General features: G+C 36.0%; 3 protein-coding genes across 3 annotated transcripts; 1 reads left to right on the top strand and 2 right to left on the bottom strand.

The window, feature by feature from the left end:
* Window positions 1-19,429: 19,429 nt before the first annotated feature.
* On the top strand, window positions 19,430-24,985 carry LOC122318842 (zinc finger CCCH domain-containing protein 6-like). Its single transcript, XM_043136529.1, has 4 exons — window positions 19,430-19,842; window positions 23,016-23,222; window positions 23,417-23,541; window positions 23,662-24,985. Exons 1-4 carry the CDS (start codon window positions 19,783-19,785, stop codon window positions 24,770-24,772), a joined length of 1,503 nt encoding a protein of 500 aa, XP_042992463.1. The 5' UTR covers window positions 19,430-19,782; the 3' UTR covers window positions 24,773-24,985.
* Window positions 24,986-37,904: 12,919 nt separating this feature from the next.
* LOC122274752 (peptidyl-prolyl cis-trans isomerase Pin1) lies at window positions 37,905-40,461 on the bottom strand. Its single transcript, XM_043083771.1, has 2 exons — window positions 40,036-40,461; window positions 37,905-38,284 (listed from the first exon to the last, which is right to left on the bottom strand). The coding sequence occupies exons 1-2, from the start codon at window positions 40,280-40,282 to the stop codon at window positions 38,160-38,162; spliced, it is 372 nt and encodes a 123-aa protein (XP_042939705.1). The 5' UTR covers window positions 40,283-40,461; the 3' UTR covers window positions 37,905-38,159.
* Window positions 40,462-59,280: 18,819 nt separating this feature from the next.
* LOC122319228 (60S ribosomal protein L8-1-like) lies at window positions 59,281-61,480 on the bottom strand. Its single transcript, XM_043137197.1, has 2 exons — window positions 60,943-61,480; window positions 59,281-59,861 (listed from the first exon to the last, which is right to left on the bottom strand). Exons 1-2 carry the CDS (start codon window positions 61,380-61,382, stop codon window positions 59,519-59,521), a joined length of 783 nt encoding a protein of 260 aa, XP_042993131.1. The 5' UTR covers window positions 61,383-61,480; the 3' UTR covers window positions 59,281-59,518.
* Window positions 61,481-72,089: the final 10,609 nt, after the last annotated feature.

The following is a 72,089-nucleotide window of genomic DNA, read 5'->3' as shown; positions in this document are numbered from 1 at the left end:
AAACCTGAACCAAACTCATCCAGGCCAGGACTACTCTCTATAGGAATACTAAAAACAGCTTGTTTCACCTCTTCTTCTGTAGGCAAAGTACAAAGCCTCAAATTATCCTCATCCGAGATCACATTAGACACTAAATCCCCAAATCTGGAAGTACTACATGATTAGATTGACCCAAAAAATCCATGAAATATTTCACAGCACCATCATGAATATCTTGCGGTGTTTTTAACGTAGTACCATTAGACAGACTCATCTCCATAATCCTAGTTTGCTTCCTTTTATTAAGAAGAGCATGAAAATACCTGGAATTTTTATCACCATGTTTCCACCATCTAACTTTGGCACACAGAGCCAACCGGATCTCTTCACGATTAGTCCAGGTGTCCAGTTCCATCTTTGAAGCCAACAGGTCAAGCTCCACATCTTCTTCATATCTCACTTGTAACTGTTCATCCAGCCTCTCTATACGAGCCTCCAACTCTTGAATGTGCCCACTCGTCCACCCAAAAACTACCTTATTCCATGCTTTTAAAGCAACTCTCACCCTTTTTAATTTTGCCACCATTTTCATGAGAGCACCACCAACATCATTTTGGTCCCAAGCCTCACGAACACATCGAGCAAAATCAACATGATCCACCCACATTTGCTGAAAACGGAAAGGCACCGGCCCATAGCCTTCAAAACTCTTCACTAACGAAATGACCATAGGAGCATGATCCGATGATGTACGAGGTAAATATCTCATAACTGAATCCGGAAAAGCACCAAGAAATTGTTGATCAACCAAGGAACGATCCAAACGAGCCCAACTCCTTGAATTACCGGCATGCCCATTGCACCATGAATAACTCTTACCCAAAAATTTCAATTCCATTAAACCACAATTATGTATCCAAGAATTAAACTCCTCCATGGCCACCACAGGTCGAGGCCTATCACCACGTCTCTCCCCATCATTCGCTATAATATTAAAATCCCCTGTTACCAGCCAAGGATCATTAGAATTACTCTCCCTTGCAAGCTCATCCCACAACACCCTCCGTTGCTCACATAAACATTTAGCATAAACAAAAGAAATTTTACACTTCATCCCACCATTAGCCACAAGAACAGAAATTTGTTGACTTCCACAACTAACCATACTTACATTAACATCATTCATCCACAACATCCAAATTTCCCATTCCACACACCATTTGAAAATCCATAATCAAAACCAAGCATTTTTTTAGCTTCATCCATTTGTTCATCACATAAAAAAGGCTCCGCAATCACAAACATCTTCGGCTTATAAACTTTCATAATTTTTTTCAACCTACTTTTAGAAGATTTCACCCCTCTAACATTCCAATACAATATTGGACTAATCACAGATTCAATTTAGAGGCACGGGTAATTACCCGTTTACTACTTCGTAGTTTCTTGTGACCATCCTCACTTTGTTTTTTTATTGCCTCTCTTATATTCGAATCAGAGGACACATCATTATTTAAAACAATTTTTCCCTCCCCCATCTCCGAATCCGAAAGACAAGCCATAAGAACATTACTGTCCCCTATAATCTCTTTCTCTGTACTCAGCTCAACCGACGGAAGGTCACGTACCTATTCTGCATGGGCTACCACAATGGAAACAAGATCCTCCTGAGACACATCAACTGGAAGCAGCCCCGATTCTTCTGTCATACTCTGTACGTGCACAACAGCGTCATTCTCCGCATACCCCGTAGCATCTTTTATACCTTCTCCCATACATTCCACCTCTGCACACACCATTGGAGAATCTTGAGCCATCTCACTGCACTCCACTGCTCTCAGGACCACCTCCACAGAATCAGAACATGGCATTTCCAGCACCTCTGAATTCACTGGCACCATCACCGCCGAAACAGAGCATAGTGCCTCTGCATTACCATCTGTTACCTTATCCTCAAACCCGTGACCCTGCAACTCCTTCCGCTGTATGTCTTCCACTTTCTGTTCTTCCGTATTAAGTATAGGCTCAACCCTGCCCACCACCACCACATCCGACGTACACTACTCAGCCACTTCTTGCACTGCAACGTTCAAACCCGATGACTCCACCTCTTTCAAGTGTTTCGGCACAATCTGATATTCCATCCGAACATGTTTTTTCCCTTTATCCTTCCGTAAAACACCCTTCTTACATATCTTCAAGTTATGGCCCTATACTCTGCATATAGAGCAAAACGCCAGCATCGTCTCATATACAATCTCCTGCAACCGACTTGTAGGACAAGATGGCGCACCAATCCAGAACGAAACCAGGGGGGATTTAGCAACATCAACCTCCAAGCATACCCTTGCACCATCTGTTCTAGTAGCACACCTTGTAGAATTGTCAATCCGAATAAGCTTTCCAATAGGCGACGTGAGGCTTTTCAAGATAGATGGGTGATAAAAATTCGGAGCTAACCCAAGGAGAAATATCCAAACGGGAACCACCGATGGCTCCTCCTCCTCAGAAAAATCATGCGTCCAATGAAACAGATGGTAAACCTCCCCATTTATGTCACAAGCTTCCCTTGAGAATGCCTTGTTAAAATCCTCCTCTGATGTTAACCGGACAAACACATTCTGTGGCCTTCTCATGGCTAAAACCACCGCCATACCAGATAAGCCCCATCTGTTTTTAATGAACATCCTAATCACATCCAACGATGGTCTCTGCCTAAGGAACTTCAGCACCAGTGAGAACCGAAACGGTTCGCTGACTTCAACATCTCCTCCTTTGAAAACAGAAAGTAAACTTCTCCATCATGGTTTTATGGGCCCTTGGTGGCAGCTGCACATCAGGAATTGGATGAGGGGTTGCAGAAACCAGGTCTGCAAACGATCGGTTGGCCACCAGCATGGGGCCATCAATGCCTCTCATGACAGCCATGCAAAGAACGTGAAACAAACCCTAGTAGAGCAATAAGGGTAAAAACATCCAGCGAAAATTTTTTGCCAAGTTCTACACATAGTACTTAATTTCTATAATTAATTTAGAAAAAGTAATAACCACAATCTGTGCACCTCAAGTAGTATAGTCTACATTTTATATATCTCCAAAATCTATAAAAATTTAATTAAGAAAATTCCATGAAGTTAAAAACCATATTTCAAAGGGAAACTTAAATACAATTACATCAATCCGTCTTTGACCATTGCAAAACAATAAATCCTTAATGTCTTTGCTAACAGTCAAGCCACATCGCCTTCCAACTCAGATACAAAATCAAGAAACTCCCAAGTTAGCTACACATGAGGATACAAAACCATCTCAACAAAGAGAATCTTCTGGAAACATTTAATTGTGATTCGGAAATATTTGTCTGTAATTTTGTTTGTCATGAGGCACCACTTTCTGGTAACAAAATCATAGAGCTAGGCCATCAGCACACCACGTGCTTGTAAGAATGCTAGAATGATCTCGGCATATTACTTTCTATAAATAGAGCCCTATACAAAAGTTCAATACAATGAGAAAGAAACTTTTCAAGCACTCCTTTCTACATGGCATCAGAGCTATTATAGACAAATGTCTCCAATGGTAGATTATTCATCTCTGCAAATAACTCCAACCCCAAACTCCTCATCTTCCTCCGACCTTCTTCCCCATCTCAATCATCTTGTTTCTGTGAAACTTACCAATGACAATTTTCTTCTCTGGCAAGCTCAAATGGTTCCATATCTGAGAGGTCAGCGATTGTTTCAATTTGTCAATGGTTCTAGTTCACCCCCTCCTCGTCTCCTACCTGATGAAACCACACCCAACCCTGAATTTCTTAACTAGACACAAATGGGCCCAATTATCCTAAGTGCTCTTATCTCTTCTTTATCCGATAATCTCACAGCCTAGGTTGTTGGCTATTCCATAGCTAGAGAAGTGTGGTTTGCTCTAGATAAACTATTCGCCTCCCAAAGGGTCCACCTTTGCTTTTGAGTATTTTCGGAAGGTTAAACATCTTTCCGATACAATGAGTGCTATAGGAACCCCCCTCCCCTGCTGAATTTGTTTCCTACTTATTTGTGGGGCTAAGCACTGACTATGATGCCTTTATCACCTTAATCACCGCTCGTATTGAACCTTTATCCGAACTCTAGTCTCCTCTCAGCAAATTTCACGTTCTCTACTCGTGGCCATGCTAACTACCTTGGTAGGGATCGCACAAATTCCTTCTCCCTTCTCGATTTCACTCCAAACTCTTCACCTCAAAATTCTTCTCCTCTCCCTCATTCGAAGCCCACTTGCCAGGTTTGTGGCAAAGTTGGTCATGTTGCACTCAAATGTAATCACCGATTTGATCATGCCTACCAGAGTGACCCATCTCGATCCCTCACTGCCAACTACACTACCTCCGCCTCCAGTCCTAACCAAACCTGGTACCCAGACACCGCTGCCACCAATCACGTCACCTCTAATTTAGCCCACCTCAACCTCAATTTGACTGCATATACTAGTACTGATCAGATTCGTATTGGCAACGGCACTGCACTATCGATTTCAAACATTGGTGAATGTGTCTTCAAATCTTTTTCTAGTTCCTTTTCTCTCAAAAATCTTTTACATGTTCCAAATATAACCAAAAATTTAGTTTCTATCAGACAATTTTGCCATGACAATTTAGTATTCTTTGAGTTTCACAGCTCTTGTTTAATCATGAAGGATTCCAAGACGGGGACACCCCTCCTTCGTGGCCCTGTGCATGATGGTCACTACACCTTTCCAGCATTTTCCTTTTCTCCTCAAACTCTAGTTGGCAAGCACACAACTTTCTCTCAGTGGCACTCAAGACTCGGCCATCCCTCTCTCCAGATAGTTCAACATGTCATCTCTAACAACTCACTTCCAGTCTCCATTCCTGATCCTTCTTCAATTTGTCCAATTTGATGTCAAGCCAAAAGTTCCCAATTGCCTATTCATGCTTCTCATCAACATTCCACAAACCAAACTACTACAACTCATTTGATTTGATGTTTGGGCCCTGCCCTTATTATTTCTTGTGATGGTTTCCGTTATTATGTTGCCTTTTTAGATGATTTTACTAGGTATACTTGGTGGTTTGCATTAACACAAAAGTCTGATGTTATTTCTATTTTTATCCAATTCCAAAACTAAGTTGAGTTACAACTTAATTCTAAAACTCAATCCCTTCAAAGTGATTAGAGTGGTAAGTATCGTGCTCTTCACACCCTTTTTAGAAATCAAGGAATTTCACATTGCATATTGTGCCACCACACCCATCAACAAAATGGAGCTGTGGAAAGAAAGCACCAGTACATTGTGGAAATCGGTTTATCTCTCATGGCTCATGTTTCATTACCTCAAAAACTTTGGGCCTACTCATTTCATACCACGGTTTACTTGATAAATCACCTTCCAACTCCTCTCCTTCATCATCAATCTCCATTTGAGAAATGTTTTTCTAAATCATCTAATTAATTACAACATGCTCAAGGTTATTGGCACAGGTTGTTGGCCTCATTTGAGGCGCTATAATCACCACAAGCTCGACCTTCATTCCACCCAATGTCTATTCCTAGGATATAGTGATTCTCTGACTCCGGTCCCGCAAGGGTCAGAGAATTACTTCCTAAAACTTAAAACTCACATTTCATCAAAATATTTATATACTCCAAATATTAAAATTATCAGAAATACTACAAAATCTCTTGATAAAATCCGTCAATTCTCAGAGATCTTCTATGAGCAATCCATTATACTTAAATAATCATCTCACCCATGCTCCATAATCCTGATCCTTAGCTGAACTATTCCAAAATCATATGAAAAATATATTGTGAAGATAAGGGGTGAGTTATCAATAACTCAATAAGCAGAGAACGTATACTGGTGTGCAAACATGAGTATTTACAGAGTTTAGAATGCAGAACAAAAACACTTTCTATTTTTAAAATCCAAAGTCAAAACATGTTATAAAAAATATCAGAGCGAAAGTTTAAAAATATTCTTATTCAAAATCCTTTTGGCATAGCATAACTGACCACCATTACACCAGAATATCATATCACATCAAATGCCATGTTTAACCCATGTGGTAAGGTTGTGCAAACCCCAGTAGCTAGGCAAGCAGAAACAGAATGTGAATCTTCCCCTTATTATTTTCGGAGCCTCAAGTGTACACACAGGAAAGATCACCAGAAAACCATTTTGTTTCCAAAGTAGGTGCACTAGAAACAGAACGGTTGGTACTAACCCAAACAGAAGCCACTATTAGCACCCGTGGTAGGTCAAACAGATCATCATCCACAAACCACATCCCAAATTCAGAATGTCATGCCAAAAGTTTTCAAAAATTCCATCATATCATATTAGAGTTCAGAACAAAACAAAATCATATCACAAAAATATAATTTATGCACAAAATTTCATATTCGCTATCTTTTGCATAGTTTAGAAACAAAATGTCAGAAAATAAGTTCATATCTACACCAGTCATAAAAAAATACTTTCCTTTTTTTACAGAGTTCATCAGTAATGCTAAAACAAATAATTGATGTTGTTTTTTAAATTTCTTTTCAAAAACCAAAAGATGCTTATTTTAAAGATCAACATCATTTCATTTTCCTTTTATGCAAATTCTAGCATAGGAACTCCACTTACCTAAATTTTTTAACTTTTTGAAAATTTCCTCAACAATGCCGAACAAATACTAATTCCTATAAATTTACAATCGAACACGTATTTCAATATTTAAGCCTAAGGTGCTAAAATAACCTGTTTTAATTCTTCAAGAACCTAAATTCCCAACACTCTAAATTACCATAATTTTTCAATACCATCAATATTCATTCAATATACCTAACTCAAATATCACTCAGACACCAATCTCCTTCATAAATAAAAAAACTCAACTTACTTAATAATGAATAAAAAAACTCAACTTACTTAATAATGAAACCCCCACGATCTGCTCCATAATAAGTTAAAACACGAGTCCAAAATGATTTAGAATCTGAGCTCGACCTAAAAACATTTTAACGGAAACAAAAAGAGAACCAAGTATGTAACCGGCCAAAAACCGAACCATATAAACACAAGTCCAAAACGATATGCACGACTCAACCCCAATACCAAAACATTTGATTTTCAAAAAAAATATCTTAACGTAAAGAACAATTCAAAAATTAAAAGTAACCCAAAAGAACACAAGCCCGAAGCCAAAAATATAACTACAAGACGCCATGTTTTCAAAACCGAGGGGCTTGCAAAAAGAAAAACACAACCAACGCTTTGCTATACAGGGACAAAAATGCTAGACTTAGATCAAACAATGGAGACTCACCAAGAGACTGCTGCGAAGTGGTGGAGAAAAGGGCGATACTAGGTGGCTGCACTGAGAGAGAGAGAGAGAGAGAGAGAGAGAGAGAGAGAGAGAGAGAGAGAGAGAGAGAGAGAGAGAGAGAGATGAGAACACATGAAGAGAGAAGCCGTGAGAGGGAGTGTCACAGGTTGAATTCATAGAAAGGCAAAGGAGTTGCAAGGAATGGTGGACAGCAGCATGCATGAGGAATGAAAGGGAAAATGCTTGGATTTGTTGTGGCAGCACGAGTGAGGAAGGGAAGTGACAGTTAAAACTGTTACTTAATGAAGTGCTACATTTTGAAGAACATGTAGTGAACGTGAAGTGGTCTCATTTAGTTTAATAGAACAGCATCATTTTTTGTATTCAGAATTGTAATAGTTTTAGTTGTCATTTGATACACAGCATTTTATAATTCTTCTGTAATTGTACAAAGGCCATTACGGAAGGGCATTGATGAAGCACTTTTATAAAAGGAAGGAAAATAATAGAGGAAAGAATCAGAAAGTTAATACAAACTCAGTTTCTCTTCTTCATTCTTCTATTCTCTTCTTCATCATTTTCTGGTGATTGACTATCTCGAAGTAGTCACATTGGGTCTGTAACATTTTGGTATCATGAGCCATGGTAGAAGGAACTCGATCCTATGCTCAAGTGTTGGACTCTTTAAACCATTTGAGACAGCAGCAAGATCGTCAGCTGAAACAGTTGGAGGATACTATTGCAGTGTTGGTACAGCAATAAGAATCTACAAGAATTGATAGAAAGAACCAAGAAAAGAAGTTTAATGATCTGTTTCAACAGATTTCAAGAATTTCAATCAATACAGCACCTGGTATTGAGGGGCCAGAGATACATGAAGGAATGGGTGAGGTGAATCATCGTGAGAATCAAAGGGACAATTTTGACAGAAGCCTTACTAAGGGAATAAAGATGGAGTTTCCAAGATTCAATGGCAGGAACCTGTTTGCATGGATTTACAGAACCAACTAGTATTTTTTGTATCATTAAATTCCTCCTGGTCAAAGGAAATTTTTTGCTTCTTTCCATATGGATGATGAAGCATTGGTGTGGTTTCAAAATACTAGTGAAGTTGGGGTGTTTTGTAGTTGGGAAGAATTTGTCAAGGCACTTCATATTCAATTTGGGTCAACTCCGTATGATGATCCTATGGAGTCCCTTACAAGGCTTAAGCAAGGGGGAATAGTCACTAGTTACAAAGCTGAATTCAAAATTTTGTCTAACAGAATTCGTGGAATTTTATAAAGAAATAAACTCAGTTGTTTCTTGAGTGGCTTGCGTGATGAGATAAGGTTGCCAGTGAGGATGCTGAATCCTACCAACCTTAATGATGCCTTTGGGTTGGCAAAAATTCAAGAACAATATGTGTGGAGCACAAGGAGATAGTGGAGAAATAGCAATCTGGATTTTGTACAATCCAGTGGAAGTAACACCTTCAAGCAGGCTCAATCTGGATCAATCTTGGGTGCTCTTAAGTTTCAACCCTTGTCCAAGATTCCAATACAAAAGATGACTGAATGGCAGATGCAAGAATGAAGAAAGAAAGGCTTATGCTATTTCTGTGATGAGAAATATCGATTTGGTCATAAGTGTGATAAGCCAAAGCTTTCTTTGCTGGAAAGTATGGATTGGCCTACTAGCCTTGATGATGATGCAAGCCCAAAAGAAGATTAGCAGCCTGAGTTAGTAGAAGATGAAAGGTAAGATGAGCCACAAATTGCTTCCATTTCTTTTCATGCATTGGGAGGAGCAACAAGTCCTCAAACTATGAGGGTTGTGGGGAAAATCCGAAAGAAATGGGTTGTTATTTTAATTGACAATAGCAGTACCCATAACTTTGTGGATATTGCAGTAATTTCCAAGTGTGGTTTAAGAATGCAGCAGTCTCAATCAGTACCAGTGAAGGTGGCAAATGGAGATGTGTTGTTGAGCAATGGGAACTGTACTGAAGTGGAGGTGCAAATACAAGGTACAAACTTCAATATGGACTTTTTTTACTCTTTCTTTAGGAGGATGTGATATTGTTTTGGGGTTGCAATGGTTCCTTTCATTGGGACCAGTCCTTTGGGACTTTGTTGAGATGAAGATGGAATTTACCTATGAAGGGGTAGTCACTTGTCTTAAGGGTTTACCCTTTAACCATACTTCTGTGATTGATGACAAGGAAGTATGTAAGCTTTCTTCTAAGGAGACCAAAGGGGTATTTTTACAAATGATTTATGTTAATCCTGAGAAAGAACAGAAAGTGAGTTCTGAAATTTCTGAATTGTTGTCTCAATTTGGAAGAGTGTTTGAAGAACCTAAAGGGTTACCACCTAGAAGGAGTCAGGATCACATAATCCAATTAAAAGAAGGATCAGTACCTGTAAGTGTTAAACCATATAAGTACCGCTTTTATTAGAAAGACTGAAATAGAGAAGATTGTTTCAGAGTTGATGCAGTCAGGAGTTATAAGGCCTAGCCAATCTCCATTCTCTTCACCTATAATTTTGGTGAGGAAAGCTGATGGTACTTGGAGAATGTGTATGGATTACAGACTCCTTAACCAAGCTACAGTTAAAGACAAATATCCAATTCCAGTTGTAGATGAGCTGTTGGATGAACTCTCTGGTGCAACAATTTTCTCTAAATTGGATTCAAGGAGTCGGTATCATCAGATTCGAATGAGGGAAGAGGATATTGAGAAAGCTGTTTTTAGAACTCATGAAGGTCATTATGAGTTCCTTGTGATGTCATTTGGACTCACTAATGCACCTTCCACCTTTTAAGATCTTATGAATGATGTTTTTAGGCCTTTCTTGAGACACTTTGTTATTATTATTTTTTTTTAATGATATATTGGTGTATAGCAAGGATCCTGTTTCTCATTTGCAGCATCTTAAAACCGTGTTGCAAACATTGGAGAATCATCAACTATATGCAAAGAAAAGTAAATGCAAGTTTGCCTCTTCTAAGATGGAGTATTTAGGTAATTTCTAAAGAGGGAGTGAAAGCTTACCCTAAGAAATTAGAATCCATGATCAAATGGCCTGTTCCAAAAAATGTGAAATCCTTGAGGGGTTTCTTGGGGTTGACTGGGTACTATAGGAAGTTTATAAAGAATTATGGCCAAATAACATCTCCATTGACTGAATTATTGAAAAAAGACAATTTTAATTGGTCTGAGAGGGCTACTGAGGCATTTACAGAGTTGAAGTTGGCTGTTACAAGTCCTCTTGTACTGAGTCTACGGGATTTCACTCAGCCCTTTGTAATAGAATGTGATGCATGTGGTAATGGTGTTGGGGTTGTGTTGATGCATTTTTAAGTCAAGCTTTGAAGGGTAGAAATCTTTTGTTATCTACTTATGAAAAAGAACTTTTAGCCTTAGTGATTGCAGTAAAAAAATGGAGACCTTATCTGCTTGGAGGTTCATTTTTTGTTCGTACTGATCACCATAGTCTGAAGTTCTTGCTTGAGCAAAAGATGGGCACTCTTGCATAGTAGAAATGGATATCAAAGCTCATGGGATATGATTTTACAATTCAATACAAGAGGGGAGTGGAAAACAAGGTCGCTAATGCCTTGTCAAGGAAAGGAAGTAATGAAGACACACTTTATCATTATCTGAAATATCTTTTCCTAACCCTTCTTAGACGCAGGAATTAAAAAATGGTTATGACTCTGATGAGGTGGAGGTGGTGCAGCAAGTACTCGATGGCTTGAAGGGGGGACATTCTCAACATTCCTCCTTTAGCCTTAAACATGACATCCTGTTTAGAAATAACAGAATTTATGTACCAGATGTTGCTGAAATAAAAATGAAGATTTTGAAGTTTCTACATGCCAACCCTAGTGCAGGCCATTCAGGGTTTCATAAGTCATTACAGAGGGCCAGGTCTCAGTTCTATTGGCCAGGCATGAAAGGTGATATGAAGAAGTTCATAAGGGAGTGTGAAGTTTGTCAAAGGACCAAAATGGAGAACACTAAGCCTGCTAGAATGTTGTGGCCTCTTCCAATTCCACAAATAGTTTGGACTTATATCTCCATAGATTTTGTAGAGGGATTGCCTAATTCAAAGGGGTATTCTGTCATCATGGTAGTAATTGATAGGCTTTCAAAGTATGCCCATTTTATAGCTGTGAAACATCCCTTCACTGCCTCTACAATTGCCTCATTATTTATGACTAATATTTTCAAACTCCATGGGATGCCCAAGAGTATAGTTTCTGATCGGGGCTCCACTTTTATTAGTTCCTTTTGGAAAGAATTTTTTAAGTTGCAAGGAGTTGTGCTTTCCTATACTTCTGCATACCACCCACAAAGTGATGGTCAAACAGAAGCTGTCAATAAGACATTGGAGCAGTATCTCAGGTGTTTTTCTGGTGATAAACCAAGAGGGTGGGCTGATTAGTTACCTTTAGCTAAGTGGTGGTATAATACCACAACTCATTCTTCAATAAAGATGACGCCTTATGAAGTGGTGTATGGAGTTCCTCTAACAAAGTTACAAGCTTATGTACTAGGACTAACTGATAATCCAGGTGTGGATGAGAATTTGAAGACAAGACAACAAATCTCAGAGTTGTTACATGCTAATTTGGCGGCTGCTCAAGATAGAATGAAACCGTTTTATGACAAGCATAGAACTGAAAGGGAATTTCAAGTTGGTGACTGGGTTTATTTGAGGTTACAACCTTACAAGCAGCATTCAGTAGCCCTGCGAAAGAACTTCAAGTTGTCTCCACGATTTTATGGCCCTTTCTTAGTTACTCAGAGGATTGGAAAGTTGGCATATAGGCTGGAATTACCTGCTACAACTCAGATTCATCCTGTATTTCATGTATCTTGCTTGAAGAGAAAAATAGGCCATAATGTTTCACCTCTCACAACTCTACCTTGAGTAGATGTTTATGGAGACTTAAGGCCTGAACTTGAAGAAATTCTCCTTAGTCGTAGTAGACCAGTCAATAATAGAGCTCTTGTGGAAGTTTTGATTAAGTGGCAAGGAATGAAACCAGATGAGGCAACCTAGGAACCATACTGGAAGTTGAGAGAGGCATTTCCTCCCCTTGTGGGCAAGGTGTTATAGAGAGGGAGGGTATGTCACCGGTTGAATTCATAGAAAGGCAAAGGAGTTGCAAGGAATGGTGGACAACAGCATGAGGAATGAAAGGAAAGATGCTGGGATTTGTTGTGGCAGCATGAGTGAGGAAGGGAAGTGACAGTTAAAAATGCTACTTAATGAAGTGCTGAGTTTTGAAGAACATGTAGTGAACGTGAAGTGGTGTCGTTAAGTTTAATAGAACGGCGTAATTTTTTGTATTCAGAATTGTAATAGTTTTAGTTGTCATTTGATACGCAGCGTTTTATAATTCTTCTCTAATTGTACAAAGGCCGTTACGGAAGGGCGTTGATGAACTTCTATAAAAGGAAGGAAAATAACAGAGGAAAGAATCAAGAAAGTTAATACAAACTCAGTTTCTCTTCTTCATTCTTCTCTTCACTTCTTCATCATTTTTTGGAGATTGACTATCTCGAAGTAGTCGCATTGGGTCCGTAACAGGGAGAAGCGAAAAGGTGCTAGTGACTTACTACGGCCTGCCGAACGACGGACCCGAGGGAAAAGTGCAATAGGTTTCGATCTCCATCTGAAGGAGGTTGAATAGTGAATTTGGGAATCCTCAAGGGGTAGCTTGAGGCGAGGACGTAGGCAGTGGGGCCGAACCTCGTTAACATACTGAGTTTGCTTCTCTCTTGCCCTTACTCTTTATATTTATTGTTATTTCATATTTTGTTTATATTTTATATTATATATTTGATTTATAATTGTTATTTTTTTAATACAACTCAATTCACCCCCCTCTTGTGTTAGTCATCTGGACAACATATGATCTAGTCTCAGACTTGGATTTAAGTAAATAGACCCAAGTACATCAACTATAATCATCTATAATTGTTAAAAAATATTTGAATCCATTGTAAGAAGTGATGGAAAAAGGGCCCGAGGCATCACAATGAATTAGTTCAAAAATTGAATTAGAAACTAAAGTGCTTAATGGAAATGATAATCTTTTCATTTTGGCTAAAGGAAAAACAGCAGAAGAACCATTACCTGAATTAGTCAAACAAGAAATATAATATGCTAAGTCATGCAGTCTAGAATCAGATAAATCTCCAAGATGACAGTGCCAAAGATAATAATTGTTTTTTACTAAGTTACAATAAGGAATAGTAATGGTATTACAAGAAGCAGAAGTGCCTAAAATTTGCAGATGATATAATCCTTGGTAGAGTTTAGCTACTCCGATCATCCTCCAATTGAAGAGGTCCTGAATATAACAAAAATTATGTGAGAAAAATAATAAGTACGATAACTAAGAAGTCAACTTGCTGATTGAAATGAGATTAATGTAAGTGGGAGAAGTTATAGGGAAGTTGAAAAGTGTTTGGAAGAGATGCAGCTTTGTCTGAAGAAGAACCATCACTAGCCATGGTGAAGAGAAAGAAGAAGGAAAAAAAAAAAAAAAGGAAGGAAGAAGGCGTTAGTCACTTGATGGCTCTTGATATCATGATAGACTTTGAGAAGAAATGAATATTTTCGTATTTCGTTGATACAAAATAGAGATGTACAGGGCTTTATTTATAGATGTATAAAAGGAGTCCTTCCTAGGTATTTTTACAGACGGTAAGTGTGCACTACCAAATCACATTACATAACATAGAAGTTGTTGAATTCCTCTGCCAAAACCGTTATAGTAGTGTCCAGAGGACAAGCCTCAAGCTATCTACGTAATTCCTGAAAGTTCTAGAGTTCTAGTTGATGTGTTTGATGCTTGCCATGTCACTTGTGATTTGGAGTCTAATGCGGATGGCTCAATAGGGAAGCAGAGCAGAAGCAGGGGTTGAAGAAGAAGATGGTGACGAGGCCGTAGGAAAAGGCAAGGAAGACATGAGTCAAATGGTTGTGATACCAAGTCAAAAACACTCTTATGTTTGGAAAATATATTTCTCCTTCCTTAAATTTTGGAAATTGTGTACGTATATTTATAAATAATCATTGCACAACCAAGATCATACTCAAACACTTAAGTAGAGTTTACAAAACAACTAATAACTAAGTCTTCATTAGCATCATTCACGTCATCTCCAAGTTTGAGTTCAAATGGACTCTTCTTGTCAACTTCATGAAGACTCCTATTATTAGTAGTCTTGTGGTCATGTGAAATTCGTTTCATTAGGATTCTCAATAAGCCATGTTTTTTTAAGATTAACATTTTGTGGTATTACATAATTTGGATGACACGTATTATTATGTAAGCCCACCACATGTCAAAATGTTTTTCATATTTTCAAAATTCTAATTGAAAATAAAATATCTTAATAACTATTTTTATTAAAAAAAAAATGAGAGCTTCAAGGAGGGGACTCGGGAGACCTCTCCTCCCAACCACTGGCCACCATGTAGTGGCCAGACCACAAGGGTGGCTAAAACTTACCACTCATGGTGGTCTAACCTAGCCTGCCACCATGAGGCAGCCGACGGTGGCCTGTCAAGGAAGTCCCACAAATGTCGAAAAATTTTCTTTCTTTCTAATAAAAGAATTATTAAAATCTATTTTTATATTTATTTTGAATTATAAAAAAAAAAAAAAAATAGTTTAACATGTAGTAGACCCACAAGATAAGACAATTCTTCTGTTAACTAAGATGTATGAACATATAACGTAAAGATCTTATCTAAATTATTCAATGCCATAGGAGATCTAGGCTCAGTTTGGATTGAGATAGACTCTCAAACAATCTCGTGTCATATCATCTTATCATTACAATTTTTATAAACTCTCACACAAAATACAATAAACAATTCAACTTTTTCAAATCTCAAAACAACAATAATATTAAAAAGTAATATTCGAGCAATATTTTATTCAACTTTCATCTCAACTCACTATCCAAACATAATCTAATGCTTAAAAAAGGTACATTAATCGCAAATGGGCAAGAGTTGAGAGGTATGACTAAGGCTGTATTTGCATAGTGGAGTGATCTGAACTATTCAATATTTTATCATTACTTTTGATATAATTTTAACTATTTTTATTACCATTCACTACTATTTAATATTGAAAAAACAATAGTTCTACCCCAACACAACACCTAGAGGGGGTAAATAGGTGTAAATCAATTTTGGTGGTCTATTTAAAAACAATTCTACTACATGTACACGTCTAGCAGACCTTTTGCGCACTCATTGACCCACGCCAGCCATTAAAAAAATAAACATGATTAACCCAACTACTGAAACCTTCTTCTTCCTCCATATTTACATCAAAGCTTTGATTTTTCTGAAACAAATGAACGCGAAAGTGCAAGATAATATGGGTCTTGAGATTTGTAATGAAAATATGGAAATTTCGGATAAAAATCATAGACAGCAAAAAAGAAAGCATAGATGAGAGAGCGAGAGAGAGAGAGAGAGAGAGAGAGAGAGAGAGAGAGAGAGAGAGAGAGAGAGAGAGAGTGCTTTGAAGACTTTAGGAAAACTGTTCCGTGGGTATACGAGATGGGTGCTGCGTTTCAGATGAGATTAATAAATAAATAAAAAATAGAAGAATGCTTTGAAGACTTGAGGAAAATTGTTTCGTGGGTATACGAGATGGGTGTTGCGTTTCAGATGAGAAGAATAAAAAATAAATAAATAAATTAGAAGAGGATGAGGTTTCAGATGCGAAGGAGAGAAAGATGAGAGGTAGTCTTTGTGGTTCTCTTCTATGTGTCTTCTTCATACTCTTCCACTCAGGAAGATTCCAAACCGAAGGAGTTATGAAAAACCGAAGGAATTGTGGATCAGTTGCATTTTAAATTTCAACTGAGATGTTTAATAATGAAACAGATTGTTTCATTATAACACGTGGTTGTACGTGTATGCGGGGATTCCCCCACCCCGTGTGCAAGCAGAGTTTTTCATTTAAAAATGTTGTTAGACAAACAATTAATCAATGGGACATATCACACAAATAATCAACACAACAATTTGATCAAGAAATGGAAACTCATTTGAAGAACATCTTCAAACTCTAAATCTACTATAGAAACTTTAGTTTATTATAACTAATTTAGAGACAATTACAAAACTTTTGTAATAGCTAAACTTGACTTGCAATACCACAAGTGACCCACTCTATCTCTACATGTATGCATTGTCGGAACTCCAACATTCCTATAGCTTTCCATGAGAACCTTTCGATCTATGCATCAATAGCAACTCTAGAAACCTTCTAGCCAATGAACATGTCCACTCCAAGGGACTCAATTGTGTTTAATCTTGATTATGATAATGATAAGGTGGAGATATATTTTCCAAAAGAGATTTTGCTTTGAATATGGATTGGAGTTTCTCTCAAGTGCTCTTGGAATGACGCTCTGTTTTAGCTCAATTTCTCCACCCCAAGGCAAAATAAAAATGTTCCTTTTATACTTATCCAAAAACACAGCGCCCAAACCAAAGTTTTAAAAATCGTTCGGTTCTGGTCAAAATTACTAGAATTTTTCGTGTCGGAACAGTAATCGACACGGGGTAGGTACCTATTCCAGCCGTTTTGGCCAAGTTCGATCAATTTTGACCGAATTAGGATATTTCGGCAGGAATCGTAATTCTGGTCCAAAACTAAAATTAACATTGAAGTCTTTTGTAAATAAGCAGAAAATTGAGGGACCAAATTGTATTTTTAAAACCCAATCTACAATTTTTGTGCACAAGACTATCCTACCAAATCACTTTTTACTTTTACTTGCTAGTTGTCACCACTTTTTACTTTACTTATCTAGTAAAACTTCATATATAATTTAACAACACGACCAACTCCAATGAGACCAAAGTTAAATTTATAATAGTTTATAAAAATTTTGCATGCAAGTCAACTCTGGGATTTACTATGGTTTTAAAAATAAAATAAATATATTAATAAATATGTGTTATATATATATATTTAAGATTTATATTAAAAAAATATTATTAATTTTCTCAATATGTATATTTTTAAGTTTTGCATTGATGTTATTTTGAAATATAGTTTCTTTAAATATAATTTATTCATTTATTATCTATCTTGAAAGGATACACCGAAATATACCGGTATTGAAATATTTTGTTTCAGTGTCTCAACCGAAATGCTGACCGGAACGGATTTCAAACCTTTGGCTCAAACCCTAGAGAATTTAAGTTGTATGAACATTAGCTCGAGTGAGGTGTTGAGTGCACGCTGTACTTCAGAAGCCGGTCAAGCGCCATGTTGAGTAAGGCTTGAGCGAACTCTGTCTAGATTGCCGCTCGAGCTTCACGTCAAATAATACTTGAGTGAACTCTTTGTGTTAGTACAGCTTGAGCTTTGTATTGAGTGCAAATTAAGCGAACTTTCTATATAAGTTCCGCTCGAGCATTGTGTTGCGCGCCTATCAAGTAAACTCTTTGTGAGTTCTGCTCGAGCCGTGTTGAGTAGACTTCAACTTATTTCACATCTCTCCATTTCAACACTTGTTACAATACAATTTTATAAAAAGGTTTGTACAAGAAAATGCCCACTAACTTATTTTTACCTCAACAAATATTTTATAATTAATTTTTTATTATTTTTTATTATTATTTATGGATTATCTAAAATCATTTTATTATTTAAACGTAGCCTAAAATTTTCTAATCTTTATTAGCTAAGACTTATGTAGGTAGAGAAACATCTTTCTCCATTTTTTACTAGATATATTTTAATGAATAAAATATTTAAATAAAAAACTGAAGGCGAATACGAGCAGTTTTAAGAGGAAGTTATCTCATTATTATTGGCAAAAAAAATTCTAAAGAAAAAGGGATTGCCGACACCGACACCGACACGCAACTCGCAAGTAAAGACGAAAGCGCATAGGATACGAAGTGCCGCCGCCTCGTCAAAGTAAGCAAAAGCCTAAAAGCACAAATATATAAAGAAAAAGAAAAATGATAGTACGATTAAGATATCTTTATTAAATATATTTATTTATATATTTTAATATTTTTAATAATTAAGAAAAATATTAGATTATATATATTTTAATAATTAAGAATTCTTAAAAAATATTTAAAAAAATAAAAAAGAGAAAGCCCATTTGCATTGGGCGCTTGTGCACCCTACTCTAGCATTGTGTATATATAAAGGGTAATGATTGCCTAACAAATTTTTTATTATTGTTTCATTATTTACTTATTTTTTTGGCCTTGACTTTTTAAATTTGGATTAAAAATTTTAAAAAATGACAACATTCTTATCTAATTTAATAGAAAATAAATTTAGTTAATTAATATAATTATGAAATTCAATTAAAGATAAATTTAATTTTATAAAAATTGACATTCTTTTTCTTTTTGAGTCAATTTTTATAAAATTGAAGTTATTTTAATTAAATTACATGATTATGTTTGTTAATTTAATTTAATTTTTTTAAATTATATAAAAAAAATCATGTTTTGAAATTTTTAATCAAACTAAATTGAATAAAAAATAATTAAATAATAAAGAAGATTTAGGCATGTTTAATTATCAAATGGTAAATTATTTTATTTCATTTCATCTAATCATTATAATTTTTACAAAATTTCATATAAAATATAGAGAAAAGATATTTATAACCGTAAATTGTGTTATCGCCACGTAATCGTTTGAAAAAAATAAATAAAATATGAGATTTAAAAAATTAATTTTTAATAATATATATTATTTTTTTCAAAACATTTACATGACTTTATAATTATATATAAAATTATTCTAAAATATAATTAATAATTTAATTTTTTTAAAATTTAAAATAAAAATAATATTAAAAAATTATAATATAATAATATTTCATTTCAAAATTTAAAATAAAAATAATATTAAAAAATTATAATATAATAATATAATTACCAAATTTTTTTTTTTAAATGAATAAATAGGAAGATTTAAAAGTAGCAGCGCAACGGCAACGCACAGCAACCTCTTCATCCAAAGCGCGTACACACACGCTCCAATTATAACGCCTCCTAATCTTCTCTCTCTTTCGATATATATTTGCGCGTTGGATGTAGCGCTGGATACAGCATCAGACCCACAAGGATACGAATAGGCTCCGATACTTATCGGAATTCAAACGAGGCTTCTAGGGTTTCCAGATACGTCCTGTAGACGCCTCTTCTCTCTCCTTCATAATCTTCCTTGTATCACCTCCTGCTCCCACCTTGTCCTCTTCTTCTTCTTCGATTTGTAGGTTCTAAAAACCGTAGTGAAATCTAGGGATTTTAGATTTCGTTTTGGGCGTTAATCGTAGACTTAGGGTCTCCAAATCTCTAACCGGATCGATTATTAGTCTGGTTGTTGTTTTGTCGATTCCCGAGAGACTAGGTGATAATCGAAGCGGGGAAAAAATTTGCGATTTAGGTATGAAGCGGTCGAGGAATACGAAGAGGGTTTCGTGGTCTCCTGGAGTTAAGCTCTGTCAGGTATAAATGCAATATCTCTGATCGAAGCTTGTTTTCTTTTTTTTTTTTCTTGGCGTAAATTAATCCGAGTTTTATTTCTTAAAATCTGATCTAATACAATAAATCAAATATTTACGGTTTGATTTTATTGGATGCGAGGGGCTTCGCATTTATTTCTGTTGATGCGATTCAATGTACTCCTTCGATCTTTTCCTATTTACAAGTGAGAAAATATTCACTCAGCAGATCATGTTAATCGGATTTTTATTTTTAAATCTTTCTATATCATGATCATGGATAATTACTTTATAATCAATATTAATTTCCTATTTCCTAGATTTTCAATGATAAATAAATAAATAAATAAATAAATAAATAAAAATTAAAAAAAAAAAAAAAAAAAACAGAGTAGGTGATCGTGAAACATCGATCAGTCACCGATTCTGAAATAATCCACCGGATTAATACAGTTCGAATGCAGGATAATTAGGCTAGAGATCAAAACTTGACAAAACTATAGTGGAAAAATATAAAGATTTCTAAAACAGCTTGGTGACATTAAGAGCTTGATTTGGTAAAATGGATTCTAGTTTCTGCTATCAAAACCTGTAAAATAATTTTTGGGGGTAATCATGGTGGGAGTCCTTCACATACATGTTTGTTAGGTAGAGTGATTAAATCAGGATTTCCTATTTTTAAAGGAAATCAGGTCTTTATATTTATATTAGTTTTTAATTGACTTATTTAACACAAAAAAATAGTAAAATATAAGGAAATAACTTTCTAAATATAATGAAAAAGAAAACTGGGGGTATTCTCTACTGAAAAATGCTTAATGGTCACTGGAAATTTATGAATCCTAATCTCTTATATAATTATATGACAAGATGAATATCAATCCATGGCAGTGCACGGGTCAAATTTAATCTCTTTGGGGTGCCATGGATACCGGATTAAAATTTGTCTTCCATTAAAAATCTGCCTTCAATCATTATTTTGGGAACATTTATTATTAACTTAATAGCTAGAAAGTTTCAGCTGTCAATTCCCCAATTATCTATTCAACCTCATGTTTTTAGGGGCCCATTTTTTGGTACCATGCTATATAATTTCATAGTTTCTATAATAAAGAAATGACCGTATGAGGGGACAGTTCAAGTGTTTGGACTATATCATCATAAAATGAGTAAATAAAGGGTGTTTCACTCTTTATTTTTTCTTTTAAAATGGCTTGCATAACAGTGAAAGCTCCAAATTTATCAAAAGGGACAAACAATTTGGCCTCCAGAGTTATTATAATATGCTTAATTTTAAAAACAAGTGATAGGGATCCAAGAATTTAATGACCCAGAGCCAAACCTTTTCCCCCTTGATGGATGAAAATTTGATTATGATATTTTGATGTACCGTATAAATTATGGGATCATAGAAATATGGTCAATCTATTCGAATTCAATATGTTCCAAAACCAATTGCATTTTTTTTCTTAAATCAATTATATTGATAAACTTCTTATAAATATGGAAAAGACTTCGATGGTCATTGGTTTTTCTCAAGTTTACATGAGACAGATCCCTTAGGCGCTTGAACCGGTGAGGTGACAGCATAAAGGACAAATTGCAAAATTTTGGCGGTCTTAAAATTGTGTTTTATGTATGTAGAGGTATAATGGACCTGAATAAGGTAAAAAGATATCACAAGGACCGGATAACCGTACCATCAGGTATTAGTTTTCTCCCCTCCCGGTAACGTTAAAAAGATATCAATTGCAGCAGACAGTAAGATTTAACAGACATTTACAGAGTTACTCTTGACAATAGCTTTCTTAATATTTGCAAACTGTAATGTTAAGGTTTGATTCAGATTTTTAGAGGGCAAAAGCTTTCTGACCCCAAAATAATCATCTTGGGGTTGGGAAAATGTTTTATGAATCACATCAACTTTCTGTGGATGTTTAAGGACCTGGCATATAAACCCAAAAGAAGGAAACACCTATGATTATGAACAATGCATTAAACATATGGTGGCATATGCATTAAAACTATGTTTTCAATTGTGTTGACATGCAATCATGTAACTATCTTCTTTGTAACTTATATATATGAGTTGAGTGCTTCTGAATGATTCATTTTCAGAGTCATGAAAGGATCAAAGGATCATGTATGGTAATAGATGGTGATTATTAGTTTATGGAATTGCAGGAATTAGGTCCTTTTCTCGACTATGAAGCTGTGAATTGTGATAGATAAAAAATATTGTAATAATAATAAAAACAACAAAAACAAAAACCAATTATCTTCAAGAAGAATGTAAAGGACTTTTTGTGATGTCATCTATGCAAACTAGAAATATGGTTTTGACAAGTAAGGTGTCTAGACAGACTAGAAATAACCATTTTACTTGACAAGGTTGGCAGTGAGTTAGATCATCTGAACATGCAAAAGATGTGCAAGTGATCAATTCCATGATAAGAATCCAGATGGGGCAATTGAAAATTGGGTTATTTCATTAACCTGTATCTGTGACTATGATGGATGTTACTACTAATGCCATTCAGGCTCCAGGGCTTCTGAAAGTTGAATGGGATTAGAAATTAGAAAACTTAACTGATGGCTTACTTTGCTGTCAAGTAATTTTTTTTAAGCTAGCTAAAGGCTCTATTGATGTTTGTTGCCTTATATTGCTTTTCACTTCCCTATATATCTGTCAGTTTTTCGGTATGTGGTAGAGGATTATAGCATCCTCAGTAGGGACTTCTTTTCAAGTAATATGCACTTCAGCTTATGTCCGTTAAAATCCTTCTTTACCTGCTATATCATTTAGAAGTTGAAGTCTCATTAAATATCTTCCCTTGAAATTATACATTACGTTAAGAAAGATAGATGGTAACTAGGATTAAAAATTTCAGGGATGATTTGCTTCTCACGGGACTGAGAATTATGGGGACTCTTTATGCTGAAGTCATATGATATAATTATGCTGTATGTTTGTTTGGTGTTGTGAAGCATCCTATATGGTTCATATCCTCGGCAATAATTAGTAAAGGAGCTAAATATTCTTTGTCATGAGCTTGCTATATACGATCTTATTAGTGCCCTTTCTTGTGGCAGTTTCTTTTGAAAAATTTGAAGGAGCCAGTATAACATAATTACTTGTAATTTACTGGTGATGAACTAATTTCTGGTTTTAAATAGGTAAAACTGTTTTCATTGGAGGATTGTCCTGCAGAGGTTGGGCTGAGATCAGAAGATCATCTTCAATCAAGGACATCATGGATGCTGCATTCTGAAACTATGGAATCTAATCATTTTCCACCTGGGTTTGGAGGCAGTCCGTCTGAGAAACATTTGAAGAAAGAACCTATCCAAGCCCGTCGATTGAAATGGAAATGCCCTCCCAAGGTTGGTCTCTTTTAGTGTGTGCGCGCTGCAAGCACGTGGTCTTGTCTATTGTCTGTATCGTGAGGAAAACTCTACATTTCATATCCAATTTCTCGTATAAAGTTATGCTCTTGAATCAGCATTTAATTATGCTTTCATTAGTTGTGATCTTGAATCAGTACTGAATTATGCTTTCCTTACTATTATGTGAACAGTTTGTTATGAGTCACAACTGGCAAGTTGTAGCCGGTGAAGAAAGCAAAGAAGTGGAGGCTCAAAACATAAGGGAAACAAGAGTGCTCGAAGCCGTTTATCCACGCCCTTCGGCCATTCCTCCTAGGTTGACTTTTTATTTATTTATTTATTTGATCTTATCTCTGGAAGTTGGTTTATACTATAATCCCTGTTAACTTTTACATATACGAGTCTGATGCCTTTCCTCTTCATTTTTCCTTTGCAGTCCTTCTGTGTCTAGGGACATAGAAAGCGAACATTGTGATGATAGCCTCACTCCCATAGTCCCCACAAATCCAATCGAAGAAGAGGAGTCTGCAGTCATACCATCCAATTTGACACAACCCATGAAGAACACCCTTGTTTGCCCACAGCCATTGCCATCTGAAACTTTGAACTCTCCAACCCCAAAATGCTCTACCTCTGGGGCACCTACCATTGAGAACGCCCTAGAAATTCTACCCAAGGTGGGTGCAGACGTGATTGCCACGGCATCTACTGCTTTGGCCTCACTCATGAAAACCAACCAGCAGGGAAGCTTGATCGATACTGATTTGCTCATCAAAATCCTTAGTGACCCAAAAATGATCCAGAAATTGATTGCTGATCATCCTCCACCAGTAAATCCAGTAAGCCCCCCTCCTGCAAATACGCTAAGTGAACCTGCCAATACAGGAACTGCACCCATGAATGTGTCTAAGCCAGTAACTCCAACAGTATATCCGACAGTCTCAAAACCTGATATACAAAGGCCTGGTAATGGATTCTTGTACCAAGTTTCCAACGGGGTGAGACCTACTCTGAACAGTACACTTCCTCCCCATCCAGACAATGGGATGAAGCCAGTAGTTCCATCACTTGCCTTGTCCTGCCCTGAACCCAACAAAGTCCTACCGACTAAGCCGGCAAACGGAAATCTTTACGGTGCACCATTGAATCAGGTTCGACCCGCATTAAGTGCAATGCCTGCACAACCAATTAAAGCTTCAATTTCTAGTTTCACTGCCATGGAAGCTAAACCTGTTAAGGATGCAAATTACTATAAGAACCTCATTAGGCAACATGGAGGAGAAAAGCAAGAACCTCGGGAACAACCTATGCTTGGACAAAAGGGTGAACTTCAAAGCCTCGTACAAAATATTAAACATGGAGAAATGAAACCCAAGAGTAAAAAACGTTGCATATACTTTAATGGGCCAAAGGGCTGCCGAAACGGCGTTAGTTGTCCATTCCAGCACGACATGTCGTACCAGTGGCGGACGGGTAGTAGTATTATAGAAGAGTTCCCGAGTGCAAAGAGAATGAGACTGGGTGGGGAAATTACTGGGGGGATATAAATTTACTTTCACCGCGAGGCTTCCTGCAGTCACTTTGATTTCTTTTGCGGCGTTATTCTAGTTGAGTCTTCTGTACATAGAATTTCCCCGGAGAGTTGGAACAGAGTTTCTAGAGAGAGAGAGAGGATTGATATTTTCACATATTAAGAAGGAAACAACTGGTTGCTGGTGCAGTTTGAAATTTAATCAAATAATTTTGCTGGTTTTAATCAATTATGGGCAATATTTTAGGGCTCCAAAAGTCTGATATTGTTTGATGGATTTATCACATTAGTTATGCATGGATAATGTTCCAAAATTACAAATCTAAGATGGCAAAGGATGTTGAGATCTTGAGAAATGCTATAGTTAGAAAACAAATTAACAAGTTAGGTTCTTCAATATTACTCCTCAATCCAAATCTTAAAATCATACATATCAGAAAACACAATGATACTTCTCGGTTCTAATTCTAAAAGACAATAAGGATCAAAGTTTGAAATGGTAATCAAAATATTTTCATCACAATTGCCACCACCATCGTCAACATAAAGATCAACATTATCATCACCTTCCAAATTTAGTGAGGCTAATGGTTTCTCAACACTTTCCCAATCGAGGTCTTCTACATTTATTAGTTTTGATTCTTCACCCACTCATTCCTCTATCAAGTTGAAGTTTTTAATGTTGATTGGATCAAGAATATCTCTTCCATTTTTTATGTTTTTGCAAAAATGAAAGTCATGTAAGTGTAAATGTTACATATTTTTCAAAAGTCAATAACATTAGTTTTGAAAAATTTTACATCTCTTGTGGCTTCAAGTTATACTGAATAAAGATTACATTATTCAAATATTTATGCTCTAGTCTATTCCTCTTTTTAGAATAAATAAACGTCAATGTGTTCAAATTGCTTTCACAACCAATTGCATTGCAAACTACAAACTTTTGAAGAGTTGGAGTCTCATTTTCAAAATTAGTCCAACATGCAACTATAGTAAAAGTGCAATAATTAGTTAAAATTAAATAAAATTTAAACAAAACATAAGTTAAAATATAAATCCACACTAGGTAACAAATGATATCAATAATAGTTGGACTAATTTTTTTCATGCTGGCGGGTTGCTAAAAAATCTCCAAAGTCATCGACTACATGTTTATACAATTGAAGTTGTTCGATGATTATGTCTTGCTTATCAAGATAAAGTTCCAACTTCATAATACAAGGCATAAACTCTCTTAAAACTTTGATTTTATTTTTAAAGCAAGGGTTAAAGTAAATTTCAGGGTTAATAAAACAATCAGATGCATGCAATAGATTGTGAAGCTACTTATCTTACTTATCATCAATTATCCAGATAAATGACATGTATAATAACTTTTTTTTTTCAATCTTGCTTTCTCTATTGCTCTCTCGATTGCATCATACTAGTACCTCATTACATGTTTATCTTCCCCATAGACAAGTCCTATAACTCTAACTGAAGGCCCACTTATTTTTACAATAAAATGACATCGAGCTCAAAACTCTTATCTTCTAGAATAATTTCAGCTATATCATTCTCTATGTAGCTTTTAGAATGACTTGATGTTACTCATTTATCACAAGTAAATATTTGTTGAAGTGCATTCTTAAATAAAAGTAAGTGTTGTATATTTAGAAAGTTTGTTGCAATCATTGTGACTGTAGAGCAACATAAATCATAACCTTTGGTGAAGTCTTTTCTAATCAAGGCCAAAGTCCAAGCATGACTATAAATGAACTTTAATATCTTCTTTGCCTTTTTATAGTTTCATCGATAATAGGAAAATGCTTGGGATTAAAAAATTCTCTAACATGAAGTCTATATAATGAGCTGCACAAGGGAACTAAAAGAAAAGGCCATACTTTTGTTGCAACTTTTTTCTGGCAGCCTTATAATTTGTGTCATTTTCTATGATGAACTACACAATATTCTCAACCTCAACTTCTTGAACAAATTCATCATAAATCTTAAATAATATTTATGAATCTTTTTTAAAGTTCGATGTATCAATAGAATATAGAACATTGTACCATTTGGAAAATAAAGTAGAAAGTTGATTATTGGTTGCTACTTTTGCTTTGTCCAACCATAGACATTATTAAACAACCACTCTCCCAAAACTTTTTAATATATAACAGATAATTATGAATCACATTCACATAATTTTTTATAAGACTTCCTCTCAACTTATGTGTTGAACTCAAGGTTTCAAGTTTCATGTGATTATAAATCTACACATGGATTTTGATGATAACAAATGAATTTAAAGAATAAAGGAGTTTCAAGCTCAAGTTGTTCACACAATGGAATCAAACACATCAAAGAACCAAGCATGAGTAAGAAGGAAACAAGTTCACATTAAAGTCATAGAGTAATGTTGTAAATCTCTTAAAATTCGAAATTAGGATTAATGCTCAAAATTAATATTTTATCATAAAGCATTAAAATACATTTTCTACATGTGCATGAATATTTTTTAAAATTAAATTTGAAAATTTTGAAAGATGATTGATTGTTATCTTTTGCATGTGCATGCCTTGATTAAAGGGTTGAACTTTGAAAATATTAAAGATGATTGATTGTCATCTTTCACATGTACATGTTTTATTTGAATATTTTCAAAAGTGATTGATGCTTTTTTAGACTTATACAAAAGGTAGATGATTTTGTTTGAAAATTTTGAAAAGTAAAGTGTGCTCATTTTGTCATATACAAAAATTAAAAGATTAGGTTTGAATTTTTTGAAAATGAAAGTGTGCTCATTTTGTCATATGCCAAAAGTAAAAGATTAGGTTTGATTTTTTTTGAAAAAGTGAATGATTTTGTCTTTGACAATTGAAAAAGAAGAACCTTTTATTTGAATTTTTTGAAAAAGTGAATGATGTTGTCTTTGACATGTAAATCTTTTTAAATTTGAATATGAAGTCTCATATGCCTATAAATAGATCATTTGAAAGATTCACATTCACAACATCCAGAGCATACAATATTCATTCAAAACTTTCATTCTCTCTTCTCTAAGTATTGAGCCTTAATCCTTATTCATTTTGAAAGATATAGTTTGTGCTGTATTGTTCTTATTTCACTCATTGAGAAGTGTTTTCTGATAACCTACCCACTATCAGCTTTTGTATCAGAAAAAGGGTGTGTATAACCCTTGTACGTGTAGAAAGTATTCTATACGGGGAATAGTTGAATCACCACTTGTAAGGTGATTGCAAGTGTAGAGGGTGTTCTACACGGATCCTTTGTAGCGGTGTTGTTCAAAGGTGTAATAGGTTTCTATCTCCACCTGAAGGAGGTTGAATAGTGAATTTGAGAATCCTCAAGGGGTAGCTTGAGGCGAGGATGTAGGCAATGGGGCCGAACCTCGTTAACATACTGAATTTGCTTCTCTCTTACCCTTACTCTTTATATTTATTGTTATTTCATATTTTGTTTATATTTTATATTATATATTTGATTTATAATTGTTATTTTTTTAATACAACTCAATTCACCCACCCTCTTGTGTTAGTCATCTGGGCAACAATTGGTATCAGAGCTAAGAGCTCTATTATAAGATTAACTATCTTTTGAGTTAAGATCTTATGGTTAATATTGCAGTTTCATTTTGTGAAGGTCAATCTAGCAGTCGGCCTCTACTCTTTTGTGGAGATAATTACTCATTCTGGAAAGTTAGAATGAGAATATTTCTTCAAACTCAAGGTAGAGAAATCTGAAAATGTATTGTAAATGGACCTTATATTCCAACAAAAGTGGTTGATGGAGTAAAGGTCAAAAAGGAAGAAGAAGAGTTTGATCGTGAAAACGATAAACTTTATACTTTAAATTTAACTACTATGAATTTATTATATAATGCTCTTAATGGAAATGAGTTTAATAGAATAATGAATTGCGCTACGACAAAGGAAATTTGAGATAACTTGGAAGTAACTTATGAAGGAACTTCGCAAGTCAAGGAATCAAAAATTTATATTCTTACTCATGAATATGAAATATTTAAGATGAATGATGATGAATCAATTTCTTGTATGCACACTCGTTTTACTAACATCATAAACAGCTTGATAGCTCTTGGCAAAGTTTATTCCAAGGTGGAGATAGTAAGAAAAATTCTCAACTCTTTACCAAAACGTTGGAAATCAAAAGTTACAGCGATTCTTGAAGCTAGAGACCTCAAGAAGCTCGAAGTCAATGAACTCATTAGGTCACTTATCACCCATGAGTACACATTGAAAAGAGGAGAAGAAGAAGGAAAGCCAAAGAAGAGTTTAGCACTTAAAGTTGTTCATCATGAAAGCGAAAGTGATGAAGATGAGGAAAATGAAGATAAAGATGAAGAAGTTGCAATGATAACAAGAAGAATTCAGAGGTTCTTGAAGAAAAATAGAACTCCTACGAGGAAATCCTTCAAAAAGTTTTCCAAGAAAGATTCAGGTAAAAATGACACTTTAATTTGTTATAAATGCAATAAACCTGGTCATATCAAGCCAGATTGTCCTCTGCTAAAGAAAGATCGAAACAAGGGCAAGAAAGCAATGAAAACTACATGGGATGATGATTCAAGTAGCTCAGATAGTGAAGCAAGCAATGAAGAATCAACAAATCTTTCTCTTATGGCTAAAGATGACATTGAGGTAACAAATCTTGATCATATTGAAGATCCTTCATATGAAGAATTGCAAAATGTTTTAGAAGAGGTATATGAGGAATTTGAAAAATTGGATATCAAGTATACTGCTTTGAAAAAGAAAAATTCTTCTTTAACAAACGCAATTGAAATTTTAAGAAAAGAAAGTATCGTTTTGAAAGATGAAAATTTTGAATTGAATAAGAAGAAAACCGATTTAGAAAATATTGTTGAAAACTTTACGAATGGAAAAAAAAATTTTGAAAAACTTCCTGGTAGTCAAAGATGTGTTTTTAACAAGGCAGGTTTGGGATATATGCCAAAACAAAAATACAAACCTTATAAAAATTTATTTGATAATCATTGTACATCAAAAACTAATATTCAAAATTCTTTTTATAAAAATAATTTTGTCAAAAAAGGATATTATTATAATCATTCAAGTTTTTCATATATGTCACATGCTATTTGCAATTTTTATAATAGAAATGATCATAATTATCATACTTGTCCTATTAGAAGAAATCATACAATGACTATTAGGGCCATATGGGTACCTAAAAGTCTTGTTTCTTCTAATACTAATAAATAAAGGACCCAAAGAACTTGGGTACCAAGAAAAATCATTTTTATTGTTTTTATAGATATGCATGAAGTCTTCCACAAGTAAAAGCAAATGGTTTTTAGATAGTGGATGTTCAAGACACATGACGGGAGACAAGACTAAGTTCTTTGATCTTAGATCTAAAGAAGAAGGACACGTGACATTTGGAGACAACTCGAAAGGGAAGATCGTGGCAATAGGTAAAATTGGTAATGAATTTTCTTTCATAATTGAAGATGTTCTACTTGTTGAAGGTCTAAAACATAATCTTTTGAGCATAAGTCAATTATGTGATAAAGAATTTACAGTTACTTTCAAAATTGATAAGTGCATTATTTTGAATGATCATGATTGTAATATTTGTTTTATTACTTTTAGAAACAATAATGTTTATACAATTAATTTTGAAGAAATTACCTCACAAGATGCTATTTGCTTTTCAGATCAAAATGAAACTAGTTGATTATGGCATAGAAGATTAGGTCATGCCAACATGGAACTTATTTCCAAACTTTCAAAAAATGATCTTGTGAGAGGTTTACCAAAAACAAATTTTCTTAAAGACAAAATTTGTGATGCATGTCAATTTGGTAAAAAAACAAAAACTTCTTTTAAAACTAAGAAATATATTTCCACTACTAGACCATTGCAACTGATATACATGGATCTTTTTGGACCAAATAGAGTTGCAAGTCTAGGAGGAAAATATTATGCATTTGTTATTGTTAATGATTTCTCTAGATATACTTGGGTCATCTTTCTTGCTCATAAAGATGAGGCACATAATGCTTTTACCAAGTTATGCAAGAGAATTCAAAATGAAAAGGGCTATACTATTTCAAATATCCGAAATAATAGGGGAAAAGAGTTTGTTAATAAAAATATTGAAACTTTTTGTGATGAAAATGGTTTTGTGCATAATTTTTCTGCTCCTCAAACTCCTCAACAAAATGGGGTAGTAGAGAGGAAAAATAGATCTCTTCAAGAGATGGCAAGAACAATGCTCAATGAGAAAAACGTGCCTAGTTATTTTTGGGCCGAAGCGGTAAGTACTGCATGTTATGTTATAAATAGAGTTATGCTAAGGTCTAAATTAGATAAAACCCCCTATGAGCTTTAGAATGAGAAAAAACCCAACATTGGTTACTTTCATGTATTTGGATGCAAATGTTTTATTTTGAATAACAGGGATAATTTAGGCAAGTTTGATGCAAAATCTGATGAAGGTATCTTTCTCGGGTATTCTACTAATAGTAAAGCTTATAGAGTATTCAATAAAAAGACTTTGACTGTATAAGAATCTATGTATGTAGTATTTGATGAATCTAATTCTCCACTCTCCAAGAAATCTATTAATGAAGAAACAGGAGGTATAAATAACACGGAAAGTCTCAATCTCAACAAAGAGAAAACAATAGAGGAAGTTCAACATGGAGCCATCAAGAAAGATCATCAAAATTTAATATAAGATGCAACCAAACATTGTAAATTTGTGAAAGATCATCCAGTGGAACACATTTTGGGAGAACCTTCACAAGGTGTAAGTACTCGATCATCTCTTAGAAATATTTGCAATCATACTGCTTTTCTATCTCAAATTGAACCCAAAAATATTGATGACGCACTTCTTGATGAATCTTGGATTCTACCTATGCAAGAAGAGTTGAATCAATTTGAAAGAAATGATGTTTGGACACTTGTTCCTAGACCCAAAAATCATACTATTATTGGAACAAAATGGGTTTTTAGAAATAAGAAAGATAAGTCCGGAGTCATAACTAGAAATAAGGCTAGATTTGTAGCCCAAGGTTTTAATCAAGAAGAAGGAATCGATTATGATGAGACATATGCACCAGTCGCAAGATTAGAAGCTATTCGAATGCTATTTGCATATGTTTGTTATAAAGATTTCAAACTTTTTCAAATGGATGTTAAAAGTGCTTTCTTAAATGGTTTTATAAATGAAGAGGTATATGTTGAGCAACCTCCAGGTTTTGAAAATCATATTTCCCCAAATCATGTTTTCAAACTCACAAAAGCACTATATGGACTTAAACAAGCTCCTAGAGCTTGGTACGAGAGATTCAGTGGTTTCTTGATTGAAAAAGGTTTTTCAAGAGGAAAAATCGACACAACTCTTTTCATTAAATATGAAAATGATGATATGCTTTTGATTTAGATTTATGTTGATGATATAATTTTCGGTGGTACTAATGAAAATATGTGTCAAGTTTTTGCTAAGACTATGCAGGAAGAATTTGAGATGAGCATGATGTGAGAACTTACATTCTTTCTCGGATTGCAAATTAAGCAAGCAAAAAGTGGGACATTCATCAATCAATCAAAATATATTAAGGAATTATTGAAGAAGTTTGGGATGGAAAATGCTAAGGAAATTGGAACACCAATGAGCCCATCAACTAAACTTGATAAAGATGAATCCGGTAAGCCAGTTGACTTGAAGATATATCAAGGTATGATTGGTAGCTTATTATATTTAACAGCTAGTAGACCAGATATTATGTTTAGTGTGTGCTTATATAGCTTATTATATTTAATTGCAGTTAAGCGCATTCTTAGATATCTTAGTGGTACAATTAACTTAGGATTATGGTACCCTAAGTATAAATCTTTTGATCTAATCAGCTACACAGATGCAGATTATGCTGGCTATAAAATAGATCGAAAAAGCACTAGTGGAGCATGCCATTTCTTAGGTCATGCATTAGTTTCCTGATTTAGTAAAAAACAAAATTCTGTTGCACTATCTACTGCTGAGGCAGAATATGTTGCTGCGGGTAGTTGTTGTGCTCAAGTTCTCTACATGAAACAACAACTTGAAGATTTTAAACTCAAGTATAATCACATTTCAATCAAATGTGATAATACAAGTGCTATAAATCTTTCAAAGAACCCAATACAACATTTTAGAACTAAGCATATTGAAATAAGATATCATTTTCTTCGAGATCATGTGCAGAAATGCGATATAGTACTAGAATTCACAAACACACACGATCAGTTAGCAGATATTTTCACAAAGCTTTTACCAGAAGATAGATTATGTATGATCAGAAGAGAAATAGGTATGATGCATGCTATGAATATCTCTTAAAAGATAGACGAGAATCAATAAAAATAGAGATAGATTTTTTAAATACTTTTACATAAACTTGAGATTTTTAGCCTCATGTTTGAGACGCTCATTCTCTTCATATAATATCATGTCATTCTTATCCATGGGAACCGGCAAGAGGAATGAAGAATCTAATAAAGATTTCAACTGTTTATTCTTCTGCCGAATGATTCCTTCCCTTGTGTGAGACTCTTGAACAATTCGTTGAAGTACAACAATTTGTTCTTTGAGCTTTTCAACTTCATGATTTTTGGCTTGTAGCCGCTGAGAAAAAGCAACAATAGAGGAAGAGTAGCGAGTTCCAAGACTCACCAAGTCATAAATAGCATCAGAATCTCACCAAGTCATAAATAGCATCAGAATCTGACTTATTAGTCAGATTATTATTTTCTTGCTGCAACATGGCACCAATGGCAGCTGCAGAAAGGACAGGAGGTTGAGATGCAGAATGCCTCATGGATGGATCTAGAGAAATGTTAGAAGAATGAGCCATTGAGAAAAGAATAGAAGGCTTAAAACGAGAATGTTGAAAGAATGCAGATAAGTTATAGAGATGAGAAGAAAACTTGATACAGATTAGATGAACTCCAGGACTGATTTTATAAAGATAGCATAAAGAATAAGACAAACTATTGTCTATTCAAATCTTATTTAGTCAAAATAAATACAAGATATGCTGGACACACATTTTCAAAAGTTTTCTTACTAACCAAGCGAGATTAACAGTAGATTGTCCCTATTTTTTTAGTAAACGATGAACCTCTGTTGTTATCTGCTGATGTTGACCTTGTATCTGAACCCTTTCTCGTTCCAGCTCCTCTATTCGTGGTTGCAAATCATGAGCATACCAATCTGTAAATTTTTTCAACTATTAGTTTTCTTGCTTTAGCCTTTTATTCTCACTATCCTTATTAGCAAGCTTCTGTCGTAACTCAGATATTTGCATGTTAAGATGATCAATCTCACTCACCCTCGCCATTAACCTCCTAGACATGATCGTAACAGAGGCAGCATATTGACTACTGAGCATTCTTGATTCTGCAATAATCTCAGAATCAGCCTTACTAGAAGAACGGTTCACTGCTCCTATCATGGTATTGACGGCCTCAGGAGAGAAGATTGATGATTGATGCGTCAAGGGTTCCTGATTCAAGTCTGGAACATTAGTGGAAGAGAATTACTCAGCCGTTCTATCGTTGTGGTAAAACAGAACTCAGGTTAAGAAGCAATTATTTTTTTTGGCATTCGATAGATGAAAATGATCATTTTTTTATAGCAACTCAGAGCCTTCAATCACGTTTGTCAACAACATCAGGCGATTGTTTAAATCTCTAACCGCACTAAATTCATAGAGTTAGGCCTCGAGACTTTGCAGCATTTGTCGGGTCACGGACGGCTCCTTTTTCAACTATCTACAGTGACTATTAAACGCATCATTTTTTTCAGTCCATTTACTTACTGCCGATCCTTTTTAATGATGCCAAAAGGGGGAGAAGTTTTAGACTAGAACATTAACATTGTTTAAATTGCTAAACTTGTTATATATACTTGGAATTATATTTATACTTTTGCTTGAAAAACTAACGCATATTTTCAGAGGGAGCTTAAGTATTAATACAGTTTCAAGTTCTATCAAGTATTTGTCATCATCAAAAATGGGAAAATTGTTGAACTCAAGGTTTCAAGTTTCATGTGATTATAAATCTACACATGGATTTTGATGATAACAAATGAATTTAAAGAATAAAGGAGTTTCAAACTCAAGTTGTTCACACAATGGAATCAAGCACATCAAAGAACCAAGCATGAGCAAGAAGGAAACAAGTTCACATGAAAGTCATAGAGTAATGTTGTAAATCTCTTAAAATTCGAAATTAGAATTAATGCTCAAAATTAATATTTTATCATAAAGCATTAAAATACATTTTCTACATGTGCATGAATATTTTTGAAAATTAAATTTGAAAATTTTGAAAGATGATTGATTGTCATCTTTTGCATGTGCATGCCTTGATTAAAGGGTTGAACTTTGAAAATATTAAAGATAATTGATTGTCATCTTTCACATGTGCATGTTTTATTTGAATATTTTCAAAAGTGATTGATGTTTTTTTAGACTTATACAAAAGGTAGATGATTTTGTTTGAAAATTTTGAAAAGTAAAGTGTGCTCATTTTGTCATATACAAAAAGTAAAAGATTAGGTTTGAATTTTTTGAAAATGAAAGTGTGCTCATTTTGTCATATGCCAAAAGTAAAAGATTAGGTTTGATTTTTTTTGAAAAAGTGAATGATGTTGTCTTTGACAATTGAAAAAGAAGAACCTTTTATTTGAATTTTTTGAAAAAGTGAATGATGTTGTCTTTGACATGTGAATCTTTTTAAATTTGAATATGAAGTCTCATATGCCTATAAATAGATCATTTGAGAGCTTCACATTCACAACATCCAGAGCATACAACATTCATTTAAAGCTTTCATTCTCTTTTCTCTAAGCATTGAGTCTTAATCCTTATTCATTTTGAGAGATATAGTTTGTGCTGTATTGTTCTTATTTCACTCATTGAGGAGAGTTTTCTAATAACCTACCCACTATCAGCTTTTGTATCAGAAAAAGGGTGTGTATAACCCTTGTACGTGTGGAAAGTATTCTATACGGGGAATAGTTGAATCACCACTTGTAAGGTGATTGCAAGTGTAGAGGGTGTTCTATACGGATCCTTTGTAGCAGTGTTGTTTAAAGGTGTAATAGGTTTCTATCTCCACCTGAAGGAGGTTGAATAGTGAATTTGGGAATCCTCAAGGGGTAGCTTGAGGCGAGGACGTAGGCAGTGGGGCCGAACCTCGTTAACATACTGAGTTTGCTTCTCTCTTACCCTTACTCTTTATATTTATTGTTATTTCATATTTTGTTTATATTTTATATTATATATTTGATTTATAATTATTATTTTTTTTAATATAACTCAATTCACCCACCCTCTTGTGTTAGTCATCTGGACAACATTATGTAAAGAAAGACCTTTGAATCAAAACAAAGTTATATTAAATTTTTTTACTTTATAATATTTTTATTCAACTTTTTTTTTTTCTCTTTTTCTAAAATCTAATAAAATATATTCATGCAAACCATTTTATTAGCATTCACAAAATTATGAAATACTTCAAATGTCTAAACATGCCCTTAACTACAAGGACTGATGAATTTATGTTCATAATTTTAGCACAAAATCAATCTGTATCAATACCCCCAAAGGCCAAAACACTTGCAAGTCTATCAAGAACTCGAGCACTCTAAAATATGAAGGCCTATTTGTGATTGCATTAGAGGTTGTAAAAAATGCTTAAATAACTTCAAAAGCTCTTCATGATAAAATTAGATTGTTTGATTGTTACATATTAAAGTATTTTCTAATCTTAAAACAGTTATATACGTTTCATTTTGGATGCTTTTCCCCAAACGTGTTCTTTTAGATAATGCGGAACATAGTTCAAATTTTAAATAAGACTATCAATATACGAAATTATCCATATAACTTTCAGATAATTACAACTTTTACCTATAAATATTGAGTATAATTATATTACTATTTTACTTATGCATTGTTGAAGGGATTTTTTTTTTATTATATTATTGAAAATCCTATTAGATTATTTTCATTTTTATTTGATTATAATATATGATTTTTATCAAGGACTTGATCATAATTGTTGGGGGGGATTTTTCCAAAGTCTAAGCCCCAAGAGAACATGCCTAGACCCCCAAGAGAACATGCCTAGACCAGACGTTTGGGAGGTCTCTCCCATCCTAAGGGGGTCTGAAATGCCAGGCCTAAGGCGTGAAGGCCTAGGCTCGTCAAGCCCCTTGGCGGCCAGATGGGAGACTTCCGACCCACATAAATTGGGCATAAGGTTTCGAATCGAGTGATGAGATGCTACTCAGGGAGCACAGAAAACTATACTAACAAAAGTGAATGAAAACACGCTATATCGACGGGACGGAACTTTAAAACATCATCAGGGGATCACGTTGCATTAAAAGCTCTCACTAAGAAATCACGCCGCATTAATCACTTTCCCAGAGAGTCAAGCCACATTAAAAAAGTATGGCGTAAGGGACATGACACCTCTCCCCCAGCCCCTGGGCATGGTCGCCTGGCCCTAGGCAAAGTATATAAAAGACTATTACGTAAAGAAAAAAAAAAAAAAAAACCGATATAGTAATGTTGGAAGTTTTCTCGCTTGAATTCCATTTTATCAATACTATCTAAAGATTCTTTGCTAACTTAATCCTTATAGGCTTCCCCAGCCGCCATAGGACCACCCTTTGCCAATCTCTTTTCTATGATTACAAGCCACCCAAATTGAAGACCCGAACTATTGAAAGCCTGACCTATAGACGAACAAAACACAATGTTAACAAAAATCTAATGATCTTTTATGTCATTTTTAACTCAAAAAGTGTTTCTTATATTATTCCCAAAATGTAACATGTCTGAAAATGCTTTAGATATAAAGTTACTAATAAGTAAATAACTTTTTAATAGTTGTAAATAGCTCTACAACTAAAAAACCTAGAGCTAAAAGCTATATTACCCATCACAATCACAAACATGCGCTAAGGTACTCAATTTTGCATCACTAATATTCTGCAGCACAAAGGAAGAACTAAGAGGTTTTTTTTTTTTTTTTTGTTTTAATCGAAATACAACTCAGAGAGTGAGAGAGAGAGAGAGATCAAAGCGAGAGCTTTTGTTGCTGGCACCCAACCACCCAACCATCACAATCCACCATTACAGATAAAGTAAATGTTATAGGAAACAAGTCAACATGATCCTCCCAAGCAGATCGATCAGACCAGTCATTTAAGTACCAAAATCATAAGTCATAAGATGGTTCATGTTGCTCTCACTAGGAGCAAAATACAATAAGATAGATACATCAATTATGTTGGGTCAGCACACTGATTAATGTTTTTAAATATGAGCAAATATGTTTCTTCATGAATAATCAACCAGTTCTCTTAATGATGTGGACACCACTGTCGGTATCCACGATGTCACTTATCTCACCGACCTTGAGAGCATATGTTGCTTCTTCAAAAGGCTTCTGCATCTGGCCCCGGCCAAAAGGACCTGCGGCCATGTTAAACATGGAGTTCTGTTTAGAACAATACATAATCCAATTCGGTTGAATCATAATTTAAACTCAAGTAAGCTCCACGAGTAGCATATAGTGACAAAATAAGCCCAAAGAGAGACTTAAAAGATGAGTATGAAATAATTCGCTCGCAGCCAATGACACATATCCTGTATGCACAGGTGAACTTAGGATTTCATCTTCATTTTTTATTTTTCACCGCCAGGCACATTTGACAATGATAAATGGGAAAGAACATCAACATGCAGAGTGGGAGATTTTTCAAAGGGATAAGATGGTAAAATCATTTATACCATATGTAATTAACTACTACAAGAGCACTTGCACAATTATACACGACGACAACATTGAAAAACCCAAAACAAGGTTGCCACAGAATTACAGACTACATTTTTCCTACCGCCATAAAGACATATTGTCACTATCATTTTAATGATTTCATTTTTGGTTTTATAAGTAATATTATTAAAAAATAACTCAAAGGCATAACCCGAGTGCACAGTTTTTAGAATACATCGTAAGATTGCAAGTACTTAAATGCTGGAAAAATGGTTGGTATGAAAGAAAAACCAAAAATAATTAGCTAATTGTTGAGTTAAATGAAAAGTTTGATTGACAAAATTAAAAGAAACGTCAATTAAAAAAATAAGTTCATAACAAAACAGCAAACTAACAAAGGAAAACAATATGATTTTTGGGGAAAATACATTTCGCACCCCTAAACTACATTTTTCCAATATGCATCCCAAACTAACAAAATCGTTGATTTCCATTCCAAAGTACCACTTTTTGACAATTTATAATAGTAGTTTACATATGATTGTCAAGGTTGATGAAAAAAAGGACAGATGACACAATATTGACAACCAGGTTGTATCTAGGATGCAAATTGCCACTTTGGCAGCTTGGGAGCAAATTGGCAGCTTTGGCAACCAGATGATCGAGGATGCAGAATATACTTCTCCCAATTTTTTTAACACTTTTGGAGGCGTGCTGGAGTATGGATTGATAATATTCCAGCCCTCAACCTCCACACCATGGTGGTTTCAAATCATCATAAGTGGATAGAGGATGCATGATTCATACAACTTAAACTCAGGAAGTTCAAAGTTAAAGATCACCGAAATTTCATCACAGCATATTTTTATTTTATTTTTCCTATTTCTGCGATATCTCAACCCGTCCGTCATGAGAAGGAAATCCTTTTTCTTTTTATCCTTCCCTTTGTTTTCCACCCATCTTTCATAATGTTTCCACGCCCTTTGACTTCACATACATTCAAGAACCTCTGTAATTGCTTCTCTTTTCCTTCTTAAGATTTATGAGTGTATTGCTCTCAACGGTTTGCTTTCTAAACATCAAAAGAACTTTGTGGGAAAGCTTTTCTACTGCCTTACAGTTGTCTTTTCGGTCCGAGGCTTGTATATGGTCCGTTTTACCGTAATATTTAGTACATTGGAATTTCCAACATCCCCTTTTACTCTCCAACCAAACGCAGCCTTAGTCATGATTTCCATATCCTTGACAGTTAACGCAAACAACCAGAAATGTGAAAAGATGAGCTTTTCGAGAATTGAAGACAATTAAACTGAGATTTTAGAAGCAAATACTTGGAGAGTGTTCTCAAACCCTAAATTAGCACAACAAATGAGAATCAAACTTTTCCCTTCTTTTTTTTCTTTTATTGGAAATTACAGTCAACCAACCAGAAAAGTAAATAACTGACCGAGATCGCCGCCACGCTTGGCGGAACTGCAATCGGAGGAACGAGAGGCGATGTCTTCGAACTTGGCCTTTCCAGAAACAATGTCATCGTAGAGGGATTTTAGCTGAGACACGGCGCTATCCCTAGTGGTGTTCATGATGACCCGCCCCTCTGGATCCTTCCACGAGGCCTTCCTTCGAGACCCTTGGTGCTTGATCAGTATGTGCGATGCCCTAACCTGATTGGCCGTCGTCGTCGAAGCCGACATTCTCGTCTTCTTCTTGTGTTTATCCCTGTCTAACGTCCGATCTACCGACGGGATCGAGGTTTTCCTTCGCTTCCGATCGGTCTCTATCTTTGCAATGCTGAGAGAGAGAAAGAGGAGAGAGAGAGTTGGGGCTTGGCTTGGCGGCTCTTTTAAGTGCTTGCGATTAGGTAACGAGAAATGCTTTGTAGATTTCACAAAATAAATATATAAATTAACGTAAAATAGTTAAATTTACTCGGATAGTCAATGACGGGTCCTCTTCTCCTTTTGAAGGGTGGGGAGTGGGTGATTTGCTTTGACAAAACGTACGTAAGAGACTATAGTTGAAGAGTTTTACAGTCATGGCTTAGAAAATAACACGATTGTGGAAGGGCCTATCCTTGACTGAGGTAGAACAAGAAGAGGTAGTGGCTTTAGAAGATGAAATTGCAATTCATTAAGTTACACAATGTGACAAATGCCTACTTGCACTGCTTCAATGATAAGAACGCTAACAATGAGGCCTTAAGATCAACAATGGCCAAAGTTTGGAATCAAAAGGTATGGGTGTAGTTTCGTGATGGGGGTGATAATCGATTTTTGGTAGAGTACTAACACCATTTAGACAAAGAGAAGGTAAGGCATGGCCGCCCTTAGTCCTTTGATAGACACCTAATCAGTCTTCAGGATTTTGATGGGAGCCTCTCGCCAAATGAAGTGTAGATCTAGCATGAACCATTCTGGATGCAGTTACACAACCTTCCCTTTGTTGCTATGACTAAGGAACTTAGGCAACATCTGGACTCCCGCATGGGAAAGGTTATTAAAGTAGAAGTGGATAAAGATGACAAAGGGTGGGGGAGGTTTCTTAGAATTCGAAAGTGGATATTTCTAGACCTCTGATTCAAGGGCATGTACTTAGCATTGGAGGCAAATGCTCATTCATTTTAAGTATGAAAGGTTGCCAAACTTTTGTTCTAAGTGTGGCACATTAAACCATAAGGACAGAAAGTCTTCTATAGCAAAAAGGGATGACTAGACTCAACAACAATATGGCTAGTGGTTACGTGCTTCACCAGTCAATTCTGTGTTTACTATGGCCAAAAAGTAACGAGCTCTGACAATTACAAATCTCACCGGCAAGGGGAATCCAATGAGCAGAAAGGGAAGGAGGATATTGAAGAGGCAAGTCAGGAGCAATCAAAGGAAACTGGAAGAGTTTTGGGTGAGGATTATGGCATAGAGGTCCAGAAGGACCTACTCTTGGAGAAAAATAAGGAAGGCTTGCCTTTTTTGGATGCCAATAACCATATTTGTGTACGTCAAAATTCTCCTCTACTCAATTTTCAAGATTTTTCTAATAAGGAAGGTAGGGAAGATATCTTCTCGGTTATGGAATTAGAAACCAGGGACCATGATGCTCGTGCTTTCCATAGTACACCATCCTCTATTATAGATGCTGATGTGGATACTGACTCAGTCAATATTTGTTTACAAGAATCTCCCATGAAACCTAGTAGGGTGTCCACATGGAGAAGGAAAGCTAGGGGAAAAAGTACTACTCAAAATGGAAAGTCAAAAGTCTCCCCACTTGGAAAATGTAATAAAAGATCTGTTGTCATTAGCAAAGGAATTATGATACACTCACTTGTGTCCAAAAGGCTTAAAGCCCAGCTCACGCCTGCAAGAAGTTTAACTCAGGATGGTTTGGTGGTGGCTACTATGCAGTCTCAATAATGAATTGCTTAAGTTAGAACTGTCAAGGGTGTAGGAACCCTCGTACAGTTCGTGAGCTTCACCAACTGGTGAAATCTAAGTGCCCACAGTTAGTTTTTCTCATGGAGACTACGTGTTGTAGAGATAAGGTGGAGAGTATTAGGAATAGAATTGGTTTTGATAGAAGCTTTGTGATCAATAGCAGGGGCTGAGAGAGAGAGAGAGAGAGAGAGAGAGAGAGAGAGAGAGAGAGAGAGAGAGAGAGAGAGAGAGAGAGAGAGAGAGAGAGAGAGAGAGAGAGAGAGAGAGAGAGAGAGAGAGAGAATGGGGGGGTCTAGCTTTGTTATGGAAATCAAATGTGGTGGTGAAGTTGGAATCCTACATTGATTGACTTTCAGTTTGGATTTTTTATACAACTGATGATGGTTCACTGGGTTTTATGGTAATCTTGAAACTGGTACAAGAGTGGAAAGTTGGAAACTCCTTCAAGCATTGAAGCCTTAAGGTACTATGGCTTGGTTTTGTGTGGGGGGACTTCAATGAGATTCTCAAGCAATCTGAGAAGTTTGGTTCTACAAGAAGACCCACTAGACAGATGGAGAGTTTTCAATCTACTTTAGAGACATGTGAATTGCATGATCTTGGCTATATTGGAGATAAATTTACCTGGAAGAATAATAGAGATGGTGCAGCATTTACTAAGGAAAGGCTTGATAGAGCCTTTAGTAATTTAGCATGGATTAATAGGTTTGAAGACTATTCAATGCACAATCTAATGGCAAGCTGCTCTGAACATGGCCCTATCCTGACTTATCTATAGAACCAAGGCTCTCTCTACAACAAACAAAGAATTTTTAGGTTTGAAGCTATCTGGTTTGAGAAAGCATAATGCAGTACCATTATTCAAAATGCATGGCTAGCAAACACTAGCTCCTCGACAAAAATCAAAGTTGCTACTAGAGGTTTAAAGAGCTGTCAAAGTAGGCTTAAGCAATGGAGCAAGAAGATGCACAGCGATAGATGCAAGGAAATCAATTCAAAATATAAAATGCTGAGCATGTTATATAAGCTAAATGAGGATTAGTTGAACAATGATACTAAGCAGCTGCAAAGGGAAATTGACAGCCTACTTGAAGATGAAGATACAAAGTGGAAATAAAGGGCTAAACAAAAATGACTTAAGGATGGGGATAGAAATACTAAGTTCTTCCACAATTTTGCTACTCAGAGAAGAAAGAACAAGAGGATTCACCAGATCATTACTACAGATGGCCAACTAACAAAGGAACCTGAGGAGATTAATGACATGTTTCAAAACCATTTCAGGAACTTATTTGAGACCTCTAGGCCTACAGGTATTGACTCTTGTCTGGAATCTTTAAAGGCTTGTGTAACAGAGGCCATGAATGCTGATCTGACTAGGAGGTTTACTGCTGAAGAGGTTAAGGATGCCATTTTTACTATAATCCATTGGGAAGCCCTGGTCTTGATGGGTTCCCTACAATGTTTTATCAAAAGCATTGGGATGTTCTAGGCCCCAGTATAAGTGTTGTAGTGCTTGAAGTATTGAATGATGGGAAATGGTTAGCAAGATTAAATGAAACATTCATTGCCCTTATACCTAAATCCAAACCTCCACTTCAGGTAATAGAATTCAGGCCTATTAGTCTTTGTAATGTCTTATACAAGATCATTGCTGAAGCTGTGGCTAATAGGTTAAAAGGTATCCTTCCTGCCATTATTTCACTAACTCAGAGTGCCTTTGTTCCATGAAGACTTATCACAGACAATGTCGTTGTTGCTTTTGAAGCTATGCATTCTATGAAGACTCAGATGAAAGGAAAGAAATGATTCATGACACTTAAACATGACATGAGCAAGACTTGATAGAATAGAATGACCATTTCTAAGAGCTGTCATGGAGAAAATGGGGTTTGATATAAGGTGGATTGACCTTGTTATGAGATGTGTTTTTTCAGTTTCTTATTCACTAATCATTAATGGTGTTCCACAAGAGAAGTTCATTCTAACTAGGGGGATCTAGCAAGGTGATCCTCTCTCACCCTACTTGTTCATCCTTAGTTCTGAAATCCTAAGCACCCTTCTCAACACAGCTGAAGATACTAGTTTGATCATTGGCCAGGGGTCAATTACACATTAGTCACCTCTTTTTTGTACATGATAGCCTTATTTTCTGCAAGGCCAATTCATTGGAGTGAACTAGGCTGTTCATGCTTTTGGAATCTTATGAAATTGCCTCAAGTCAAATGCTTAACAAAGACAAAACTTCCATCTATTTCAGCAAGGACACTCGAGAAGATACTAAGCAGATCATTACAAGCATTACGAGGGTAAGGGCAACCACATCCTATGAGAAATACCTAAGATTGCCTGCATCGGTGGGCAAATCTAAAGCTTCCTCTTTCAAAGGAATTGTTGACAAAATGCAAGATAGAGTGAAAAACTGGAACACTAAGTATCTTCACAAGTAAGAAAGGAGATTCTTTTGAAAGCTGTGGTGAAAGCAATTCCCAAATATAGCATGGGTCAGTTCAAACAACTTAAAAGCCTACTTCAATCTCTCAATAAAGCTATAAGCAACTATTAGTGGGGGCAACAAGCTCAAGAGACCAAGATACATTGGGTACATTAGCAGCAAATGAAAAAAGCAAAAATACAAAGAGGTTTAGGTTTTAGGGAATTTGAGAATTTCAATACTGCTATACTGGCCAAACAAGGGTGGAGGCTTCTTCACAATCCCAACTCCCTTGCCACTAAAGTCCTTAGAGCTAAATATTTCCCAGCTATTGATTAAGGCAAAGTTGGGCAATAACCCCTCTTATATTTGGCAAAGTATCTTATCTATTAGAATTTATTGGAGGATGGCCTTTTATGGAGGATAGGAAATGGAGAGATAGCATATGGATTGACAAGTGGTTGCCTTAGCATACCACCTTCAAGCCTCAAAGCTCAATCAAGTTTCTATAAGCTGACACTAAGGTTCGTAACCTTATTGATTTAGACACTCATTAGTGGAAGGACTCTCTGGTCAATGCCATATTCTCTAAATAAGCATCACTTATTAAAGCCATACCTATTAGCTACTGTAATAGGCTTGATCAAAGGATTTGGAGATGTACTTCTAAGGGTGATTTTACTAACAAAAGTGCATACCATCTCTATGGTGAACTCCAAGATTGTGCCAGAGGAAAGACTTCAGACGTACAAACTAAACAAGATGACTAGACCAAGTTATGGCACCTATGATTGAGTTGAATTATTGCATTTTTAATGCTTTTGGAACCAATATATATTAATTCTTTCATTACTTTATCATTGGTTTTATATGAAAAAATGAATAAATCAAAGTTGTGATTTTAATTGATTAAAAGCATGAATTTCTGCTCTAATTTTATCAACTGCCAATTAATATGGATTATGGTACATTTCGCTCGAGCGGCGGCTTCTGGCCGCTTGAGCGAAGTCAGGCAGATTCAAACGCTTGACTTCCGCTCGACAGTGGGCTCGAGCGAGATGCAGGAAAAGAGATCGCTCGAGCGGAGGCATTTGGCCGCTCGAGCGAATTCAGGCAGAGTTGAATGCTCGATGTTCGCTCGACAGGCCGCTCGAGCGAACTTAGGCAGAGTCGAACGCTCAATGTTCGCTCGACACTCCGCTCGAGCGAATATCGCATTTTTACAGATCATGATTCATTCCGCCGTCAGAGTATATATATGTTTTTTTTACATCTTAGGACGACTCTTGGGCTGGAAAACTCAGTTTTTGAGTAGAGAAACACTTAGAATTCATTTTTCTTTTGATTTTCGTTCAGATTCGAAGAGGAGGATTCATTCAATCAATCATTCACGCAGCTACACAATTTCCACTGGATCATTCACTCACACTGCAGCAGATTGAAGAACTCCTTGAGGGGTCCAATTGCCACTGTAGCTCAGCCTTCTCCACCGCTTCGAATCTTCATCTCCATTCAACTGGCTTGATCTTTTTAATTCCCTACTTGCTATTTCATTTCAGTTTTGAGTTTCTGAATTATTTTAGAGAATTTTGATTTAGACGTTTGAGTAATTTATTTGTTATTCATTTAATTCGTGTTATTTATTCTTATCGTTTCGTTAAGCTTTCATTTTAGTATTGATTACAATTACGGTGGTTTAATTTGAGAATTTGTGATTTGAATATAATGATGAACCCTAGAACATTGAATTTGGGGCTTTTCAATTTTCAGTGCATGCTTTATCAATTACTTCCTAATTTAGTTTAATTCTTAATTTAGTTTTATTAATTTCTGAGTTTAATCTATTAGTCCTTTATATTCCAATCCAACAATTAAAATCTAAAAACATGAATCTAGTCCATGACTAGTACCCTTTTCCATCCATTGCACATACCATCATTTTATTTTCTCTTTGTTTCACCTTTTTCAATGAGTTTGATTTTTAAGTAACTTTCATTGAGGAGACAATCTAGGAATTTATTCCTAATTATTACACGACATCTTCCTGTACTTGGGATAGCTTTAGTGCTACTCATTTTTGAGTGAGTCAAGTTTTTGGCGCAGTTGCCAGGGAAAGTATTTTAACTTAAATTTAAACTCGTTATTTTTATTATGTTTTTTAAACTGATGTTTCATGTCATGGGTGATGGATAGTTCAAATAGGTTGCATAGAGTCACATCGAGTGTTGAGAGTAGTATACACAGTTTGGAGATAGATAACTCTTCTGTCTTTTCTATTAGTGAGTCAGGTGAGGAAATTGAAATTGAACCAGAAAACATGGCTGCACCTGCACCACGCACTCTTAAGGATTATTTGCAACCCACTCGCACCACTACACCTTCATGCATTATTTTACCTGAAAATGCATCTAATTTCTCTATTAAGCATGACATGATGTCAGTGATACCCCAGTTCCATGGGATGGATTCTGAGAGTCCTTACCAGCACTTGACAGATTTTGAGTTGGCTTGTACTACTTTTATCACTAGGGCTGTTACTGATGAATTCATTAGACTTCGTTTATTTCCTTTCTCTTTAAAGGATAAAGCGAAGATTTGGTTTAATTCTTTGAAACCTAATTCTATTTCTAGTTGGTCTGATATGCAACGTGAATTCTTACAAAAAAATTTTCCTTTTCAGAGAACTCAGTTTTTGCAAGAGCAAATTAGTCAGTTCAGTCAGAGACCTGATGAGACCTTTCAGGCCAGTTGGGAAAAATTTAAGGATTTGATGAACATCTGTCCACATCATGGTTTTGAATCTTGGAGGTTGGTGAGCTATTTTTATACTGGTCTTACTCCAGAATGCAAGCAGTTTGTTCAGACAATGTGCAATGGGGAGTTCTTCAGCAAGGAACCTGATGAAGCACTATCATTTTTTGACTACCTTGCTGAGAGCGCACAACAGTGGAACACTCGTACTGATCGAGTTTCATTAGCAGCACAACCACTGAGGGCTATTTCTGGAGGGGGTAGATATGAGCTTAAAGAAGACACCGATGTTCAGGCTCGAATAGCTGCATTGACTAGAAGACTAGAGGTCATGGAAATGGAAAAAGTGAAGGCCGTGAAGGTGGTAGAGGCATGTTCTATATGTGTTGATTCAAACCATAAGACCCAAGACTGCCCGATTATGCCAGTATTTCAAGAAGGTGGGTCTAAGTATATGCAATCAGCTAACTGGGTTAATAGAGCACTGAATCAGCCTTTCTCCAACACATATAATCCGGGGTGGAGGAATCACCCAAATTTCTCATGGAGAAATGATCAGCCTGGTCGGTCCTCACCACCTCAGCAGCAGCCATTTAATCAGGGTGCTCCTCAGCACCAGTATCCACCATATCAGAATCCTCAGAGCTATCCTTATGTAGCTCCTCCTGGATTTCAGCTTCATGTAGCTGCACAGAGTTCTCAGCCTTCATCATCTGCAAAGAAAACTCTAGATGACAGTATGACTCAGATGGCCAATACACTTCAGCAATTCATGCAGATTCAGGCCACCACAAATAATCAGAACACTCAGGCCATAAATGAGTTGCGAGGCACTATTAATAAGATGATCACAACCTTGAGCACCCTAGAGAAAGGGAAATTTCTAGCACAACCTCAGCCTAATCCTCAAGTGTACAGGCAGCAACAACAACAAGTGCATAATGTCTCATGGGATGTTATTGAGACAGCAAATGCAGTTCTTACTTTGAGAAGTGGGAAGGAAGTTCCCCAACTAGAGATGCCTATAGACACACAGGTAGTTGACCCTACACCTGAAGATGTAACAGAGACTGATGAAGTTGAGAAAGAACCGGAGGTAGTGAGACCAGAGCTGAAGAAGCCTGTGAGTGTAGATGTTGAGACTAGTAAGGGATACCAACATGTGGTTCCCTATCCTCAGAGATTGGCAGCTGGCCAAAAGAACAAGTATCACACGGAGATTCAAGAGATTTTCAAGCAAGTGAAGATCAATATTCCACTCTTGGATGCCATACAACAAGTGCCTTCATATGCAAAATTTTTGAAGGACTTGTGCACAGTGAAGAGGAAGCTGAATGTGAAGAAGAAAGCTTTCCTAATGGAGCAAGTTAGTGCATTGATATTGAGCGAGACTCCTCAGAAGTTTGGAGATCCTAGCTCTCCCAACATTTCCATTATGATTGGTGAATCACGCATTGGGAGAGCTTTACTTGATTTGGGGAGTAGTGTGAACTTGCTACCGTTCTCAGTATATGAGCAGTTGGCATTAGGTAAGCTGAAAAAGACCTCCATCATGCTACAGCTGGCTGACAGATCCATTAAGGTACCGAGGGGTATTGTAGAGGACGTGTTGGTCCAGGTGGACAAATTCTACTACCCTGTGGATTTTGTGGTTCTTGACATGCAGCAGCCGGTCTCCACTATTTATCAAGCTCCTGTCATCCTAGGAAGACCATTTCTAGCTACATCAAATGCATTGATCAATTGCAGAAGTGGAGTTTTGAAGCTTACCTTTGGGAACATGGCACTTGAGTTGAACGTTTTCAACGCTTGCAAGATGCCAGCACATTTTGATGACACAAGCGATCTGAATGCTGTGGAGAGTTTGACACCAACAGATTCTATTTGCTCAACTTCTCCATTCTCTGATGATGATTATATTTTTCAGACACCTGAATTTTTACTTGATGAGAAAATTGATTATATCAATGAAGATGACTTTGATTTTTTTGATTGTTTTACAGATTCATCTTTACCACTTGAAGTACAATTTGTAGGAGCAAGATGGAAACCCCAGTTTGAAGCTCTACCACCACCAGACATGCTTAAATCTTCAGAGGAAGAAGTTCCCCAGTTGGAACTGAAACTACTTCCTCAAGATTTAAAGTATGTGTTCCTTGGTCCTGAAGAAGGCACTTTTTCGGTAGTGATTTCCTCAAAGCTAAATCAGAAGGATGAAGCCCAGTTGATTGAAGTATTAAGGAAGCAACGAGGCGCAATTGGTTGGACAATAGCTGATATCAAAGGCATTGATGCCGCTGTATGTACCCACAGAATCCATCTTGAAGACGATGCTAGACCAGTTTGTGATGCTCAACGTAGGCTCAATCCTACCATGAAGGAAGTTGTGAAAGAGGAGGTGCTTAAGCTACTCGCAGTGGGTATCATTTATCCCATCTCAGACAGTAAGTGGGTAAGTCCAACTCAAGTGGTACCAAAGAAATCTGGTTTGACTGTCATAAAAAATGATAAAAATGAGTTGATTCCAACTAGAATGGTTACTGGCTGGAGAATGTGCATTGACTATAGAAAACTTAACTCAGCCAGTAGGAAGGATCATTTTCCTTTACCATTCTTGGATCAAATTTTGGAAAGAGTAGCTGGTAATGCATATTATTGTTTCTTGGAAAGCTATTCTGGTTATTATCAAATTGCTGTAGCACCTGAGGATCAGGAGAAAACCACTTTCACCTGTCCTTTTGACACTTTTGCTTTTACTAGAATGCCTTTTGGTTTGTGTAATGCTCCAGCTACTTTTCAGAGATGCATGATGAGTATTTTTTCTGATATGATTGATGATATTTGTGAAATATTCATGGATGATTTCTCTATTTTTGGAAAATCGTTTGAGAGTTGTTTGCATAATTTGGCACGTATTCTCCAGAGATGTGAGGAAAAAAATCTTTTACTTAATTGGGAGAAATGCCAATTTATGGTCACTCAGGGCATTGTATTGGGGCATATTGTTTCTTCTGAGGGTATAAAGGTTGACAAGACAAAGATTGAATTAATATCTAAACTTCCTATTCCTAGGACAGTTAGGGATATTCGTTCTTTTCTTGGTCATGCTGGCTTTTATAGGCGGTTTATTCAAGGGTTTAGTTCTATTGCAAAACCTTTGTGCACTCTTTTACAAAATGATATTGAATTTGTTTGGACTGATGAGTGCCAAAAATCTTTTGATACCATTAAGAAATCGCTTACCACTGCACCTATTGTGCAACCTCCGCAGTGGGATCTTCCCTTTGAGATTATGACAGATGCTAGTGACTATGCCTAAGGAGCTGTTTTGGGGCAGCGGGTGGATAATAGGCCATTTGTGATTTATTATGCTAGTAGGACCTTGAATGATGCCTAGAAAAATTATACCACTACTGAAAAAGAATTGCTTGTAGTGGTTTTTGCACTTGATAAATTTCGGACTTATATTCTTGGATTTCCTGTTACTATTTTCACTGACCACTCTGCTCTTAAGTATTTGTTGGCTAAGAAAGATGCAAAGCCACGCTTGATTCGCTGGATTCTATTACTTCAAGAGTTCAACATCAAAATTAAGGACAAGAAAGGAGTTGAAAACGTGGTAGCTGACCACCTCTCTAGATTGTCATCATCTCCTTCTTCAAATGTCAGCCTTCCTCTTGATGATAGTTTCCCGGATGAGCAGCTGTTTGTGGTTGATAGAGCTCCCTGGTATGCTGACATAGTCAATTATCTGGTGACTGAGAGAATGCCTTCTGAATGGTCCACCCAAGATAAGCGTCGTTTTCTCTCTGAGGTACGACACTTTTATTTTGATGATCCATATCTTTTAAATATTGTTCGGACCAATTGATTCGAAGATGCATTCCTGATGATGAGTTTTCTTCTGTTTTGAGATTTTGTCATATGGGTGCATGTGGTGGTCATTTTTCAGCAAAGAAAACAGTTTCAAAAATTTTGCAAAGCGGTTTTTACTGGCCTTCCATGTTTAAAGATGCTTATAATTTTTGCAAGGCTTGTGAGCCTTGTCAAAAATTGGGATCCATTAGCAAAAGAGACATGATGCCTCTTTCCCCTATTCTGACTTTAGAAATTTTTGATTGTTGGGGAATAGACTTCATGGGACCTTTTCCGGTTTCTTTTGGAATCACATATATTCTTTTAGCTGTGGATTATGTTTCAAAATGGGTGGAGGCCATTGCTTGCAAAACAAATGACCATCATGTTGTCCTGAAATTTTTACAATCTTTGTTTGCTCGTTTTGGCATGCCAAAAGTTATTATAAGTGATGGGGGTTCTCATTTTTGCAACAAACCATTTTCTACACTTGTGAAAAAATATGGTATTACACACAGAGTTTCTACCCCTTATCACTTTCAAACAAATGGGCAAGCTGAATTGGCAAACAGAGAGATAAAAATTATTTTAGAGAAAACCATCAAGCCTAATAGGAAAGATTGGTCGGTTAAACTTCTTGATGCTTTGTGGGCTTATAGGACAGCTTTTAAAACAAATCTAGGGATGTCTACTTATCGATTAGTTTATGGTAAAGCTTGTCATTTACCTGTTGATATTCAGCATCGAGCTCTTTGGGCCATAAAACATGTTAACATGTCACTTGATGAAGTTTCAGGGTTGAGAAAATTGCAGATCAATGAATTGGATGAAACTCGTCGGAATGCTTATGATAACGCTCAGATTGCAAAGGAACGCATGAAAATTCTGCATGATCAGAAAATTCATCCAAAGCATTTCACACTTGGCCAAGAAGTTCTTCTTTACAACTCTCGCTTGCACATTTTTTCTGAAAAGTTGAAATCCCGATGGAGTGGGCCATACATTGTAAAGACCGTTCATCCTCATGGTGCGGTAGACATTGTCAATCCGAAGAATGGTAATAGCTTCACTGTCAACGGACAACGTCTAAAGTCATTTCTGAAGGTCTTTGATCCACATGAAGAGATCTTGCTTGTGCAAGACCCCAGGGAAGTGTTTTGATTTGTTTCTCTTTCTTTACAGTTTTCTTTACTCGCTTTGTTTTTATTTGTTCTTTTGCTTTGATTTTATATTTCATGATTGATTGTTTGTTTTGCTTGCTTAGTTCTGTGCACTTTCTTTTCTTTCGCTCGACTCATTAAAGACTATGTCTCTCACTAGTTGGGGGGTAGCATGTGTGCACAGTTTCAAAAAAAAAATAATAAATAAATAAATAAGATTTGTGAAATTTGAGCATCTTGGTGGAGTAGTTGAGCGGGATCATTTGTGAAGATTTATTTTCAAGCTTAAACATAGAGTATGATTTTTGATGCATCATATTTTGTTGATATGTGGCTTGAAACACCAGGATGTTATGCTTATTGAGATGAAACTTGATAAAATTTTTGTAGAACGAAAGGCAAATTTTGAAGAACATTTTGCACATGCTTACGCTTGTAGTGTTCCTTATTTACCATTCATTGATTTAACACTGGAGAAGTAAACTGCAGGACTACCGAGTCATGCCAAAAAGAAAAAAAAAAGAAAAAAAGAAAACAAAGAAAAAAAAAAGGGAAAAGGATTTGAAAAGATTAGAATGAAAAGAAAAAAAAAAAGAAAAAAAAAAGAGAGAAAAGGAATAAAGACAACTTAGTGAACTTTCCTAAGTAAAAAGGGCTAGAAACAGTTACCTAAGACTTTGGGGGTTGAGTGTCCAACCTTTAAAAATAGAGCTGGCGTGAAAACTGCTAGACCCTTGGGCTTTAAGGTAGTTAGAATCAGCAATGATTAATCTTAAGGTTGAAAAATTTTATGGCAAATCATGGCTAGTAATGAGGAACACAAAACCGATCTAGCTCCACACACATATTTGAGTTCTGAGACATTTGCCTTAATTCTATGTAAAAGATTGTTAAGATAGTCTTGGTGGGTATAACCCTTGGGGGTTGAGTAGTAACGTGTCACTTTTGTGAGAATTCATAATTGTGTTTGATTGTTTTTGTTTGAATTTCGATCTTTATGCAATATTCATCTCAATTAATTTTCACTATTTTGCTCAAGGATTAGCAAAATGCTAGTTGGGGGGTGTGATTGAGTTGAATTATTGCATTTTTAATGCTTTTGGAACCAATATATATTAATTCTTTCATTACTTTATCATTGGTTTTATATAGAAAAATGAATAAATCAAAGTTGTGATTTTAATTGATTAAAAGTATGAATTTCTGCTCTAATTTTATCAACTGCCAATTAATATGGATTATGGTACATTTCGCTCGAGCGGCGGCTTCTGGCCGCTCGAGCAAAGTCAGGCAGATTCAAACGCTCGACTTCCGCTCGACAGTGGGCTCGAGCGAGATGCGGGAAAAGAGATCGCTCGAGCGGAGGCATTTGGCCGCTCGAGTGAATTCAGGCAGAGTTGAACGCTTGATGTTCGCTCGACAGGCCGCTAGAGCGAACTTAGGCAGAGTCGAACGCTCGATGTTCGCTCGACACTCCGCTCGAGCGAATATCGCATTTTTACAGATCAGAGTTCATTCCGCCGTCAGAGTATATATATGTTTTTTTTACATCTTAGGACGACTCTTGGGCTGGAAAACTCGGTTTTTGAGTAGAGAAACACTTAGAATTCATTTTTCTTTTGATTTTCGTTCAGATTCGAAGAGAATGATTCATTCAATTGATCATTCACGCAGCTACATAATTTCCACTGGATCATTCACTTACACTGCAGCAGATTGAAGAACTCCTTGAGGGGTCCAATTGCCACTGCAGCTCAGCCTCCTCCACCGCTTCGAATCTTCATCTCCATTCAACTGGCTTGATCTTTTCAATTCCCTACTTGCTATTTCATTTCAGTTTTGAGTTTCTGAATTATTTTAGAGAATTTTGATTTAGACGTTTGAGTAATTTATTTGTTATTCATTTAATTCGTGTTATTTATTCTTATCGTTTTGTTAAGCTTTCATTTTAGTATTGATTACAATTACGGTGGTTTAATTTGAGAATTTGTTATTTGAATATAATGATGAACCCTAGAACATTGAATTTGAGGCTTTTCAATTTTCAGTGCATGCTTTATCAATTACTTCCTAATTTAGTTTAATTCTTAATTTAGTTTTATTAATTTCTGAGTTTAATCTACTAGTCCTTTATATTCCAATCCGACAATCAAAATCTAAAAACATGAATCTAGTCTATGACTAGTACCCTTTTCCATCCATTGCACATACCATCATTTTATTTTCTCTTTGTTTCACCTTTTTCAATGAGTTTGATTTTTAAGTAACTTTCCCTGAGGAGACGATCTAGGAATTTATTCCTAATTATTACATGACATCTTCCTACATTTGGGATAGCTTTAGTGCTACTCATTTTTGAGTGAGTCAATCTACAGATCCCAAATGCAAATAAAACTTTTCTTTGGAGAGTATGTCTTAATGCTCTTCCAACAAGAGTTAGCTTATCCCTTAGAAAAGTTGATATCAACTCTAAGTGCCCCTTTTTCCAATAGTATCCTAAGACAATGGAGCATGTGCTTTGCGATTATATTGCAGCTAATGATGTGTGGGGACATTGCACAATTAGTATCCAGAAAAATGGAACACATAAACAGGATTTCAAAGAATAGGTGGAGAAGCTGTTAACCACTTTGAATCGGCCTAATATGGAGGAATTTATTGTTGTCTGTTGGTTGATATGGAAGAGAAGGAATGACTACATTTTTAATGACAAATTTACTTATCCTTCTAAACTCGTGTAGCAAGCAAAGGACCTCTTCTCTAAGTTTAAACTCTCCTCTAAACACTCAGGCAGCACCAAGGTTAGAAGGGTAGTAAGTGATGCAAGGCAAGCACCTCCTCAAGGCATTTTCAAGTTAAATTGGGATGTTGCTCTAGACAGAACTCACAGTAAGGTTGGGATTGGAGCTATTATACGAGATTGGGAGGGCAATATTAAGGCTACTTTGAGGATGAACATGTACTTATTCCATGATCACCTACTGGCTGAGGCAGTAGCTTCTCTCCTGGCCATAGTTTTCTGTCAAGACTTGGGTTATAAAGACAACGTACTGGAAGGTCTTTGCAAGTAGTTGAGGGGCTCACAAATTCTGAAGAATATGGAACAAGTACTGGAATGACGTTGGCAAATGCAAGATCCCTATTGGAAAAAATTTAATTCTTGGATTGTGCAGCACACTGGAAGGAACAATAATAGAGTTGCTCATGCTCTTGGACAAGATGCCTTGGATCTGAATAATTCTCTCATTGTATATGAGGACATTCCTCCTTGTATTCTTCCACTTTTATAAGAGCCATTTGAATAAAACAAGTTTTTGAATCTTTGAAGTACAAAAGGAAAAAAGTTTATCAGCGCCTATTTATTGGCGGTGAACTGTGGCAAATAGAATTATGGTCATCAGTGGTGGTGCATGGTGGTGGTGGTCTCTACCGAAGGTTTGCTAGCAGAGCAAGCTTGTTCCGGCCACCCAACTCCCAGGTCCCTCTCAAATGTGTCAAGAGTTGGCAAATGTCCATCCCATTGAAGCATTCCTCTCTGCTACTCCACTCAGTGGTGACACGCTCCTCCCCGATGGCCCGTTTTCCCTTGAGGAAGACGTCCTAGTTCTTGTCCTGTACTGTGGTGGCTGCATTACCACTGCAGAACCTGATGCAAGTGCCAAGTCTATCCACCACTTGGCCCTGTGTCTACATGGCCTGGTTGACCTCGAAGGTCAGATTGGAGCATGGCACCAAAGCATCCATGGTCATGGTGGCTGAGGTGTAGCAACAATAACTTCGCGGTGGACCGAGTCTTGGCTACAACCATGTAAAGGGGAGGATTCTTTGGGGTGGCAATCAAGCATGTGGCTTGGTTGACAATGGAATCCAAGGGGCCACTAGCATAAACCTTTTCCCAGGTGGTGTACTTGGAATTGGAAGTGGGGTTTGCGGTTGTAGGGTTAGGATTATCATTGAAATCCTAGCTAGGACCACACGATTCATTTTCCAGGGAGAGAATGTGAGTAGTAGTGGTTGCGGGCCATAGTAATGGATATGTTGGTGTAGGAAGAGGAAAAGGAATTTCTTAACTTTGCTTTTAAATTAACCAAGTTTCATGTGTTTGAAACAGATAGAGATTCTAGTTCATAGATACGAAATACAAAAAATCTATGCTCATATCTTCTTTCTTCTTCATGAAGGATCTGATGGAGGTGCGGCTACCTTCAGGACCTAACATGAGGAACACTGAAACAAAGAAATAGAGGAACCTGCGATTGGATCTAGGTTTGCACACTGAAAAAAAGAAACAAAACCTCATCTTTCTTTCTTCTTTGATTTTATTATTCATAAAATAAGTGATGACGTCAACTTCGTGCGCAACATTGTGTGCGAAAGTGCCTGTACGTAGCGGTATCCTTATGTCAGTTTATAAATTTATTTTTATATAATTTCTTTATAACTGTATAACTTCTTTTTTGATCAATCTCCTATTAGGCCCCGTTTGGATGTTAAGCTGAGCTGATATGAGTTGAGTTTTTTATGAATAATAGTGAATTGAGATGGTAAAGTGAGTTTTATGGGGCTCACCTAAGATAGGTTTAAATGTGTTTAAATGTTAAGATGAATTTAGGTGTATTTATGGAAAGTTGAAAAAGGTTGTGTGTCCCGCATGTAAAGAGGTATTGAGTTGAAAAAAGTTGTAGGTCATACGTGTAAAAAGATTTTAAGTTGAGATGAGTTTAGTAATTTGAAAAATTGGTATTTTGATGTTAGATTTGACTTAAATTAGAAATTGTGTCTAACTTCCAAACAGGGCTAGATGGACTTGCATTGGTCACCCAAGCTTGGGTTCTGCAAGTCGGATTTGGATCCACCAATGCAACCGACAGAGTTTCGTATGACTTGACTTCATTCAAGCACATGAACGCGGCCTCGGACCTTCATAAATTACTGAGAGTAGAAGTCATTGTATTCAAGGTCTAGGTTCATAAATTACATGTACAATTCCGTTTAAACTAGTTATGATTATATAAAAAATTACAAAAAGAATTGTACATGTCATTACTCTTTAAAAATTCGATCAGAAGACTCTGAATGATTATGCTTTATTAGTGACAGAGACGCGTAGGAGAAGCAAGCTTAGTAGAACATGAGGGGATGGTGGTTTTGATACAATTTGGCTTGGGAATTGCAGTCCCACGGCTGCAGTTTTCTTTTTTGAATTGATTGTTGCCTGTTGAAGAGACATACTTCCATTTTCTTTAGATCTTTAGAACCAATTGTGATTCCAAAACCCAACCCATTGGAAACATCCTCACTTTTAAAGAAGTTTCGTGTGGTTTTCTTTTTTATTGTAATGGATCTCACATGAGTGATTTGTTTAGACTAACTTGTAAGTAACATAACTCAAACCTAAAAAAACCTTTTCTTTCATGGAGAGACAAGCATAGATGCTAAATAGGGACATGAAGAGATAGTAGGAAATCTCCATAGGTTTGTCTCAAGTGATAACAGCCTTAGTCTTGGTGGAATCCTTCCTCCAGGTCTAAAATTCAAATCCTTGAGAGCAAACAATTTTTAGGGGGTTTCAGATTGGAGAATTTTTCCTTAAATTACTTGAAATGCACTTGAGAAAAACTTCTTATCAAAGGCCTATGCACCCTCAAGATTAGTCGGGACTTTATTTCTACACACCTGATATCAATTAAAAAAAATAGGAATAGTAGGAGAGCCAGATTGAGAGACCCTTCAAAGAGCAAAGAAAATAAATAAATTAAACGGACAAAATATATAGAGAGAGTTTTGGATTAAAATGAGTTACAAGTCTTATCTAAAAGTTAGAATTAGGATCTCATAATCTAACAAACCAAAGTACAAAGAAGTTTTGGAATTATTTTTTTCCCTCTTTAGAGTTTAGGTGATCAAGATTATTTTTCTTGTAGCATAAAATGCATAAAAATATTATAACAACTTTTTTGGATCAAAAGCAATAAAACTTTTTTATAATTTCACAACATTCTCCATACTAACCAGGGAGCAACGAGGAGGGAAAGAGGAACACCTCATTTCCATGTTTACATGAATATTGCATGTGCTTATACGAATTAAGACTTTGTTTAGCATGCTTGAATGGATAATGATAGATATATCTTTCGAAATTTTTCTGTCTCTATTATCATTTTGAATTGAAAAACTGCTTTATTGTATATCCTACATTCTAATTATCATTTTTATTTTTCAGTTTGTATTTTAAGTATTAATATGACAACACATATAATTATCCAAATTTGACAATTTACGCTCTCCCTCAAAATTCTTTACATGTCCTATTTTTCAAAAGATGGTGGCAAATTTTGACAGTTTAGAATCCCTAAACTCCCAAAATTTGGTAGTTTAGAATGGCAATTATCAATCAACATAGCTTAGGATGCAAACGTCCTGTTTGGATTGCGAAAATGTTTGATCTCATCTCATATCATCTCTTAATTACAACATTTTCAAATTCTAAAATAATAATAATATTAAAAGATAATATTATAATAATATTTTATTCAACTTTCATCTAAAATCATCCCAACTATCCAAACTGTACCAATGTTAAATAGAAGTCACACTTTAAATTTGATGATGATGAAAATATTGTCCAAAGCGTAGATTATACCCTGAGGTTTGGAAAAATTAGGCTGAAATACAATTCTCCTTTGCCTATTTTGTATCAAATAATCCAACTCATCATCAATTTTACCAACATTCTCTTACTTTTTAAATATTTCGAAATTATTTATTATGTTTCATTTATCGAGCTATCATATAATATAATAGGAATATATGTTGAGAGGAAAATAATAATATAGATTGATAAATAGACATTTTTTTTCCAAATATAAAATCCTCCAGCTCCTTGATGTTCTCGTATTCTAGTATAAGAGCATTTTTCTTCTACAAGCATCCAAGACCCATGGCTGGTAAGTAGAAATTACTAATTACACAAAATTTAATCGAGCTTTTACATCAAGGAGCCCTTCTGTACCTCTGAAACAGAATGGATGTATGCACCGTAAGTCTAAAATTACCAAGTCTTCGATGCAATACAAGTTTATTCTGATTAAATAAAAGTTTGTTCGGATTAACAAACATCCATTTCTGCTGAATAGATGTAAATCTCTGGAAAGCTTTCGTAAAGGTGCATAAACCAAAAATCATAAATATAACATTCGGTTAATCCAAACATCTATAAATGGAATGCGCAGAAAGACCTCAAAAGCAAAAATATAACTAAGATATACTACTTCAATCACTCTTATCCGATCAAAGTTTCTAAGCTTTATCGGCTTTGGAAGCGGTAGCAGCAGCTTGTCCTCTGAGCCGACCAGTCCTCCTTGCAGCAATAAGCCCAACCTTTTGACCAGGAGGTGCATCACGCCTGACAGTACTCGCATGCCCAATATGCTGGTGGTTACCTCCTCCATGAGGATGCTCGACTGGGTTCATTGCCACACCACGTACCTTGGGCCAGCAGTTTCTCTTCACTCTGAACTTGTGGTATGCATTACCAGCCTTGAGAAGTGGCTTCTCAGTTCTCCCTCCACCAGCAACCTGACCAATCATTGCTCGGCAACCACTTGGAACGATTTTCTTGGCACCAGATGGGAGTTTGACCCTGTTAGAACGTACAAACAGACAAGTTCATGAGCTCAGGCTCCTGGCTTAAGATTGTGAAATATCAAAAAGCTTTTTCTTAATATGTAATTGTATTTTATTGCATGGGATATAAAATACATAAAGCTTTGGTGCCATCCAAAAAATTGTAATGTATATATCATTGGTTTTATCAGAGTAATCAACCTTGGACTGCAAAAAGAGTATCTTCAAGCACCGAGTATGCAAAGTTACCAGGATATAAAATGCATGCACGTTTATAGCTAATAGAGAATTATCGCAATGTTTATGCTGCAATAAAAAAATTCATCAGAATTTGAGAAAAAAAATATATTGAAGTCAAAGAACCCAAGATATAAAATGCTTCATCACAGTTTGAAAAATAATAGTATTTGGCCATCTGAACAAGCTGGAGGAATGTTAAAAATATATGAGATTGGAGCAGTTAACCTATGGTTCCAAGACTCCTTCACTTTTCCACAATCGTATCAGTTGCAAGTCCGTGCATTCATTTTCAAAGAGGATTAAAAACATTCTAAATTGGCTGAGTACACCAAACATCACCTAAATGCCTAAAACCCAAGTGGCCAAAGTTTCAAAGTTCAAACCGTGTGCGAGAAGTAATAGGAGTAAGCACTAATCATGAGTAAGCACTAATCATACAGCTAGTTAACACCGAGAAGGCAATGCTTACATTAAAATAGCTACATAACAAAAGAAGGAATATATACACATTGTGTATCGTTTTCAAGTTAGTGGAGGAAGTAAGAGTGAACGAATGTTAAAGAAAACTCAGCCATCAGGATTTATGTTTCAATAGCGCTTAAATCGAACAGCACTATCATCAAAATTCATGTGAATCAAAAGGAATTATAAAGTAATCAACTAGAAACAACAAACCATAATAATTAATTAACATATTCTATTTTACAAGTGAAAATTAATCCACATAATCACACAACTATAAACCCACAGATCCCACAACTATAAATCATAATCCACGGATTCCACAACTACAAACGATCAGAAGTATAAAACAAAAAGTACCAAGAAAAATGGTCAAATGGATAGAGAGAGAGGACCTGGTGGTGTCGTTATCAGGGTTGTGGCTGATAACTATAGCATAGTCCCCAGAAGCCCTAGCAAGGACGCCGCGGTCACCGACGTGGTGCTCAACGTTGCACACGACAGCTCCTTCAGGTATGGCTCTGAGAGGCAAGACATTACCGACCATGAGATTGGCCTTCCTGCCGCAGTACACGAACATGCCGGTGTACATTCCCTCGGCGGCGACGAACAGCTCGTTCTGCTTTTTGTAGCGGAAGGGGTGGCGGAAGGTGACCCGTGCGAGCGGGGCACCACGACCGGGATCGTGGACAATCTCGGTGACGACGCCCTTGAGATAGCCGTTGCGCTCGCCGAAGTCGAGACTGCGGAACCTGGCCGGACCCTTGCGGTGGTGAGTGTGGGACTTGAAGACGGACCCGGCACCCTTACGCTGAGCACGGATCACGCGACCCATGGTAGGGTGTGATTGGAGCCGCCGCCAAGGGGAGATGGAGAAGGCGCTCGGGATTGATTAGGGCTCGGAGAGGGAGTTCGCATATATATTCCTTCGGATATTTATAATTTTATATTGCCTCTACTCAAAAATGGTTTCGGGTTAGGAAAAATATAGTTGCAAGCATAATTGTGTACTAATCTATATATTAAGATGATGTGATTAGTCAAAAAGTAGATTTTATTGAAAATAGTGTTAATTTAAATTTTAAGTATGAATAAATCAATATTGGTACACAGATTAGTGTGCAACTGTATTTGTATGTAACAAAACTCTTCAGGTTATGCAATAGTTTGGATTAGTTGGATACCTTTAAATTAGTTGTTGTTGTGACGAGTCTGTCTTTTGAGCAGTGTTTATGGTTCAAATTAGACATTAAGTAGTGGAGAGAGGATCTTATAGAGACTTATAGTTACTATTAAGAATGGTTGTTATGCTGGTCGTCCTACCTTTTATTTTTATAGAGAAAAAAAAAGTCTAAAATATATTGTTAATAGTCTTTAAATTATTTGAGTTAAGATATTTTATTAGATTTTAAAAAATAAAAAGTTAAGTAAAAATATTATAAAATTTGAAAAATTATTTAAATATAATTTTTTTAAAATATTCAAACAATTATAGCGATTTGAAAATTTGAAAAAATTATAATGATTAGATAATATTTAGAAGAAAAAATTGAAAAATATTTTATATTTGAAAAGAAAATATGCAAGAATACCTTATTATACAAATAAGACCTTAAGTTTATTATTATTATTATTTGTTATTCTTTGAGTTTATTATACAAAATACCATTGTTTTTCTTTAAAATCAAGAGAGAAAATTACTAGATCATATTTTTGATATCTTTGAGAATGCCTACTTTAAACCATAAATCGATTTCTTCAATTTGCAAACCAAATTATTTGATTCATCAGTCTCAAAGCTTTTTGGTTGCACCATATATAGTCTCCTTAATGTCATCATTGAGAAAGTGAACTTTACATCAATCTGTTTAAACTCTAATCATACTCCTAATCCTATCCTTAAGGATTTGATTTCATCTCTCGGTTACACCATTTTGGTGTGGAGTCCTAGGCATACTGTATTGAGGAACAATGCTACATTCTTCTAAATACCTCACAAATGGCCCAAAATGTTGTTAACCTGATCAGTCTTATCTACCAAAGTATTCACCGTCATGGTCAAATCTAACAGCTTTAGTTTTCTTATCAAACTAATTTTCAACTTTAGCTTTCTAACCATGTATAGTAACCCTTATGTAAGTAATAGCTCCGTAATCTATCCACCAAGTGTTAGGTGCTACAATAGCCAAGCTAATTTTAGAGCATAAAAAGAAAAGAAAAATCACATCTTTTTGCACGTCATTTATGATACTAGAGACAATCATTCTTCACATGATCAATCTTCTTGCAAAGAAAGGTAACAGGTAGAAACCTTATCTTGTCTTTGTTGCATAATTGCCTGTGAAGTCCTAACATCTACAATTGCCTTAGCTTTATTATTGTTCTTTCCTTTCTTGGAGCTCGAATCTCCACAAGGAAAAGTTTCCAGGTGAGCACTTTCTATCCTTTCTTATTTCAGTCGCTCTTCCTCTTGCACACATTGAACAATAAGCTCATTAAAAGTTCATTTCTCCATTTTGAGATACACAAGAATTTTATCAAAAATTTCAAACTTAGTGCTCTCAATCTAGTAACTAAATTTGACATTTTCATAATGTACTCCCTTATGTTTTCTTTGCCATTATACTGTATTGGACAAGTTTGCTTATATTGGACTAGGGTACTTGTCTCTACCTTTTCCAATACAACAAATTGGTCTACTATTTGACTAGGGTAATTCTTGTTATTTTCCTCTTTGGACATTGCATCTTGAATAGAATCAGGAATAGAATATTTTATTATTATAAGACTCATGCGATTAGAGCACTCTCATTTCTAGTAAGCTGCCCAAACTCTTATTAGTAGGTTTTGCAGACTCATCAATCCGAAGTGCATATTGCATATCCATACACCCAAGAACAATAGTAATATGTTGTTTTAATTTTTCAAAATTGGATCCATTAAGAATTGTAATGTTATTCAAATTAACATATATCAAAGATGCATTCACTATAAGAAAATAAAAGAAACCCATAATAAATAAAGACCCTCATCATGCAATGATAAACAAACCATAATTATCATCATGCAAGCTTTAGTTTAATTGTACAATAAAATCAATCAGACAACATGACATAAAATTAAAAGAAAATTCTATAGTTTTATGAAAGTGAACCCCTATGAGATACATAATGCATTATTGCAATCAAGTCTTTGGAAGATAATTGCAAACATTCAAGTGGCCGCCTCCTAATAAGCCTAGCTAGAGTAAATAATATAAAATTGAGGCTGGCCAAATAATAGTCTTCCTTTGGGCTAGCTATTGCATGCATAGGTTCATTCCAAAATTATACCATTTACATTTAACTACCTTAGACTATCTATGACTCGGCCAAATAACAACCTTTCTATGGGCGATTGTTATTCGTATGGATATAGATGTAACTGGATTCAATTCATTAAATATTGACCCTTTTAAGTTGAGGAGAAAATTTCCATGATAGAAGTAACTTAGGCTACGTATCACTTTAATTTCTTTGAGCCTGATGTATGAATTGCGAATAAATATCCCAAAAAAAATTATTTATATAAATAAGACAATAATAAATAACATGTCTATAATAGAGATATTTAGAGAAAGAAAGGGAAAATCTCATTTTTTTTTTAAACATAATATTATTTTAAGCTTTCAGATTGAGGTCGGGATTCGGATCCAAACTAAACTGGGCTGTCAAACTAGGACTGAATAAATATTTGAAAATTCAACTTTGATTTCAACTTCGCTCCAGCTCCAACTCTAACTTGTCACAGTCAAAGGTGGAGTTGGACTGAATCTAACCTTGACTCTGACTTTGCCATCTGACTTTGATATTGTATGTGTGAAAAATAGATTTTATACAAATAGAATTTATATGGTTTGTTAAATTCAGTAATATACTAGTAAGTAGTATGAGTTAATTATTATAAAATAATATACTTATACTATAATATAAATAGATTAAATTGCATGATAATAGTTTAGATATATAAACAATGAACATCATAGTATTATTATTGGAGAGGATATACTAACCGAGTAAACCTGAATGGGCCTGAGCCGTTTGACAAGCTCATATCCCACCTCACCTTGCTAAGTGAAGCTCAACCCCTTTTTAAGGGGGATCAATCCCACCACCAATATCGATTGGATAAACATTTGAAGGTGGTATGAGATCAAAATGGTTATCATTTCAAATAAGTATGAAATGATCCCCTCATCCCTATGTTTGAATTTCGAATAACAGATTGGTCGGTTATCACACAATAACAAAAGATTTCAGAAGCTCTATATAAATGAGGAATTGCAGTATGTAAAAGCTAACTTAGGCGTAGGAGGCATTCCCTCAAACCCCAATCCATCTTACTCTTTGGTTGCAAGTGATCGCGGGTTGCTAGTGGTGAAACATGTCCATAGAAGTGGGCGCCGTTTGTGGGATATAGTTTTTATCCTACAACTAGCATGCTTTTCACATGTCCACCACAAACTCGATCACAGGCAACTAGAGATCAAGAAGTGTCATCTAGAAACATGGAAGACAGCCTCGCAAAAATGGAGGAAGTAGTGAAATAACTCAATGTTGAGCTAGAGGTGTTGAGAAAGGAGAATGAGGTTCTGAAGGCGAAAAACGGTATGTCAGGAGAGGATCAAGGGGAAAGAGTGAAAACAGAAACACACAACATGGGGGCAGGGAAGACCCCTCAGGAGAATGAAGAGATAGAGAAAATGCATCACGACCTGTGAAGCTTAATGGACAAATACTAGGAAATAGCCAAAAAGATAGGGCGTCCTCTTCAATCTATCAGTTTATATCTAGCACAAATCTGCCATTCTTTGCAGAAATCATGGTCGTGCCTTTGCCTCCAAAATTCAAAGTCCCTTCAGTCAATCTATGCGACGGCTCCAAAGCAATTAGAGACTTTCAAAACCCATATGACACTCCTTGGATTTCTCAGAGAAATCACGTGCTGAGCTTACCTTTTAACATTAAAGGGAAGGGCAAGAGGACGGTTTTGGATAATGCAACTGGACTTAATAGATAGTTTCGATGAATTTGGATGACAATTTTTAACCCAGTTCAAGGCAAGCAGAAAGCGCAGAAGACCAGCTGTGTATTTGTTGACTATAAAACAAAGAGAGGATGAAAGTTTGAAGGTGTATCTAACACGTTTTAATAAAGAAAGGATGATGGTTGATGATCAAGATGAAAAGATTATATTGGCGGCATTGCTCGAGGGTATTTGGCCGAGGAGTCCTTTCATAGCCGAATTGGCTAGAAAAACTTCTTCTACGTTACAAGAATTCATGGACAGAGCTGATGGTTTGGTCAATGTTGAGGATACACTCGTTGCCCTAACTGCCCACTCAAAAGGAAAGAGTGAACGTGAATCGAGAGGAAATCAGAAGAAAGACCAAGAGGGAGGACAAAAGGCGAGGAGGGATCCCCAGGACCTAAGGCATTATGGTATTTCCAGAAGACATAATGGCAATTACGTACATTACTCTAGTGTGCATAACCAAGATAAGGTGAAAGAAGTATGGCAAAATGATGAGAATAGGCAATGAACTGGGAAATATTGTAACTATCATAAAACAAATGGGCATAGAACTGAGGACTGCCATAATTTGAAATGAAAAATTGAAGATATGAGAGATACTGGTAAGTTGGAGCGACTAATGGCCCAGAATACTAATAACCAAAGCATAGACAAGGAATGAAGACACATTGAAACAGGGAAAAGCATATGAACCTCTAGAAGTAGTCACATTTGATGCAGTTTACCCGAGGGTTATGGGAAGATAGGGACCAAGCTGACGAATGAGGAGAGGCGCCAATTGATCAACCTTCTCCTAGAGCATAAAGACATGTTTGCATGGAGCCACAAAGATATGCCTGGTACAAGCAAGGAAGTCATTGAGCATAGGTTGAGTGTAGACTTGAAAGTACACCCAGTTAAGCAAAAAAAGAGGAATTTCAATACCGAGAAGTAAGAAGCAATAGTAGAAGAAGTAGAAAGGTTATTAATGTCTGGAATCATTAGAGAAGCACATTACCCAGAATGACTGTCAAATGTAATGTTGGTGAAGAAGTCCAATGGAAAGTAGTGAATGCGCATGGATTTCATGGATCTCAACAAAGCCTACCCAAAGGATAGTTTTCCACTCCCACAGATAGATTTGATAGTAGATGCAACAGCAGAACATAAACCTGAGGAGCGATGGACCTAGCACCACCGCTCACCTAGGAGGAAAGCAAGGAACCACCCCTCATCAAATCAAGTTCAAGTTCGTCATGGGTACTTGACCGCACCCGAGGAGGAACTAACTTAACGCCATTGTCCGCTTGAGGAGGAGATGGGGAGCTACGCTTTATCGAGATAGGTTCATCTGCATTAGAGGAAATGCGAGACCTCTTATTCTTCTTTTTCTTCTTTCCACTAGCGTCAGGTCTGGACTTCCTCTTCAAGTTGACCACCGATGAAGGGACAACCAAAAATTCATGACCCAATATGTAGGCCCGACTAGGCACCATTAGGAACCTCTCGATATTACTGGGAGTCAAAATAATGTTTGAAAAACATGACTTAGGATTATTCTGAACCCAAGTCCTCACCAACTGCACACGAGCCTCTTCGTGAGGGGAAATAAGCACATCAAAATCATCCTCGTCAGGAATAGGGGACCAACAAGCCCAAAGGGGAAACTCCCGAACGGGAACTTCATCTGTGGGAAATTCCCAACCTATACCAGAAATAAAGAAAAACTTATTTGACCATTCTTTAGCATGGGAGCAATTGCCTTCTATTTGGAATGATCTGCTATGGGATCTAAAACTGTAAAGATTCCGACTCAGATGCCTGAACCCATAGAGCGACAAGAATTCATAGGCTGTTAAGTTAGGGAATTCATCATCCATAGGTTCCAATACCCTTCGCCACAAAGCATAGCATGCTACCAAGATTCTCCAAGCATTGGGTACCAATTGGGCTAGAGCAAGCCCTAGGACATCCAATACATCATGGATTGGCCACACAAAGGGCAATTGAAGCCCCATATTGAACATTACAAAATAAAGGACAATGGAAATAGCCATACCTCTTGTGTCGATAGCCCTCTGGTTTGAAGTAGGTGCCCTCAGGATAACGGAATCAGGAATAATGAAGCTATTTCAAGCATTCTCAAGTTCACTGGAGGAAATATTCGAGGACCATTGATGGCCCATGAATATGGATGCTGGAATATTCCTTCCTTCTCCACTGGGGTTTACAGTAGCATCAGCATCGTGAGTAGAGGAATCGCAGGGTGGTGAGGAACCACAAGAAGAGGCTGCGACTTTGCCCTTAAAAGAGCCCTTAGAAGAAGACGCCATAGAAAGAAAGTGAGAGTTCACAGGAAAAAAAAATATGAGATTCGCAAAAAGGAGGAAAAGATCCAAGAACAGCAAGAAACTGAAAAAAAACCCAAGAAGAAGAAAGAAGAGAACTCAGAAGGGAAGAGAAAGAAAAAATTGGAATCCTGGAACTTTAAATACGAGTGACAATTGGGGCATGAAATGGCCCGAATATGAAACGACAAACTGATAAGTAATACTTGAGTAATGACACAATCCCCTGACAATTGATTTTAAGTCCCATCACGCCATATGTGATGAGACTTCGCAGGGTAACTGGAGAGGATATACTAACCGAGTAAACCCGAATGGGCTTGGGCCTGGGCCATTTGACAAGCTCATAGCCCACCTCTTCTTGCTAAGTGAATCTCAGCACCTTTTTAAGGGGGATCTGGCCCACCACCAATACTGACTGGATAAACATCCGAAGGGGGTATGTGATCAAAATGGTTATCATTTCAAATATTAAATGATTCCCTCATCCCCATGTTTGAATTTCAAATAATAGATTGGTTAGTTATCACAAAATAACATAACATTTCAAGAGCTCTATATAAATAAGGAATCCCAGTATGTAAAAGGATCTTATTGTTTTTGCTATTCAATAGATTATTCGACTATTGACTTAGGCATCAGAGACGTTCCCTCAAACATGTAATGAGAATAAGTAAGACACTAGTATAGTACAAGTATAATAACACTAATATAATAACATGTAATACTAAGTCTAGTATATAATTAAGTTAGACATTATTCCAATAACCTGTAATTAAACACTATAGCATAAGTCTATAAGATCAATAATTTTGATACTAATATATTACAAGTATAATGAGTTAATAAAATGTAATACTAATGTATAATAAGACTAGTATAATAAATTATATTTAAACACTATGGTACAAGTCGATTTAAATAGTAATTATTAATAATTAATACTAACAATTAAATTGAGTGACAAAAAAAATTATAAGAACTATAAATACAATTCTCAATACTAACAAACTATAGTATGATAACATATAATTAGACACTAGTGAATTAATATTTACTAATAATCAATACTAACAATTATAAAAACCGTAAATAAAAAACTTAGGGCTAAAACAAAAATTAAGATTTAATTTAGTGTTTAGAGGAAAAAAGTCCAAAACAAGGGAAAAACTGGGTTTTGAAGCCAAAAACCATAGCAACCCAACCCAAATGGTGCTACTAGCCCAACTTCAGTCAAAACGACGTCGTTTTTCCTTAAAAAAAGGGCATTGTTTTGACCACATTTTCTATGCATCCCCACAAGCAAAATGGCATCATTTTGACTACATTGACTACGTCTCTACCCAAACCCACCTCCCCACGCGACCTCACTCATTTTCATCTCAAATTCTCTTAACCCTAGGTCTTAACTCAGTCATTGCCTCCCTTTATCTTCTCCCAGCATGCGGCCATTGATCGACTCTCCCTCATTGCCCGACTCACTCACTCTCAAAAGATATGTGGTTTCATTTAGGATATCAAGGCATCAAAACTATTACAGCAACCAACACCATTGAGTGTAGCCAATCGAACGACGGAGCACATGGATATGGAACTGGAACAACCAACACCCTCTGCCTCTCGATCCATGTCTCTTCACGATCTGTGTCAATTTTTTTGGGTTTAATTTTTTGGTTTTAATCCAATTTTACATATGCATTTTGGTTTTGTTTTTTGGATGATTGCGGTGATTGGGTGGTTCATTGTTGCTGGTGTGATTTGTGATTGGGTTGTTGTGAATCTTATGTTCTCAGATCTGTGATTGAGTGTTAGTTGGTTGTGGATCCGACTCCACTCTGGTTTCAACTTTGACTTGCTGGAGTTGAGTCTACAATCGTCAGATTTGGAGTCAGAGTTTTGATTCAAACACCGACAGAGTCAGAATCAGAGTCAGTATGAGGGCATACTAACCCTAATTGAATTAGTGCTCAGCCTTAGGTCAAACCTCTAATCGACCAGGGTCTGACTTGGATTTTGGTTAAACAAGGCGATCTGGTCGACTAGGTAGTCAACCCAGTTGTTTGAAAGACCCGAATATCAAATGGGTTGGTCAAACGTGTCGAGATCAACCCATGCATTGTGTATGGATCCTAATATGATCTGGCCCAGTAAAGATAAGCCATTATGGATTAAAGGTTGGACCCAAAAAGTGGGTCAGACCATAGCTACAAGCCAAATTCTTTATAAAGACTTAAGTCCAATTCAAGTTCAAAGGAGTTCTTCCCGAATCAGAAAATCCACTACCCATTCCCTTGTATTGCGACCCGGTTGCTTGTAACAAAACCAGCCACCATCATTGTTCCAGCTAATCGGCCACCATTTTTTATGGATCTCAACAAAGGGATGTCAATGAGAACATATTTGATCCCGATGCCTATTTTTTCTTTTCTTTCTTTTTTATTTATTTATTTTAAGTTCAAAAAAAAATTTTTTGGTCATAATAAACATAGGTTTTTGAGAATTTTATCGAACTATACATCAGCGATCACTACAATAGATCAAGAAAAAAATTTGAGCCACCTTAATTACTCAAAAACCAAATAGAAAAATAATTCAAATAGTGGAAAATGACACAAATACGAAACCATATTTCCATAACAATTTGACAAGGAGGCTGTGATACCACTTGTTGGATTTGAAAAATCTGAATATGCAAGATCTCATGTTAAACTACTGTAGAAGTTTAATATAGAGAGCGTATCTGTAGCCATTGAAGAGAATAGCATAGCAATTTGGTCTTCCATGCCCGATATTCACTTTCTAGAAAAACTCATAATGATGGGATGTGTAAAGTCAAGAATGAATATAGAGTGATAATCATAACTTATATATAATACTTGAATTTCAATTTTGCCCATAAAAAAATAATGGAATTACTTAGATCTATAATGAGTCTCTACACATAAATTAGGCATGTACAACTAATGACCATGATCTGACCAAAATCATGGGCTTTTAAATGTGTATCAATAGTCTAATTATGTTATTTTATTGATCACACTTAATGAACATTACAGACATTACTCAAACCTTATATTTTGAAATTATATCATTTATGAATTATGATCTATATAGGTCAATTAATTTAAACTATTTCTAACACCTTGCACTGGTATGTTGCTAAGTAAAAATAGAAATAGGCTGTTCAAGTTATGTTGCTTGAGATTTATGTGAGGAAGACCAATTTAGTAAATATAAAATTCTCAAAACTTCTCATAATTTTATTCTCAAATATCACTTAAACACAAAACCTTTTAATTTTAATTTTTTAATTTTTTTATCTAATCATTACCTAATTATTATCTAAACACAAAAACCAATGCAACTTTTCAAACTTCCAAACAAAATACGAAAATTATTACAACTTTCTTAAAACTTCAAAACAAAATTAATATTGAAAATTATATTCAAACACTGCTTAATTTTTCAAAATCCAATAAAACTTCTTAATTCAAACTATTTCACTGCTATTCACAGATTTTTGAGATATTCCAAGTGTCCAAACAAGTCCTAAAATCTAGGTTAGATGTCTTGTACCCGTGTAGTGCTTAAAATGTTGCCCTTTTGTAGACTATTTTATATGGTTGCACAAAGTCAACGGCATCAATATTAAGGTTTGAGGAGGCCACAAATATTGAACCTGGCTAGACCATTGAGGTGGTGGGTGTGGGACTTGAAGTCTACAAACAAAAGATTAGGGCTAAGCTGAGAGCAACATATACATATATATATATATATATATATATATAGAGAGAGAGAGAGAGAGAGAGAGAGAGAGAGAGAGAGAGAGAGAGAGGTTTGTTGAGCTAAATGGTATCGTTTGAGGTAACTAAACAAACGTGTTGGCATTGCAATGTAAATATATAGATAGGTTTGCCAAGCTAAATGAGATCATTAGAGAAAACTAAACAAACATGTTGGTAGGGTTTTGATGTTCTTATTCTGCAATGTCCATCATCATCGTTTTGGTCCATGGTTTGATTGAGGTAAACAACGTCGTGGGGGGATTTTTATTTCATTGATCTCTAAAACAGTTATTATTGAACTTAATTAAATAGAAACTCCAAGGGGCCAAGTCACTTGAGTCTTGATATGCAAGTATC

The sequence above is a fragment of the Carya illinoinensis genome, chromosome 8 (assembly GCF_018687715.1).
Source record: "Carya illinoinensis cultivar Pawnee chromosome 8, C.illinoinensisPawnee_v1, whole genome shotgun sequence".
NCBI lineage: Eukaryota > Viridiplantae > Streptophyta > Magnoliopsida > Fagales > Juglandaceae > Carya > Carya illinoinensis.
The sequence above is the reverse complement of the archived record's forward strand: the minus strand, read 5'-3'. Positions and strand labels throughout refer to the sequence as shown.

What these genes read in the sequence shown, in the direction of transcription:
- LOC122318842 (XM_043136529.1), top strand. Translation starts at nt 19,783, where the DNA reads ATGAAGCGGTCGAGGAATACGAAGAGGGTTTCGTGGTCTCCTGGAGTT. An exon ending in CTGGAGTTAAGCTCTGTCAG is followed by an intron (nt 19,843 to 23,015) that starts GTATAAATGCAA and finishes GGTTTTAAATAG; the next exon opens with GTAAAACTGTTTTCATTGGA. An exon ending in AATGGAAATGCCCTCCCAAG is followed by an intron (nt 23,223 to 23,416) that starts GTTGGTCTCTTT and finishes TTATGTGAACAG; the next exon opens with TTTGTTATGAGTCACAACTG.
- LOC122274752 (XM_043083771.1), bottom strand. Translation starts at nt 40,282, where the DNA reads ATGTCGGCTTCGACGACGACGGCCAATCAGGTTAGGGCATCGCACATA. An exon ending in CAAGCGTGGCGGCGATCTCG is followed by an intron (nt 38,285 to 40,035) that starts GTCAGTTATTTA and finishes ACATGGCCGCAG; the next exon opens with GTCCTTTTGGCCGGGGCCAG.
- LOC122319228 (XM_043137197.1), bottom strand. Translation starts at nt 61,382, where the DNA reads ATGGGTCGCGTGATCCGTGCTCAGCGTAAGGGTGCCGGGTCCGTCTTC. An exon ending in CCTGATAACGACACCACCAG is followed by an intron (nt 59,862 to 60,942) that starts GTCCTCTCTCTC and finishes ACGTTCTAACAG; the next exon opens with GGTCAAACTCCCATCTGGTG.